Source organism: Atractosteus spatula, chromosome 28 (assembly GCF_055471065.1).
Source record: "Atractosteus spatula isolate fAtrSpa1 chromosome 28, fAtrSpa1.hap1, whole genome shotgun sequence".
Lineage (NCBI taxonomy): Eukaryota > Metazoa > Chordata > Actinopteri > Semionotiformes > Lepisosteidae > Atractosteus > Atractosteus spatula.
Window position 1 is genome coordinate 4,398,984 of NC_142733.1, and position 60,948 is coordinate 4,459,931.

A 60,948-nucleotide genomic window follows, 5' to 3' on the forward strand; every position below is an offset into this window, starting at 1 on the left:
ACTGGCTTACTCAGTCCCTCTCGTGAGAGGGCACAGTTAGTGCTGGTACAGTCACACTCCCTGGGAAGCCCTGAGAAAGTGAAGGAGAAAGGTGTCGTTCTCGGGCAGGGGTGTGTAGGAGTTACTGACTTCAGGCCTCAGACTTCAGGATGCACACTACCAGCCCTGACCTCGGCCCAGCAGCCTGAGGTGTTGCCAGTAGCTTAGCGCCAGTGTGGTTTAAATAAAGGCTCTGGGGCCTATAAATAACAACCGCTCCCCATGCATTGTGAAAATGTCAGCTTGGCCTGCCCACAGAAAAATGCACTGTGATGTCTCTTCCGAAACAGAAGTCCCACGATCCGATCCCTGTGTGGTTTTTCGCTGTGCTAGACTGGCCATGCCAGGAAAATTCAGCAGTCACTCCTCCTACGTGGGGCACAGCGCCACGCTGTGAAAGAGCCCGTTGTGCCCTCTGCTTTGTCTCTCTGTTGCGCTGTTCGCGCCCGGCTTGATGTTCCCACTCCTGCCCGAGCCTGGTGGTCACATGAAATGAGTAGCCCAGCCACAATCGGTTTTTTCTGAATGAGAGGAACCAAGCTGCAGCCAGCGAAGCCCACTCGAGTGACGTGTTTGGCCATTCAGATATTCTGGAGGTCGATGCTAATCCGGTGTGAAATGTATTACTCCAGTCAGATACAGCAGCAGCAGACATTGTTAGTGTGGGGTATGACTTGGCAGTGCTCTCCCGGTGGTTATTTAAAGTTCGTGTCAGTTTTTTTATGAGTCCCTTTCAGCGGAGATGGAGGATTGTTTGAAGGAGTCGTCCTTGTGCACGAGAGAGACCACATTGTAAGGGAAGGAAAGGGTGTAAAAGCTGCCTTTTGGAAGCCGCTGTAGCAGAACCTCTGTCTCTCGCTCTCTGTTCGGGGAGGAAAATCTTTTGCAGATGGAGCCTGTGAGAACACAATGGCATGGGGCTCTTGCCATCAGCGCCAGGGGGCGCAGAGGGGTGCATGCTTTTAGGGGCGCCCTCCTGAGACAGAGGAGAAGGGGGGGTGAGGAGTGATTGGGGTGAGACAGAGGAGAGAGGGGGTGCAGGGAGGAGAGTGGTGCATGCTTTTAGGGGCGCCCTCCTGAGACAGAGGAGAAGGGGGGGTGAGGAGTGATTGGGGTGAGACAGAGGAGAGAGGGGGTGCAGGGAGGAGAGTGGTGCATGTTTTGAGGGGCGCCCTCCTGAGACAGAGGAGACGGGGGGGTGAGGAGTGACTGGGGTGAGCCAGAGGAGAGAGGGAGTGCAGGGAGGAGAGTGGTGCATGTTTTGAGGGGCGCCCTCCTGAGACAGAGGAGACGGGGGGGTGAGGAGTGACTGGGGTGAGACAGAGGAGAGAGGGGGTGCAGGGAGGAGAGTGGTGCATGTTTTGAGGGGCGCCCTCCTGAGACAGAGGAGAAGGGGGGGTGAGGAGTGACTGGGGTGAGACAGAGGAGAGAGGGGGTGCAGGTAGGAGAGTGGTGCATGTTTTAAGGGGCGCCCTCCTGAGACAGAGGAGAAGGGGGGGTGAGGAGTGATTGGGGTGAGACAGAGGAGAGAGGGGGTGCAGGGAGGAGAGTGGTGCATGTTTTAAGGGGCGCCCTCCTGAGACAGAGGAGACGGGGGGGTGAGGAGTGACTGGGGTGAGCCGGAGGAGAGAGGGGGTGCAGGGAGGAGAGTGGTGCATGTTTTGAGGGGCGCCCTCCTGAGACAGAGGAGAAGGGGGGGGTGAGGAGTGATTGGGGTGAGAGAGAGGAGAGAGGGGGTGCAGGGAGGAGAGTGGTGCATGTTTTGAAGGGCGCCCTCCTGAGACAGAGGAGACGGGGGGGTGAGGAGTGACTGGGGTGAGACAGAGGAGAGAGGGGGTGCAGGGAGGAGAGTGGTGCATGTTTTGAGGGGCGCCCTCCTGAGACAGAGGAGAAGGGGGGGTGAGGAGTGACTGGGGTGAGACAGAGGAGAGAGGGGGTGCAGGGAGGAGAACAGAAACGGGGGTGAAAGAGGCAGAGAGGTGGAAGGAGGGAGGTGTGATCACAGCGAAGGAAATGCATTAAGCCGTCACGGCTCAGAGGTTTGCTTTTAAACCAGAGTTGAGGTAATACAAGGCAGCTCCCTGCTTCTGTTTTTTTGTCTTTGCTCCGTTTTTTGTCTTCTTTCTCTCGGTTGAAATAAAGAGGCCTTCGGAGGGAGGAGAGGGAGGTGTGAAAAGTGAAAGATGACAAATGGATGCTGTTCCCTGCCCACTCATGACACCCGCCCACCTGTCCTGCTGCACATATACCCCCCACCCCACACACACCAGCACCTCAGCTCGGTGCGGATCGCCTTTCTCTGCTGCCCGAGCAGGTGTGCCCAACCCCCCCCCAGCTCTCTTTTCTCTGCCTCATGCCTTCGCGCCTGCCCACCTCTCGCACGAGGGCTGCAGAAAGGCCAGGACTAACAGCGGGGCCCCTGCCCCCCCCCCCCCCAACCCCTCATTTATCACTTCCCACAGCTGTCCCTCCCTCCAGCGCCCGGCCTGCCCTCCTCCAGCTCTGCCCGGCCCCCACGTCAGCCCCCACGTCAGTCCGAACGCGGCAATCTATTCTTTACTTCAGCCATCGGAGACATCGTTCTCCTTTCATCCTCAAGAAAACAGCCAGTCGCAGATCTCCCCCCCCCCACCCCGAATTCCGATTCCGGATCCCAATCCCGAGTTTCCTCCATCCAAACCCCCGTGCTCCCCACCCAGATAGTGAGCAGGACCTGCCTGTGCTGGTTCTGCTGGGGGACGGGTTTGGCAGCTGTGTGTGTCCCCGGCTTGGACCAGCTGGTTCTGGTTGACCTCGGGACCTGACGGGTAGAGATATGATCACTTTATTGGCCCTATACAATTTCTTGCATTAGGAATTTGTCTTTTTGCACACCCCAGCTTGCTCTCCATGAGACACACAGACAGGGTGAGAAGCTGGGGGTCAGAGTGCAGGGTCAGACATTTATACAGCACCCCCGGAGCAGCTGGGGTTAAGGGCCTTGCTCAGGGGCCCAATGGAGTAGGATTCCTCTGCCGGCCGCGGGATTTGAACCGGCAACCCTCCAGCCACAGACGCAGATCCTGAGCCACAGAGCCACGCCTCCGCCCCGATTGCGTCCCGATACTGCAGATACGCCAGTGACCAGTGATCGCCGCCCCATTGGCGCCAGGTCCCGCCCAGGCAAGCAGCGTGTCTCTGAGAGGGTGCATTAAACAGCTCAAATAACCAAAAAAGGGATAAAAACAAGTCATTTTCCTTGTTTTAATTTTTTTTTCTGTCTGCAGTTCAGAGACCCCGGTGCTTATTTATTCTTTGAAAGCCTCCTTCCTTTAACGGCGTTCTGAGAGAGCTGGGCTGCTTTCCGGCCCTGTGGTTTGGTGTGGCCAGGAAGCAGCAGGAGGGACTTCCTGTGCGCTGCTCACTTGCTTCCCCACTCCCTTCTTTTGGTGTCCGGACACTTCACCCCCCCATACGGTCTTTTCTGGACTGCTGTGCAGCTTCAAGCAATATACAGTTCTAAGGCACATGAGGGGTACAGCTGTAGTGGTTCTGGCTGAGACTCGATGAAAGCGCTAGACCATCACACAACAGGCACACACCATAGAGGTTAGGGGAAAAGCTGAACCGGCACAGGGACAGCAAATTTATCTCTAGTCTGAGTCCACAATGTATAGCATTGCAGTGACCTCGTATGGCTTTTAATGTTGGCCGGTGCAGAGGTTGGCGTTGCCGTCTTGCAGTGCTGGGGGCCGTGGGTTCAGTTCTGGGCCTGCGGATGCTATCTGTGTGGAGTCTGCGTGTTCTCCGTTGGAAAATGAATTGGATGGCTTTCCGTTTTGGCCCCGACAAGGGAGGGCACTTCTGCAATCGCCCCTGGATTGTCCTTTCACTGGACTGTGTTTTCTTCGAAAAAGCACACGAATATGTGAGCTGTGCAAATATCTGAAATATATGAGTGGGTTAGTTAAAGACGGACTTCAGAGCAAGGGGGAAAGGAGGGATGGGTGACGGTGATCGTGGAGGGAGCTGAGTGATTTGTTTTTAAAAAGGCAGTTGTTCTCATTCTAGCAAGTCGAATGAGGGAATCCCAGTTCTCCCCCCCCCCCCCCCCTCCCCATTCTCTCCATTCCTGCATTCAATGCCTTGGCAACGTGAGTCAGCACCCCCCCCCGTAACGACACCTTTACCCCTGGGGGCAGAGAGCTGGAGCGTGCTGATGTCACCCTCCTCCCCAAACAGGCAATAGCAGCTCCCTTCCTGCCTCTTTCTGAGAAAGAGCCTCTCTCTGTCGACTGGCACGCTCGAGACGAGAAAAACACACAGATCTGGGGGTGTTTTGCATAACATTTCACCTGTGGCCAGAGAGAGAGAGAGAACAGCATGAGCTCGAATCTGACAGCTGGTTACCAGACCCAGCGCAGGGGGGCCGGAGTTATCTAGGTCAGGGTGGTTTTCTGAATGCAGCCTCCTTTATTTTGGAAAAGGCCTCTTCTTCCTCCTTATTTTTTTGCTAAATCACCCCCCAGACCAGGCCCAGGTCAGCGACGCTGGATTTTCCCTGGGGTCCGTCACCCCCACCCCCACGCACGTGCACGCGGAACAGGAGCTGAAGCTTTTGCAGCTGGTTGAAAGACGGCGTCAGTCTCTGACCTGCCTGCACGGCCTTTGCAGTCAATGGGATGATGCAGCTCAAGAGAGGCCGTGTGACTGTCGGCTTAGCGTGCAAAGCCCAGCTTGTAGGCACGTCTGCACACAAGGGAGAGTGCATGACTCCCCTTTTCTGTTGAACCGTCTTGCTCTCCCCCCGGGCCGAGAGGCACTTCTGTGCACTAATTAGGTGTTTCAGGCTCTCTGCTGTCTGGACGTGCTGGGTGATGGAATCTCGAAATAAGAACAAGTGCAGAAAAACAACACACAGAGCAAAGTGGAAGAACTGCTTGACGAGCAGTTCTGTCACATCAATCAAAGCTCCGGTATCTGCCATTGGAGGGAAGATCTGCAGGGGTTTGTTCCTGTTGCCTTTTTGTATTTAAACAGTGGTTTTAGGGGGTAAAACAAAAACACGGTTCATTTCTTGAGCGTGCTCCACTGTCTGGAAAACACAGCATCCCCCAGACACATGATCACTTTCTCTGCTGGGTAAAAGGAGAAAGAGATTGGTGGTGGGGGAGGGGGAGGGGGAGAGGGTTGGCGCTAATTTAAAACTTGTGAATGCAGTACAGATGTGGGCTCAGAATTAGAGGCAGCGGCCCCAGGAGTTAATGAAATCAAGCAGGCTGTCTGTAGCTTGGTCTGTGCCCCGTCAGAGCCAGACAACAGTGAAGACTGATGGGAGAAATGAAGAGAATTGAGGGCTCAGGGCTGAAAAGAGTGGAGCTTTGGACAGAAGCAAAGACCGGTTGAAAACCAGGAGGAGGCCATTGGGCCTGCCCAGATCCTTAGCTCGTTAGTTGTTAATTGAGCTGAAGTTCTCAACCAGCAGCTTCTTGAGCAAAGCCAGCTTGCCTCCTCAAACGCGATGGCTGGGTAGCTCGTTCCACACTCCCACCACCTTTTGTGTAAAGAGGTGCCCCACCCCCCTCGGTTTTATTTACACTTCCCTGTAGTTCCCACTTTCGTCCTGGTTTCTGCATCCCTGTTGATTGTGAATATTTGAACCAGGTGGCCGTGTTGTCTGCTCAAGACTGAAATGATTTAGTTCTTTCAGCCTGTTAGTCCAGGACAGGTCTTTAAGCCCTGGAATGTCTGGGCTCTCTTCTTTAGATTAAGCAGCACGAATGTTTTTGTACCGGTGTGGCTAAAGCTGCACACAGTGTTCTCACTGGGGTTTCGCCAGTGTGTTGTACAATTTTAGCCTTGGCCGATAGGAACTGGGAGCGACAGGGAGAGGCGAAGGGAAGAGGAGAACGAGCTGCCCGTGGCAGGAGAGGGGTGGGAAAGCAGGATGTAGGGTTTTTTTCCTGGGGTGAATCCATGCAGGAATAACACAAAGCACACACTCTCCCGTGTGTGTGTGCACGCTCGCGCGCTCGCTCGCTCGCTCGCTCGCTTGGGGACACGAACATGGATGTAGCAGGTGACTGGATTGGGCAGCACGCCAAGCCGTTTCCGCGGCAGCCAAGGGGGTGTTATTGTTTAGGATGGGCATGCTGGGAGTTCTTGGCGGACAGCAGTATAATCAAACCCACACCCAAAAACCCACACGGCACAGCCACCCCCACCCTCACACCGGCTCCCCCCACACACACACACCCACCCTCACACCAGCTCCCCCCCCGCACACACACACACACACACACACACACACACGCCGCTGCTGGCCGGCGATCCCGCCGTCCACCCCATTTCGGCACTGGACCCAAAAAAGAAACAATCCGCCCGCGGATTATGTATCCGTGAAAACCGGTCATTAACACCGGGCCGGAGCTGCCAGCCGGCGCTGGAGTCCTGCTGCGGCAGCTGCTGCTCGCCTCTCCCGCCCACGGACCTCCGCGCTGGCCGCCCGCTCACGGGTCCCAGGACCAGAGGAAGACCAGCAGCACCTTCTGCCCTCCGACCGCCCCCCCGACCTTCAGCTTGCACACACTCTAAGCCACAGCTCAGCCAGCTCTTGTGATGTGGGGGGGGGGGGGCAGAGAGAGAGAGCACGAGAGCAAACCGGTGACTAACGGCAAGAAAGGTCTCAGCCGTGAGTCATTCTCACGCTTTGCTCTCTTTGCACTCCTGCAGGAACCCCCAAGAGAGAGAGGAGCCAAAAAAAAAACGGACCACAACTTTCACTGCTCTCTCCCACTCTCGTCTCTCGGTCTGCTCTTTCGCGACTTCTCTTGTGCTTCTTTCCTGCCTTCGCCGAAGTCCGTCCTCCCTGCTTTCTGAAAGAGAGCCCGGCCTTCCTGCTCTCTCCTGGTCCTGGCTGCTGGAAGGACAGGGGTTCAAAGGGGAGTCTGAATTTGCGGTCAGGTCTGACCTTCCTTTCCGGGCCTGCCCTCTTGAACATGGCCGCCCCCCTCCCCCAAAATACCAGGCTTGTCCGCAGTCTGCAGCAGCTCCCCGCCCTGGAACTCCAAGGCACCTGTGCAGGCTTCTGTGTCGCTTCCCACAACCGAGCTGTGTTTCATCAGCCCTGTCAAGATGGCCCGTGCTGGCGTGTCGAAGGCCGGCGGTGTGCTGTTTCACGAGGGCGAGGTCCGAACACCTGCTTCCATTCTCCCTCTGGCACATTACCCCCCTCTCCAGCCACACAAACACACACCTGCCTCCATCTTCCTCCAGACCTCTTCTCCACTCCCCTCTGCCCACCTCTTTCTCCCCTCTGTCCCTCTTTCCCGGCTGGGCCTCCCCCCCCCCCTCCTCCTCCTCTCTCCGGCTCCCCCCTGGGGCCCTGGATGCCTCCCGCATTCCTTCCCAGTGACTCTTGGTGTTTACACTGACATCCTCTTTCAGCAGGGGCAGACAGCCGCCCTCTCGCGAGCGAGAGAGAGAGTTCGTTAACCCCAGGAATGGAGAGAGTGTCTTTCTTTTCACCATGTGTAGCTGTCTGCCTAAGCTATGGGCTTGCACTCCCCAGTAGCTTTTTTTTCCAAGAGCAGCTCCGCGCCCCGATACAGGGCAGTGACAAAAGCTGAGGAGTGAACACAGGAGCAGAGGAATTAACACACAGCTCGTACAGCTGAGAGTAAGATAGAAGACCCAACTGAACCTCTAGTAAACATAGCAGAGTTTTATAACATTTCATCCTAAGGCATGTTCTCTTTTTGGGCTACAAGGTCATCCTCCACTTGAAATACAGCATCACCTCTCTGGCCCAGTATTGAATGTCTCTCATCTCTTTAATGAGCAGGCCCAGCTTCTGAGATCCGAGAGCATAGTGCTTGCAGCTGGTACTGCTTCTGTCGCCTGGCTTGACCAACCTTTCGAAAAAGTGGATTTGCAAAAGGCCCTTGCGTGTCGTAAAGAGACGGCGGGTGTTGAAAGAATCTGACGCATTCTTGGGCAGTTAAGGTGAGGTCAGCTTTCTGAATCATTCTTACTGTGCCAGCTTTCCGGAAACGACCTATTGCTAAATCAGACCTGCCCTGTTGTTGGTGCTATCTTGTGTAATGCTACAGTGCTGGGCGATGAGCTTCTCCTCTGTGCGCCTACAGATCTGAGCTCAGGGGTGTCTGATAAGATGGCAAGACTGCTCAGTCGGGACCCAGGGCTCTCGTCTCTGACCCCAGACATTGAAAACCTGCTGAACTCTGAATCCTGAGGTCGGGATGTCGTGTCTGCTGGACTCCAGTCATTCTGCAAGCCCTAGCTGTGGCCTACCCTCTTCTGCACTCATGATCGCAGAGAGAAATCAGAAACAACAACGGGTCACTGAGATTGAGAGTGAAAGAAAAGAAAAGCCAAATAAACGCCTGAGCAGCTCTTTCACTTTTCGTTGACAGAGATGAACTCAGGAGGCCGGGGCCGGCAGGCTGGTCGTTGCATCACACGATATGAAGACCGACGGAGAAAAGACAAAGAGAGAGGGATAGATAAAGACAGGCTCTATTAACTACACCCCTATCAAGAAGGTCATCTTTTTCCTCTGCGTGTCACCTGTACGTTACCTACAAGGAGACAGTCAGCACATTCAAATGTCATCCGCTGCCTTCCTCCTTTGTCTACCTCTTGCATAATTTTCTTGCTGTGGAAATCAGTTGTACAGAATACAGTGTTCAGAACCTCGTGTTTCCTAGTACAAGCTCTTGTGCAATTCCACCCCCTCCGCCCCTATAAGAAACCGTCCTGCTTATGATACAGCTACCGTGACATATGGCTGTTCCTCAGTAGTTTGCATTTTTAAAACTCCTTCCAAATTAATCAGCCCCGCGTCGTTTCGCCGAACAGGAGATTTTGTAAGCTGGGTGTAGTGTTTTCCAACAAGCTCTCTACCTCCTCCTTGTGAATTTGGCAGTGCTGAAGGCAGCAGTGTGGGGTACTGACTGGGAGAATGAGAGTTCGAATCCCGAGTGCAGCAGTGCTGTTGTACTCTTAATCAAGGTATACTGCATTGCCTGCTCCAATGCAGATACAACTGTTGATCTGACTTATGATATACATGGAAGGGGATAAAGTTTCTTATAATTCTGGAAGTGTAATAAGAGTAATTAGTGCAATTATAAGAATATATGTTTCTGGGGCTTGAGGTTTTTAATGGTTATTTCTAATCACGTGACTTCCTGTTAAACGTACTTTTGAGCTGATTCAGGCTGCTAGTTAAGAAGACAAGAATTGGGTAATTACGAAACAAGGTTGTTTCCTTTGAAGTTCTTGGCTGCACTCTGCACAGGTTGTCTCCTGTGTTGGTCGGTGGCAGGCTTGAGCCAATGGATACTGTATCCTCAGCTTGTTCTTTTCATTCCTCTAGGAACCACATTTGCTCTCCAGACTGTCTTTGCCTTTTGGGTTGCTCGAAACACTAATATTACTAATGTTATAGTGGAAAAATCCATCTGCTTACACACTGCCTGGAACCCCAAACTGCAGCCTTTTGAAATTTTAATGGTTTGTAAAACCCAGCTGCTTTTTCTTAATTCGAGGACATTGATCTCTTAGAAGCAGAAATTACAGTTTAGAGGGTGCCTGAAAACAAACACCAGAAACGTAGAAACATATGTGTAGAACATCCTATTATCGTGTGGAGTTTAAACTTAGTACATTGTAGCAAAGCAGGGTAAAACACTGGTGAATTTTTCCAGGTGGGGGGTGATCTTTAGGAGAAGCACATTCTTCGGATTCTCATGGGGAAATCGCTGAATTGACGGCACCTGGAGACTCCAGCTCCCTGTGAGAGCAGTCCCTGGGGCAGGGATAAGAGGTTGTCTTTTCACGGACCCTCATGGTTTAGTAAGCCTGAGTATTTATAAGACAACTGGGAGATAAAGGTTTTTGTTAGGCACAAGAAATCCGAGAAGGCTTGTAGTGGGATAATGTTGGTCGTTTTCCGGGTCGGGACGCCAGTCAGTAAGAAGACCGTTATTGAGTGCACCTGGCCAACCGGGAAAGAGCAAACTCCATTCCTCGCTCTCGTCTCCTCATCCTCTCATGCTCATGCTCTCACGCGTAGCTCTCATTGCCTGAACACGGGGAAGGGACAGCACACGGCCTCCTGCAATATTGCAGACGCAGGAAGGCTCTGCAGCAGGTGACAGTGCTGCTTTATCTCTTTATCTTGCAGCGAAGCGAGCCCAGCGCTGGTGCAGGGACTGCGCACGGCGTTCCTCCATCACGATGCGCCCCCCCCAGCATGCCGCAGGAGCCAGCTGGGGGTTAACTGCCTCTCTCATTCCTGCTTGGGGGGGGGGGGGAGACGGAGACGGAGACCAGCAGAGGCAGCTTTTATCAAGGTATGAGCTCAGGGCGCTGGAATCAGGAGAGCCACTGGTGTTTACACTGCTGTGCCTCTGCACCCACGCCCAAACACCCACACGCCAACGCACCCACGTGACACCTCCCCCCCCCCCCTCCTCCCTGGGGGGGTGTGGGGAGGTCACAGGAAACATTTTGACATCTTTAGTCTTTGCCTGAGAGGGCAACATCCATGAGCCAGCCTTAGGATTGACCTCCATTGCTCTTGTCCCATTTCCTATACGTCCTGGTTAATCATCTGGGGTTCTATTCGGATTAGAGAAGGCCGAGTCCTCCACTGGGGGCCTGTGGTGGGAATCAATTCACCTGAGAGTTTCCGTCTTTCTGCGGCCACCTCTGCCCAAATTAAACACACACACAGCCGGCAAGTGCATCAGCTGAGAGAAAATCCTTATCCAGGGTAAGGAGCTGGGAATTCTGACAGGAGACGGAACAGTGGGTCACTTGCACTCTGCATACTGGCATACATTTCGGCATCTTCAGTTAGACCACAATAGCAGAGCACCGGAGAGCGTGATGCTGGACACAGGGCGCAAAAGGCCAGCGACAGGCCCGGGTCTCTGCTGACGTCTTTCCTACTCTTTTCACTTTACTCTTTACGATTCGAAGCCTTTTGCTCGATCAGCACTCTCCTATGCAAATGGAGCAACGCTTGTGCTCGAAACACGAAGCTTGGGGAAATGAGAAAGAAGAGCGCTTGTCGACGGCATAGCCTTTAGGTTAGCCTGCCGTTATGAGTCACAGCTAGGGAGAGAGAAAAAAAAAAAAGAGATGTGTTTAGGCCACTCTGGGTTTTCTGTTCTGAGTACAGCGATTAAAAGTCAGTTCAGCTTTCCCCTTCTTTCTCATCTTTTGATTATGAGTAAAGGTGTCCCGTAACAAGTTAGGAGAATATGTATAGGCCAAATGTAGGCCAAAGGAAAAAAACAGCTGTCCCTGATTGATGTTGAGGGCCCTGTTCACAGAAGGAGCCGTGTTGCGTGTTGAAATCCGGGGCTCCACTGAAGTCGGCCTGCCTGATGTCATTCACTTGAACGGCCTAGCCACTGTACCGTTTTTTTTTTTTTGCCCTCGATCTCGCGCGTGTCGGTGGCTTTAGCAACTGTTTCTTCGGAATTCCTGAGATGTGTAAGCTGCTTCCGCGTGAATTAAGGTCACGGCCACATCACAGCTGTTTGCCTTGGTGGCAAGGAGAGGGGTTAAAGACGTGAGGTCGGCTCTGTCATTGGCTGTTGCGCCTGTCAGTCAATGTCTTGGGGGGGGGGGGCGGTGTGCCTTGCTTGCATTTATTTGATCAACTTGAACAATTCCGCTGCAGACCCGGTGAGCAAACAGAGCCATCTGCCTCCTTCGATTGATTTTCCCACAGAAGGCAAATAGAAGCGCCTCTGTGCCTGCACACCGCTACGAAAACACTGCCGAAGTCATTTAAACCCTTTTTAAGCTGGCCAGGAAAACCGTTCTGCTTACGTGGGATGTTATGGTTAAATCCAAAAGCTCAGATATTCATTGACGAGGCAAGTGGGCAAGAGCAGAATCTGGACCTGAAGAAGGCTCCACGGCCGAAACGTTGTGTTCTCTTTCTTCTTTTTTTCAGCAGGGAATAAACCTATTACTTGTTCCTTTGCAGCCTACGCATGCTGACGCAGCTCCCCCCCTGAACTAGAACAAAATCTTCCCTTTTGGTAGAGGTGCAGTTAATATGCCAGCGCACCAAGAACCTTTATTCTTGCGCCTAGCACTTAACATTTATTTATATGTAAATATAGATTTTGGAATGACTCCTGCTGGGCTTTTCTGTGCTTCTGATGTTCAAAATTCAATAAACAAAACGCAAAGGAGGAAGACTGCTGCCCAGCTCGGTTCTGTTCAGTGGGTGAAGTACCTGCCCCACTGCGGGGCAGAAGCTGTTGTTAAATGCCTTTGGGGTGAATTACTGTTGCCCCTACTGCTGTTTCTCACACGCACAGGCAGCTCCTCACCCCACAGCTGACAGAGGCGGAGGTCTGGGTTAGGCAGCTGTTATGACTCACAAGTAGCCCAGTTTGAGTACTTGGCTCTGCGATCTCGCCTTCGATTTTTATTTTGTGTGTTTAAATGATGAGATGAGTAAAGGTAATCCGTAATAAGGTGGAGAGTGAAGAAATGTAGGTCAGGAAAAGGTCAAAGGAGACGTGCCAAAGGCTTTGTAACTATTATTATGACTCCCAGCTGCGGGGCTAAGTCGTTCGGCCCAGTTTAGCTGAGACTGTCTTTCTTGGAATGGGAGAGGACTGGGCCGATGGGTGTGGTAAAAGGTTACAGAAAACCTGCCTGTATTTCACTGCACCAGCAGCGGGATAGGCGATTGATTCCTTTCTACCCCTTAGGGTGCAATCGCTCCCCGCTCCGGGGGCAGGGGTGGTGTGAGGAGGGAGAGGTACGCCTACAGGGACCCTCGGCCCCGGGCTCCTGCTCGTCCTCACGCCTGCATGCGCTCGTATTCCTGTCTCCATTGACGCGCTCCGCGTCCGTCCACCGTTCCGAGCTCGAAAGAAGCCATCACAAGGGGGGTGGCACGTGGACCCCAAACAAGGATATCTGGCATCTGTAGTTTGGAAAGAAGGTGGCATTGTGGTTTAAACGAGAGGGTCTTTCCCTCGTCCCGTGGGCGTTGCTGTCACCCTGCAGGCCAGATTTTCATTCCCACCTCAGTAGAAATACATGCACAGGCACACACTGCCAGTATTAATTCTGCTGAGAGAACAAAACGTTCACACCACCTCCGGCATGAAGGTGCTCCCCCTCCAGCATCGCAGCTGCTGTGGCAGGGAGCCCTGCTCGTTAGCTTCAACAGCCTGATCCCATCGACACCTGGCCAGCCTGGGCTCTGCATTCTGACGACTTGCACTGTGCCTTCACCACAATTTCACACTCTTCTTCGCATTTCGCTTTGCTCTTCCGTTAGCGAAAGTATTAATAAACAATTAAAAATTCCTCACACTTATATAGCGCTTTTCTGGACGCTCCACTCAAAGCGCTTTACAGGTCAGGGGGATCCCCTCCACCACCACCAGTGTGCAGCCCCACCTGGATGATGCGCCAGTCCGCTCCCCACACACCAGCTCTCAGTGGGGAGGAGAGCAGAGTGATGAAGCTAGTTCAGAGATGGGGATTATTAGGAGGTAAATCATCCAGAGGACAGTGCCCATCACTATACTGGGGCATCAGGACCCACACAGACCGCAGGGTGAGCGCCCCCTACTGGCCCCACTAACTCCTCTTCCAGCAGCAGCCTCAGCTTTCCCAGGAGTCTCTCCTCCAGGTACTGGCCAGGCTCACACCTGCTGGGCTCCAGTGGGGCTGCCAGCGGTGAGCTGCAGGGTGATACAGCTGCTGGCTCAAAAGTATTGCAAGTATCTTTTGTCCCTTCTCATTTTCTAGGGCAAAAAAAACGTTTCCTTGCTTCACTTGTAAATTTACTTCTCATCTGGTTATTTTTAGCCTGGCAGCCTCGTCTGAGTGTGCGAAAAAAAACCAAACTGCTGGAGTTACAGCTGAGGGCCTGCTGTGTCACATTTAGATACCCTGAGACTACAGCATCAGCATCCCAGCAGGTGCAAACCACTGTGACAGTGCAAATGTAGGGGGTGCTCTTCCCTTTGGGGACCAGAATGTCGAGACTCATGCCCCACTGTAGTGCTCAGTATGTTGTAGACGGGGCTGTCCCCCAAATAAGATGTTAAAGTGAGGTCCTGACTACTGGTCATTAAAGATCCCTTATTTGTTAATCCCAGTGTCCTGCATAGATCCCACTCTGGGCTGTAAAGTCTGGTCTCCCTAAAATTTGCCCTCAATTCCATGGGAGAAGCACGTCATTCTTCATCTGATTTGGTTGATTGATGGCTGATTTGGCGCTGACTCACTGATTTGATCTATTCCTTGAATCAGTGAAGAATCCTTTGGGGTGAAACGTGCTGTTCAAAGGGAAGCAGTTCTTATTTTTTCCAGCTGTGACGGGAAGGGTGCCGTTGTTGACGTGAGATGCAGATGCAGACGTATCGCTGCTGTCATGTTCCAGACTCGTAAGACATTTCCTTTTTTTTGGTGGTGGGGGGGGGGGGCATGAACTGGGGAGCCTTGATTCCCATTAATAAAACATCAGACTGTTCCAAAACCTCGAGCTGACAAGCACACACCGCACGAGCCTCATGTGAGTGTCGGATTTGGGTTGTGACATACCCCAGGAAGACCTCGTCAGCTTCCCCTGGGGTTTTTATAAATTTGCGTTGGCAGTTTTGGGAAAGAAAAACCCTGAGCATGCAACCGAGGTGACACAAACACAGCAGCAGTCGGTCGGTCAGTCGCCTGGCCGGCTTCCTGCCGCCGTTGCCTGCAGGGGCCGAACCAAGCGTGCACTTGAGGTCTGCGATGGGCACTCACACCGGTCACTCCTTGTCCACTCCTGTGAAGACCTGTGCCCGTGTGAGTGTGTGAGTGTGTGAGTGGATATCATCTCCCGGGGGGCTGACAGAAATGTCCAGAACCTCTGTGGACTTTCCGGCAGAATCGGGACATCTTTTGCAGGCTCGTCCTCCTCCGTCAGTGCACACGCGTGCGCGCGCGCTCCTGGCACACAGGCCCGGAGACTGCGGTGACACGCCGTGAAAGTGCCAAACCGACTGATTCATTGGACAGAAAAGGGCATTAAGCGTGCGAGCCAGTGGCGCTGGCTCCTGAGTTGATCCGAGTTCAGAACAATTTTGTGATTCTCCTCCCGCTCCCTCTCCATCTCTCTGCCTTTGTCCCCTTATCTCCCCCTTTCTGCATTCCTTAGTGTGTGGGCGGGTGGGTGGCTAGGAGCTCTGCAGCTCAAAGGGGTGGGGGTCCCGCGTGGATGGGGGGGTTGTCTCTTTCTCTCTCTCTCTCTCTCTGCTGATCAAAAAGCACAACCTCCAGTTCTGAGAGCTGAGGCGTAGGGAGGCAAAGCTCAGGCGTGAGCCCCCCGGTAGGCTGATAGCCCCCCGCTGCGATTACTAGACAGAACTATTCCCAGAGACGACGGGAGCCATCAGCTCCAGCTCTGCTGTGACTTTCCCAGAGGCCTGGAGAGGGAGGGGAGGGCTGTCGCACTATCGGCGAGAGACCCCTGGTGGCCACGATCCGCTACTGCACTCACTTCGGGAGTCGGGGGGGGAGAAACCGATTTCTAACATTGCTTTTGCTTCTTCTGGGGCTGCTGCTTGGAAGCAGAGATGCATTTTAAAATGAGCTTCCAAGGAGCGATTCCAGACCCTGGACTAATGCTCACCTATAAAGCACTACTGAAGTAAACATGATTCGTTACAGTTAATACGGTATAAAAGAAATCCAAGCAGGCATTGAAATAGAATAGGTTTATTCCATGTCTCCTCTTTTCTGCCTGGAATAAACCTGTTACTTGTTCCTTTGCAGCCTACGCATGCTGACGCAGCTCCCCACCTGAACTATTGAAATAGAACTTTTTTTTTCTGATACCAAAAGCAGACTTTTATTAGACACCTGCTTATTTTAACTCTGGTAACAGCGCTTCCATTTCGCCTTTATCTACTGTTATTCCCAGACTGCATTTCACCAGGTTACTGGGGAAGATCCGCTTAGTTTCCGAAGTCTGCCATGGAGTGATTTTTCTCCGTTTCAGAGAGTTGCAAGCCTTCACCGCCTGGGTGAGCCTGCAGGTCCAGGCTGAGCCCATTCGACTCCATCGGCATGCAGTTTATCCAAGACATTTCTCAGACTGCCTCCTGTGGCTGTCCCTGTGGGCAGGAGCCAGGCTCTCGCTGTGCTTGTCCTGTTGAATTCTAGCAAGGATACTTTTTATACCGCTGGAATCGCTAGTCTAGGTGGTGCAGTGCTTGGAGCTGTGATCGTGCAGCGCTGGTTGCCTGGGTTTGATGCCAGACCTGGGGTGCTGTCCGCGTGGAGTTTGCATGTTCTCCACGTGTTTGCGTGGGTTTCCTCCGGACGCGCCGGTTTCCTCCCACTGTCCAACGACATGCTGGTGGGTTAGAGGGGCTTCTGGGAAAACTGGCCCTGGTGTCCATGTCTGTGTGTGCCCCGCGATGGACTGGCATCCTGTCCAAGGTGTACCCTGCCCTGCCCATTGCCTGCTGGGATAGGCGCCGCGACCCTGTACTGGATAAAGTGGTAAAACAATGGATGGATGGAATAACAGGTTAGTATGTGGCAAGGACGTCAACGAGGGTCCGGTACAGGAGGCAGGAATCCCCCCCCCCCACCCCCACCCTGCGCCGTGAGAGACCCCAGCAGCTTCTCTCTTCTCTGCGCCACAGCCGGGATTAAATGAATATTATTTCTGCGTTTCCCAGGATGCCTTCCTCCAGCGACCGGGCTCTGCTCCCTCTCCCTTTCTCTCCCAGCCAGCCCTCCCTGCTGAACACGAATCCCGGGAACACCTCAGTCCCCACGGCTTCTGCTTTCTCAAGGCTGGGAGCAGAATCGTCCCGCAGGGCTCCGACGAAGCGGAGTGTTCATTCGAGCGATTTCCCAGCGGAACAGGCCTCAACGCTTCCATACAATTCGGAACCTTCCAGCGCAGACGCCGTGTCTGGTCTGGGCCGAATTCGGTTGGTCTTCCTGGGAGAGACTGATTGTGACTCAAGCCCATCCCCGTGGCGTGGCTCTTCGGACGCTGGATCTAACAGTAGCAACAAAGGTTTCACTTTTCATGGCGTCTCATTATGGGTGTAGGAGACCTCCTTCGGGAAAAAACCTTGGTGCCCGCCACTCCAGGAGGAACCCGGATACGCCCAGCGCACAGGAGAGGACGGAGAGAGGCGGGTTCTCACAGGTGAGCCTCCAGGAAGGAGGTCACCTCAGTGCCAGAAGGGTGCCCGCTGCAGACAGGTCCTGGTTACAGTTCCAGATACCCTGACCCCCCAGTGCCCGCTATTACTGCACCCCCCCCCAGCTCTGGGACAGCAGCACTGCCCTTATGCTGGTGTAGCAGAGACATATTTACAGCAATAATTGCGCCCCATGGCTGGGAACGGGCTATATCAATGAGTCGCAGCACCCTGCTCCACGCCCCCCGAATCCATTGGCAGAGAAGCTGTTACTCTGCGAGGACCTACAGGTGTTTTGGCTGGAGGAAGTGTACAGGCCTCAACCCTGGATAACCCTTGGGTGGCAACGGGAGGCCTTGTCCTTGCCTGCTCTCGGGCATCACTGCAGGCCTGAGACTGCACATACTGGGCCTCCTGCTTGCTGCTCGCTCATCCGTAGTCAAGGCCTCTTGTGAAAGGTTCTAATCATATAGTAATAAACTTGAGTTTATATAGCGCCTTTAAAGGTGGCTTCTCAAAGCGCTTCACAGAATAACAAATCAATAATAAAAAAAATAACAAGATATGCACAATGAGAGGAGACAGTAGATGGGGGGACTGGATACAGCAGGAGCAGAGGGGTAAAGAGCAGAACTAGTTGAGTAAAGGCTCTTCTAAAGAAGCAGGTTTTGAGTCTGGATTTGAAGGAGTTTAGAGAAGGTGACTCTCTGATATCCTTGGGGAGAGAGTTCCCAAGCTTGGGGGGATAACAGGAGAAGGCCCTGTCACCCACAGAGTGTAGACGGGCTTGGGGGACAGACAGGAGACCAGCATTGGAAGAGCGAAGGTTGCGAGGTGGGGAGTAGGGTGATAATAGCTCAGACAGGCACTGAGGTGCCAAGCCATGCAGAGCCACGACCTGGCATGACTTCGGATTTTCGAGAGAGGTGGATTCAGCTCTTCAGATGCAGCGGCTGCCTCATTAGTAACGCTGTACTTGTTTTGTCTTATAACGGGTTTCTTTTATCTGTTTGACATGAGCCTCTTTGATCCCCTCTTTCTCTTTCTGCACGTCTAGCTCTCTCTCTCTCTCGCCTTCTCTTTCAGTCTGTCTCTCTAACTGGTCGTAGCAGCAGAGCTGGTCTGTGGGCTGCGTGGGGAGGAGAAACAGGAAGTGGTGGGCGGCCAGCTGACTGCGCTTCCTCTTCCTGCTGCTCCAACTCCAGCTTTATTAAGACGGCGCAGGCTGGCCCACCAGACGCCCACGCACACACACGCACACAGACGGGGCCCTGTCGCGGGCTCGCCTGCGCAGGCCCGCAGAACAGCGCTCGCCGCCACAGACGCTGGACGCGCTCACATGCTGGAGGGGGTCCGTCAGACTCCCGCGCACTTGGAACGCAGAGGCACAAGACCTGCACATGGGTAATCAGGCGAGCTCATCACAAGCCGCGTGCCCACGGACAGTACCGGCGCGCACTTGGTGCGAGTGATTCAAAAATAATAAGGCCGCACACCCATAGCACAGGGATTTGCAGAAAGGAGCCCGGTTTTATCAGAATGTGGGCTGCACTGGAAGGCAAAGACATTGCCTTTCTCCTTGTGCATTGTGAACAGGGGCAGGATCGCTCGGACCAGGGTCCGACCAGTCTTGCCTGCGGGCACACGGCATGCCCAGCACCTCTCCCTTCGACAGCGACGATCTCCGTGCGCAGGAAGGGCCACAGGAGAATTCTTTACTTCCTTTATTCCCAGGTGGGGAATGTGCTTCGCAGGCAGGTGAGAGGCACCGCCACATGGCACTGGGCCCGCGTGCTGTCACCCAAAATGTCACACGCACACTAATCCTGCCGCATGCTCGCGCACAAGACACCCCCCCCCCTCCCCGTCCACAGCCGCCCTCTCTCCCAGGATTCCTCATCCCGGAGGACACAAGTCACGGATCGGCATGAATCACGGTGAATCACTTCTCTAATTATACCGCGCAGCGCAAGGTGCTGCCGATAACCTCGACAGTTTCGAAAGCGCGGGGCTGTGCGTGAGTGTTTTCATCAGGCCCTGAACTCATCATGGGGAGGGTTGAGGGTTTCAGTCTGAGCTGGAACTCTGCAGTTGTACCTTTGAACACATTCCAATGCCCAGGTTGGAAATGAAACCCTTGGCCAAATGATAAATATACACAGATTTCTACAGTGCACAACATGCAGTACGCAGCAGGAACACACATCATCTCGCCTGTTAATTGTGCTTCAGCCTCAGGACCCAGAAGAATCCTGAGACCTTCGTCTCTTCCAAGTTCCATCCCCCAGCATGAGATTAGATCACTTTATTGGCCCTATACAATTTCTTGCATTAGGAATTTGTCTTTTTGCACACCCCAGCTTGCTCTCCATGAGACACACAGACAGGGAGAGAAGCTGGGGGTCAGAGCACAAGGTCAGCCATTTATACGGCACCCCTGGAGCAGCTGGGGTTAAGGGCCTTGCTCAGGGGCCCAACGGAGTAGGATTCCTCTGCCGGCTGCAGGATTTGAACCGGCAACCTTCCAGCCACAGGCGCAGATCCTGAGCCACAGAGCCACCGCTCCCCAGCAATTGAATTTTGAGCATTCTGCTGGGCAGGACAGGTCGGGAGTCAGTTTGCTGTTGTAAAAAGCAGCAGCAGAATGTGTATTTTTTTGTAAAGGGTGGGGAAATGCAGCTGCAGGCCAAGTCAGGCTGGACAGAACCACGCTGCGGTCTCTGCAGTGTAGAGCAGCCTGGTGGCTTATAGAACAGGAAGGTGGTGGGTCCAAATCACAGATGGGTCCGGCTGTTCCACCTCCAAGCAAAGTATTTCACTCAGATTGCTCTAGTAACACACCCAGCTGCTTATAGAGGTGTAGAAGTATCAGCCATCTTGACAGAAATCATCACTGAATTAATTCCTAATAAATGCAAAGAGAGGTTCTGATTCAGATCATACTGTGGCAAGCCCTGGTCTTGCAGTGCCACAATCCAGCAGGTGTGATGTTCACACACTTGGATTGTTTTCTGACAACTTCACAAAGCAGTTTTAGGGATTATTTCAGATGAAAATGAAAACCCCTGAGCTCTCAAGGATCTACAACTACCCTTTCTTGCCTTGACTTGATCAAAGCTCACGAATGTTCCAGGTCTAACAGATGAATGATATAATGAAAAGCTCTGCAAGGGAGTGTCTCTAGGAACAGGAATGGACTAAAAGCAACATTTTGTTTCTGTACTAAAAAAAAACAAACTACTTTTTCAGCAGCACACGAGTCAGTTTCATCTCTTAAAAGGAACTTTCCACAGTTGAGATTTATTGTTCCATTCCAGAAAAGCAGACCGAACATTTTTGAATTCCTGGAATTTCAGGCTGCTCCAAAGAACTGCCCTACAGTGACTGTGGGAACGGAGATACATTACTTCGACCAGGCCTGCTGCGTCTAATGCTAATATATCATTTCTGCACTCTCGTAGACTTCCAGTGTTTAAGTGTCCGCTTAAAAGAAGGCAAAATTCTTGGCCCGGCTTGAACTTCATCTGGGAGCTCGGAGGAATGTTAATGAAATTATGAATTAGGAGGCGGACGGAGAGAGGGAATGGCAGCACAGGGCCGAGGGTGGGCGGTGTGTCTCCGAGAGTGTTTATTTCTGCAGTGACTGGCAGAGGAATGCGAGGTCAGGGGCTGACTCAGCGAGGGCGGCTCTCTGATCCCGACGCCGTTATTAAGCATCGGTCCTGCGGGTCGGCACCGCACACCCGCCTCGAGAACTGGCACTCGGGAAACCCGTACAGCAGCAGAGGACGAATTCCCGTTCCAAAAAAAAAAAACACTCTCTACAAAAAAAGAAGATATCGGTTCAGCAGGCTGAACCACTCTCCAGCTGGTGTTTCCAACAGTAAATAGACGATCTTGTTTAAAAACAGATAGTAGTTTGGGGGCCGGCAAGGCAAGGCAGTGGTTCGCAGTGTTAGAGGCCCTGGGTTCGATTCCAGACCTGGCGTGCTGTCCGTGTGGAGCTTGCATGTTCTCCTTGAGTTTGTGTAGGTTTCCTCCTGCAGTCCACTGACGTACCATAAGGATAATTGATTCGTTGACTTCTGGAATAAGTGGCCCTGGTGTAGCGTGTCTGGCAGTAATGGACTGGCATCCTGTTGGGGATGTGTCCCTCCTTGTGCCTGTTGCTTGCTGGAATAGGCTCTAGCTCTCCCGTGACCCTGTATTGAATAAAGCAGGTTAAAAAAAATAAAGATGGATCAATTAGATTTTAAAAATATTAAACAATCCAGTACTCTGCCTTAAAAATGCTGCAGAAGGTAGATACCACTGCACAGTATAAACACCGCTGAGCATGTTTCAGAACAGTTGTTAAAGTCTGTGTATATAAATAGATATTGGGAGCTTTAAAACCTAGCCTAAAAATTACTTTTGTAAAAAGCCTTTGATTATTTTCTCTTCTGCATCTTCTGTGATTTCTGCTTTCTCGTGTATTTATAGTTTGAAGTGTGCCTTGCATGTCTAGTGAAATGCTCCGGAGGTGATCGTGTTTTAAGCGGCCACATGAAACACGGCTCGATAGATTGAAGCTTCGGGCTGCTTTGGTGAGGTTGCAGGGGTCACAGCGGCGGCCCTGCGAGCGCTGTGCTCTCGGGGTTGTGACACACAGCAGCGCCCCGGGGCTCACAGTCCTTCCGTACGCGCTGTACTGAACCGCCTGGAAGAAAAGCAAGCGGAGCACAAAAAACAAAATACACCGCGCCGTGCCAGCTCGTGGATTTCCAGGAAAGCAGTGACGCAAACAATGCAAATCGGGAATGGGATGGGGGGGGATTGGAGGAAGCGGAATGACGTTTCCTGTCTCCTGCATGACGCACCGCCAGGATGCAAGGAGGGGAGGGGAGGACGCAGGGAAAACACCCAGTAGGATTCGCAGAAGGTGAACTTCCTCCCTGTCCACGCGCCTGCACGTCGCTCGGGAAACGGCGACCAGACTTGGTCGCTGCTCGCGTCACCTGAAGCGGGCTGTGCCAACACAAACACCGGGATAAATCAGCATCCGTATCGCTGCACAACAAGACAAAGGCAGAACAGAAGATAACAATGGGCGTAAAGATCAAATTAATTTGTAACGTTTAGCAAAAATAAGTGAGAGGGACGTGATTGTTAAAAAGGAACAATAGGTTTATTCCATGCTGGAAAAAAAGAAGAAAGAAAACAACGTTTCGGTCGTGGAGCCTTCTTCAAGAAGACTCCACGACCGAAACGTTGTGTTTTCTTTCTTCTCTTTTCAGCAGGGACTAAACCTTTATTTGTTCCTTTGCAGCTGACGCAGCTACCCACCTGTGATTGTTAAAAGTCTGTAACTCCCTCCTAAAAGGGATTTGTCATTCCTTATATCAGCGTTTTATATTATAATGCAAGAGTATTGTGTAGCATAAATTGCCAATCACATTTATTTCTTGAAGGCTTTATGCCTTGCATATGAAAAAAAACACACACACACGAGGAGTAAAGCATTAGTTGTTACAGACGTCCGCAATAAGCTTTTTGGAATCAGAATCAAGAAAGCCAAGAGCGGATGTCAATTTGCAATTAAACTCACTATCAGGGAAAAGATCGGGCTTTTTAACGAAACACTGGTTTCTCCACCTCAGCCTCGCCGTGTCTGACTCAGTGGCAGCGCTGTGATGCGGACTCACTCACCCGCCCGTGCAGGCGGGTGTAATTTATGAGAATTACCACAAAAAAAGTGCACTCGTCATGCAAATGAGGACAAAAAAAAACGATGCTCCTCGTGATTATGTGCTGATGGCTTCGAGCTGGTTATTAATATCTCTTCTCGCCACGTCGGGTTCTTTTGAAGTATTATTTTTAACACCGATGCGGTGCTCAATCCAGAACAAAGTGGTGAAAATGAGTAGATAGATAAATAAATGCGCAGTACTGGAGTTTGTTTCATTGCACTACGGCCTGGGGTCGGCCGAGCCGTCGGTCTGCTGTCCGACTCATTGACCACGCTCGTGGCAGTGCGGCTGGCGAGTAGGAACACGTGCAAGCCTCGCGGCCGAGCCCCAGCGCACTGAGGCCTGCGCTGTGCAACGCTTAATGCCGTCCCCGCACACAGCGCCACCGTCTCATGGGTTCCGCTTTGACGGTGTCTCGCCTGGGTCTTCTGTTAACAGCGCAGTTATAAAAAACCCACGCAGAAGATCAGTCGAACACAGAGAGAGAGACGCAGATGAACAGGAACGAGGCGACTGAATGAGGCGGGTGAGAAACACAGGTAAGTGACGTCAGCGCCACTAGATGTGCAGTAACTAGGTGAAAGGTGATTTGTGGCCTCATGCCTCGCTTTGACATGCCTGCTGGTTACCTTAGCAACCTCCTGGGCAGGTAAACAGCAGCTCGCCTGGAGCACTGCACCCTTGGGTCATAGCTGGGGGGGGGGGGGTGAGGCGACGTGTCAGTGCGTCACCGTTTCTGCAGCCCGGCCAACACATCCCTGAACCCCGAGCTGTTTGTGTCTCCAGTGCCAGGAAACAGGGAGACTCACTGGCTCTGTAATGCGTGTAGCCGAGGAAGGAAAGTGCTGAAAACAAAAACATAATTTTGTCACATTTAACCCGGCCAGTTTGGACCCACGAGGAGACCCAGTGTCTCTGCACTCACAGTATCAGACTGTGCAGTCTGATAGTAGCCCAGTTTACTTCTGCAATCTGTTCTCTGCTGTATATAAATACACTTCAGCCCCAATTTCAGAGTAGTTTTCCACAGATTTTCAAATTCTGTACAGCTAGGGTGTGTTCCCAGAATCGAAATGGAGTTTCTAATGAAAGTTCGGGATAGTTCAATCAGAATCAGCTGGCAGAAATTTGCAGTCACAGCTGATGTCATTTCCTCTCCTGAAACACTATAAACAATGTATGTGATCCCCTTCTCTCTCTCCCATATCCCCTCTCCACCCCATCTCCCCCTCTGCAGCTGCCCCTTGGTCACCCCTCACTCTGCAGGGGGGGGGTCTCAGCCTCCTCGTCCTCTGGCCAGGAGGTCGGCCCTCATCCCAGTGGGTTCAGCCAAATTTTCACTTAACACTCCATAGTCCTTTCAGCGCACTTAATTCTTGGGTGTTGTTATTCCCAGTGAAATCACTTGTAGTTCCCTAAACTCTTCTGTTCTCAGAATAATGCTCGTCGGACAGTAGCGGAGCAGATCCTTTCATTCTGAGTCACTTCCAGAGGTCCAGTGGCGCATGAGGTCTCGGCAAATTAATTCTGTGGAGTCACTGGCTTTAGGGTCTCAGTGTTACATCTCGTCTGAGGGACACAGCGCAAGGGGACTCTGCGGCAGAGCTGGGGTTTGAACCAGGAGCCCCCGTGTGTCAGCCCCTGGACCTATGCACCTGTCCCTTTCCAGGGGGGAACCGGAAAAACACCAGCTGGTTCTCATGCAGATCAGCCAGAATTGTTTTCCAGGATTGCGCAAATTCCAGGTTCCAGACCCTGTCTCCCAGTGGCTACGGGAATGTCAGCCTCTCCCCGGAGCCTCAAAGACAGGTCCTGCAGAGAAGGCAAGAGTAATGCCGTAACGATGGAGAGATTTGGCGTGATGTCTATCTGCAGGTGTGTGTGCTGTCTATGAAGCACGTCTGGATTGGTTGTGTGTTCTAGCTGCATGCAATACATTCCTCTCCCCTCTTTCTCTCTGCCCTCTATCCTCTATTGCTGGATGTGTGTGTGAGCACGCACTGGGGAGGTTTTCACTGGTGTTTCCATGGTAACGGCGCTTTCATGTGTGTTTTCTGAATGGCGCTGGTTCAGGAGAGGGTCTCCCGGTGTTATTAAACTGAGAGACAGGCTGGTGGGCCGCAGTGGGCAGGCGGGGGCGGCAGAAGCAGTCTGGATTGTCTGGAACAGAATGTTCTCTCTGCAGAAATCCACCCGCCAGCCCCCCCACCCCCAGTCCAGCTCGTTGGTACACATACAGACACACTCCAGTCTACTAGTGCAAGTGTCCTTCTGAACATGCACATGTACACAGACAGACAGACCGTGCATTCTCTACCTGTCAGAAACATAAGGAGGGTTGCAAGCAAGGGCAGACCTAACTAGACCTTCACTGGTCTCCAGTGTGTGTGGTGTCACTGCTCTCCAGTCTCCAGTGTGTGTAGTGTCACTGCTCTCCAGTCTCCAGTGTGTGTAGTGTCACTGCTCTCCAGTGTGTGTAGTGTTGCTGGTCTCCAGTGTGTGTAGTGTCACTGCTCTCCAGTCTCCAGTGTGTGTAGTGTCACTACTCTCCAGTGTGTGTTGTGTTGCTGGTTTCCAGTGTGTGTGGTCTCACTGCTCTCCAGTGTGTGTAGTGTTGCTGGTCTCTAGTGTGTGTAGTGTCACTGCTCTCCAATCTCCAGTGTGTGTTGTGTCACTGCTCTCCAGTCTCCAGTTTGTGTAGTGTCACTGCTCTCCAGTGTGTGTTGTGTTGCGGGTCTCCAGTGTGTAGTGTTGCTGCTCTCCAGTCTCCAGTGTGTGTAGTGTCACTGGTCTGCAGTCTCCAGTGTGTGTAGTGTCACTGCTCTCCAGTGTGTGTAGTGTCACTGGTCTGCAGTCTCCAGTGTGTGTAGTGTCACTGCTCTCCAGTGTGTGTAGAGTCACTGGTCTGCAGTCTCCAGTGTGTGTAGTGTCACTGCTCTGCAGTGAAGTTGCAGTTTTGATCTGGAGATTCTCCCTCCCTTGTTTTCCACTTTCTGAGGGAGGCTGGTCTAGGGATTCACATCACCTTGAATGCCAGCCCTGCTCACAGCTTTACCATACCTCTCTCTGCTTTACCAGGATTTCACTCTGCTTTCCTGCACTTTACTCTAAAAAGGCCCCACAGCAGATCTTTGCAAGCGGAGAACGAAATTGCAGTCCACTCCTCCCTTTCCCAGTTCCCAGAGTTCCCTCGCTTCAGCCTCTTCTGTGTTTTGGTCAGGTGTCTGCTGGGGCAGACCAGGGCTCCTGACTGAGCCGGGCTGTCAGTGTCACTGCTGGCCCCTTCCCAGCCTGGCTGTCTGTCGTCTTTATCCCACTGACGCAACACAGGGTCTGGGTTCAGAGGGAGGCGGTGCAGCCCACACAGAGTGCCACACATGCGCGCGGAAGTACCGTCCTCCTTCTAGCAATGTGCTCAGAAAATTAACTTGCGGAGTGTGTTTGCCTTTTAACTACCCATTTTCTTCTCTCAGAGGAAAGAGGGATTCTGGAATGCTGTTTTTCCCAGCCGGCCCCGGAGCTTTCCAGCAGACTGGCTGCCAGATTAGGGAGGAAGCGGTTCTGGGAGGCCACAGTGCCTGCTGGTTTAATGGGCGAGGGAAGACACGCTGTTAAAAGGTCACGCAATCCCCAGGGTAGAGATGGCAGCCCTGACGTGACTAGTCTAAGAGGTCTGCTTTTATATCCACCACACCTCTCAGCAGCATTAAAATCCCGAAAAGGCCATGGAAACAAGCAAGAACAAAAGGTCAAAAAGAGACAGACACGTTCCTATTCTAGATCAGGGCTGCCCAGTCCCAGTCTTCCAGCATGGTAGGCTTTGTGGTTTTCTTTTCACTAGAGCTCTTAACAGTCTGAATTAATCATTGACTTAACTGGACCAGGTTAACACCTTGTCCCTGCTCTTCTGGAGCTGGAAGTTGGAAGAGACCTGTCGGCTCTCCGGGACTGGAGTGCGGGCACCCCTGGTCTGGTTACCCATCTTTGAAGGGGTACCCCTGGTCTGCTTGCAAGTCCTAATGGGGTGCACCTGGTCTTGGTTGCCAATCTTTGATGGGGCACCCCTAGTCTGGCTAGCAGTTTCTGATGGGGTACCCCTGGTCTGCTTGCAAGTCTTTAATGGGGTGCTCCTGGTCTTGGTTGTCAATCTTTGATGGGGCACCCCTAGTCTGGCTAGCAGCTTCTGATGGGGTACCCCTGGTCTGCTTGCAAGTCTTTAATGGGGTGCCCCTGGTCTTGGTTGTCAATCTTTGATGGGCCACCCCTAGTCTGGCTAGCAGTTTCTGATGGGGTACCCCTGGTCTGCTTGCAAGTCTTTAATGGGGTGCCCCTGGTCTTGGTTGTCAATCTTTGATGGGGCACCCCTAGTCTGGCTAGCAGTTTCTGATGGGGTACCCCTGGTCTGCTTGCAAGTCTTTAATGGGGTGCCCCTGGTCTTGGTTGTCAATCTTTGATGGGGCACCCCTAGTCTGGCTAGCAGTTTCTGATGGGGTACCCCTGGTCTGCTTGCAAGTCTTTAATGGGGCGCCCCTGGTCTGCTTGCAAGTCTTTCAAAAATCAAACAGGAGAACTAGACGCTGAAGAAGATGAGGAAGATGAGGAGGGACCCAGGTGTTTTCCTGCACCAGCCCGAGGTGACCAAGGCTGAGCTAAGTGAGGGGATCACACCCCTGAGCAGGCTTTCCAGAGCCCTGAGAACTGAGTGCTGCAGAGAGCCAGGGATTTCTCCAAGACTGGGATGAGACCTTTGGATCAGCTAGCTGCTAGCAGCCGAGGGGTCCAGGTGCTCTGAGTGGCCTCCTCTTGTTTGTCACCGTTGTTCCTGTGTTTGTGGAAACACGAGGGGATCCCCCTCACCTGCGGCTGTGGAGCGGGGTGAAAGGGAGTATCAGAGGCCCGCGCGCGAGGGAGAGAGTGTGTGTGCGTGCACGTTCAGCCTCGCAGCTCTCTGAAGTGAGGCCCCTGGAGGTTTTGATGTTCGGTGCTGGCAATGACTCACCTTGGCTCCCGGGCACATTGCCAGTCCTCACCACACCCCTCCTCCCGACAGCACTGTTCTCCTTCTCCTCAGCTACACTGGCCTCCCCTGGGCTAGAGCCCTTTCATTAAAACCAGCACCTTCATGGGAGAAGGGTGGGGCTACTTACAATACTCTAAATGTATAGCTGCAGCTGCATCCATCTCTAAAGATGTATTACAGCAGAAATGCAGTATCAGACTAATCCTTCCTGGCACTTTTCTTTCAAAGGTATCTCATTTCTCTTTACATGTAGGAGGGGACCCATTTCCACCACTTCTGACACACAGTGATCATTCTGCACCAGCTGGGAGGCACACAGCAGCCATTCTGCACCAACAGCCCCATTGAACAGAAGATCGGGTGGACAAGAGCTTCACCAGCTGAACTTTAGGGAGGCCGGTTTGTTCAAGTCCAAAATGGACTATAATTTGGTCTTACAAAGAGCACCATGGGATAGCAAAGACCGTGGTTTAATGTTCCATCCACTGGTCTGGAAATGCTGGTCAGGGGAAAGAGTGCCACCTACTGGTCCATCAACACCACTGGCAGTAGCAACCTGGTTTTCCTCAGAGGTCTCCCATCGTATTCCTGACCTGGTCCAGCCCTGCCGAGCTGAAATCTGAAGGGATCTGACTACAACCCTGCAGTCCCACATAAGGGGTTGCATTGCCCTTAACCTTGACCTCTGCATGACCCCAAACCCCTGCACTATGAAGCTGCAGATCATTTAACACTTTAGCTGTAACATGTTGTCCTTCTGAACATTTCTGCCTCAACGACTGTCGGTAGTTTAAGCAGCATTCCTTCACTGACATTTAACGGCTATAAATACACCCCCATTGATGGAACATGTAATAACTGTGTCAGAACTATTTTATGTATTTTCTCCCAGAGCCACCCAGACAGTCAGACTGGCAGAGTTCATCCAGGGCGAGCAGTGTCTCTCTCTTTCTCCGTCATCCAGCGTGTGTGTGCGTGGATTGTGTGTGGCGAGGCTGAGACCGCCCAAGTCGAGGCGGAGGAAGCTAAGCTGCGTCTCTCTCGCGCGCGGTGGATCGTTATTAGAAGAGATAATTACAGGCTGCCTGGCTGCGCTGGCAGCGCAAGCTGATTCAGACTCCGTGCAACAGTTGATACCTTTTAGAAAAGACAAGAACCAACCCCCCCCCCCCCCCCCCCCAAACAATCACTAAAAAAAATTACAATGTCTGCGCGTCTCTCCTGTCTGCAGCAGAACACCTTGGAGCAATGCAGTTTCTTGGCAACGTCTCTGTGGGGTCATGACCTCTGCTCTCGTGTTTGCCAGTAGGCTGCTGTCTATATAACTTTACTCAGTCTCGTTGATCCAAGTCTATCCTGGATTTGTGGTTTACATTTGCAGAAATGTGATACTGAGCTAGTCTGGACAGGTTCCCTTTACTGCTCCTTCACTACTCCATCAGTGCTCTACTACTGCTCCGTCACTGGTCTATCACTACTTCAGTGGTGCTCCAGCACTGCTCCTTCAGTACTCCATCACTGCTACAGTACTGCTCCTTCACTACTCTATCACTGCTCCGGCACTGCTCCAGCACTGCTCCTAACACTGCCCCCTAGTGGCACTTTCCTGTGCGCGCCTGGCTGGCGATGACTGCAGCATCTCCTCCGTCCAGATCGCTGTGGAGGAGACAGCGAACCGCCCGCGAGCCTTGTGCGTGCTGGGCTTGTAGCGGGTTAGAGCAGCTTGTCCTTCGGGCAGCAGAAACAAAGAGAAACGACAACAAGAACCCGGCCGACGCGCGCAGACGTTCCCTGCTCCCAGAGCCGCACATCATGGTTCACAGGGCACACGGGCCTCTTGGGAGACCGGGCTGGACCTGAGTGAACCTTTCCCACGTGAGGGTTGTGATTTTACTTTTGCTCTGGTCTCCTCTGGGTTTAATAGTCACTGCGCGTGACTCTACTGAGCCGTGGGCTCTGTACTAAACTCAGCTGAAGGCGTGTTGCAATCTTAGGGGGCCAACGCTGGCAGTGGTGTACAAGCCCAGTCTGCGACGCTGGTTTCGCCTCAGGAAGGCCCTGGCTGAGGTTATCTCATGCACGGGGGACATCTCTCACACTCTCCTATCCAGAGTGAGTCAGCTAAGCCACTCAAGGAACGCGCAAGTCATCGCCTACAGTGAGCGAGTGGATAGGAAATGCGGGGTTGGTGTATGAATACCTGCTCACAGCAGATGTCAGAAATGGCCCCCCTGCTGTCCCAGGCACACCTGGTATAGATACAACATGGGTAGCAACTCCGTTTTCATGATTTTGGAACAGGAGGCCGACTCACTGAACAGGCAGTAAGGTGCACAGCCCAAGTCACTAGTGCTTCTGGGCTCAGGTTCTACAGGTGTGACAGCACAGCTGATATCGCAGATCCTGTGAAAGTTCACTACTGTCATTTTCTGCTGTATTGGTGCATGCCTCCCTGTGAGCAGTTACTCTCCTGTGCTGTGGTTTTCCCTGATTCGAAGCATGTTGTGCCGCAGCTCTCTAGGGAATTAGCACGCTTGTACCAGGATCTCGCTAACGGGCTCCAGTCTTTCCCTGGTGCGATCGCCGTACGCTCGGAAAAAGGAGGAATCGGGTTTTGAGAGACAAAGGCAGTGCGCAGAGCACGCAGCTTGGTTTGAGTGCCTCTCACTGCTAGCGTGCGGCTTTGAAGTGGGGCTCGAGCAGGCCTCGTCTGGGCAACATGCAGAAAAGAGTCCTCTGTTTTCCATCTCTTTCCCTCTCCCCCCCCTCTCCCCTCCTCTCCTGTTCAGACGGAGCATTCTGCTTGTCCGCTGGGACACATGCTAAGAGACTCCTACACATCGGCACCTACGCCAGCCGACCCCTCCTCTCTCCATCCCTCCACCCCCACAGTCACTATGTCAACAAGCCCAGAATAACAATGTGCTCTTCTTTTAGTTCTTAAAGACACAGGCGCCCTCCACGCCGGGGATGTATTCATGTGGCTTTTAAAGGCTGCGATGCTGGAAACCCGGTGACCGAGTCGAGAGCAGAGGGAATTCTGGGACGTGGGAGTGTGTGATAATGATGTAAAACTCAGGTGGGGGAGGGGATGGTGGTACATTAGCAAGGAGGAAGTATGGATGTATTTCTTTTTACTGCATGGGTGGTAAATGTATCAGACATCAGCAGCCTGAAAGTTCCCAACTGGCCTTATTTGTTGACTCGTCAACTTCAACTAAACGGAGACTGACGTTTCCACTGTGGGTAGGTTCTGGGCAAACTGCCCATCAGATTCACCTACTGTGGACTTTTTTTTTCTCTCTTTCTTTTTCAGGGGCAGCTCCTCTGAGATCAGTGCCAGGCACGGCTGAGATTTCTCACTCCATCCAGCCAGGCTCAGCAGTCCTTCCCGTTTTCCTTGGCTCTTCTGCCCTCATGGAACTTTTCCACTTTTTCTCTGAACCGCAGGTGGGTTACTTCCCTGGGATCAGGGCTGGGGGAGCTCCATACACCTGCTGCCCCACAATATACCGAGACCCATGTGCCAGAGGCACTGGGCAGCAGCTGCTGAACAGCTGCCCGTGCAGGGCTTCTGCAGGTGCCGCCCAACTGTACCCATTTCATGTCCTCGTTGACCCCCCGATGCCAACACTTGTGACACTGGAGTTCTGTTCATGGTGCTGAAGCTTTTCATCTAAGAGTGTTTAAGGTGAGTGGATTGAATCCTGGGCTCTGTTCCCCAGGCTCCCTTGCAGGAGAGCCTTTTGAAAATGCTGGAAGAAGTCATAACACGACAGGGTTTGCATGCTAAGCGTTCGTCAGTCTCTGATCCCTAACGCAGACGTTAAATTCTCAAGCTGCGTGTCACGTTTTTTTCCTTTGATATCCCCGTTGTCTGACCCTGCCTTTGCTGTTTTGCTTAAAACAATAAACCGATTATAGGACTCCGCTGGGCTGGGGCGGTTGCGTGGCTCTGTCGGCTCACAGGGGGATAATTACTTGAGCTACAGAGGGTGATTCAGGATTTTAAGGCGTATTCAGAGCTGACACAGCCTCTGCTATGGAGCCGATGAATCGCAGACAACATCTTGCAACAGTAAGCATGCTTCCAGTAAACGCTGTAATTCAGTGCTGTCAGGAACGCACTGTAGGAGTTTAAAATGCAAGCAATACGGTGTATTTTAAGAAGCGCCGCTATGAGGGGTAACCTCAGTGCAGCGGGGAGGTGGAGAGTGTGGCTGCACTGCCCTCTGCTGTTTCTCTTCAGACGCACTCTTGCAAGTCCTGAACACTGCACACACTCACATACTCCAGATTGATGTAATGCAGAATCAGATTTTCCCAGCTCTGGGCTACTACTCCAGCCTTCTCCCCAGTGTCTACCATGGAGGCTCAGGTAAGAGGCCGACATATCCAAAGGAGCAGGGAGACCAATTCTGGAATTTGGGACTTTGCGCAATCCTGGAAAACAGACCGATTCTGGCTGATCTGCATGAGAACCAGCTGGTGTTTTTTTCCGGTTTCCCCCTGGAAAGGGACAGGTGCATAGGTCCAGGGGCTGACACACGGGGGCTCCTGGTTCAAACCCCAGCTCTGCCGCAGAGTCCCCTTGCGCTGTGTCCCTCAGACGAGATGTAACACTGAGACCCTAAAGCCAGTGACTCCACAGAATTAATTTGCCGAGACCTCATGCGCCACTGGACCTCTGGAAGTGACTCAGAATGAAAGGATCTGCTCCGCTACTGTCCGACGAGCATTATTCTGAGAACAGAAGAGTTTAGGGAACTACAAGTGAATTAGATTCTGGTAACAATTTCCTTAACTGCACATTCTTCTCTCTTGACAGAGCTGCACTGGAGACCGTCAATCTTTTATAAAATACAGCCCAAGCACCCAAGCCAGCTGTTCTTATGCAGTCTTACCTATAACAGTGCGTTCTCAAGCAAAGGCATCGAGGACACTGGGGGGTCTGCTGAGCCAAAAATAAACGCAGACTTGCAGGGGGCAAAAACTCCATTCATGTATGCAACTCTTTGTATTAATGGAGAGACTGAAAGGCTGGCTTACATCGCCGGTTAACTGCATTACTGCTGCATGACATTTGTGCAAGGGAAGATCAGCCTCCTGCGGGGAAATGTGTTGAAAGTGAGATTAATGAACCTGGACAGACTCTCTCTCTCTCTGCCTCTGGGAGCCCTGGGCTGGCTCTGCACGCGCGCTCTCTGTACGGCCCCCCGAAATAGACGCCTGGTTTCACAGCCGCGCATCGGCTTGGAGAGACGCGGCCGGGCTATAAATAACCGGCTCGGCCTTTCAGCGCTCCGTCCTCCTTTTCCACGCCTACGCAGGCTCTCTGTGGCTTCCTGCTCGCTGGCGCGATTTTCCAGTCCGCCGCCGCCGCCGCGCGCTGGCTGCCCCGCGTGGCTCCGCAGGTGGTGGGGCAGGGGTCAGAGGTCACCGTCCTGCTGGTTTCCTGGAATATCCCTTCCCCGGTGTTTTTTTTTTCCCATCCTGACTTGGAGAGTTTGGAACTGTTCTACTGAGTCAGAGCGAGGGCAGAGGGTAAACCGGTTGGGGGGGGGGGGGGGTTGGATGATTCCTGCTCAGAATAAACCCTTTCTGGAAGCTCCAGGCATAGGACACATGTTCCGCTTAGTAACAGTCGAGCAGTTGAGCAGCCTCCAGGATGGTGAAGCCAGCTCCTGCATCACCCTGCAGCTCCCAGCCGGCAGCCCCACTGGAGCCCAGCAGGTGTGAGCCTGGCCAGTACCTGGATGGGAGACTCCTGGGAAAGCTGAGGCTGCTGCTGGAAGAGGAGTTAGTGGGGCCTGCAGGGAGTACTCACCCTGTGGTCCATGTGGGTCCTGATGCCCCAGTATAGTGACGGGGACACTGTACTGTAAACAAAAAAAAGTTGCCATCCTTTGGATGAGATGTAAAACTGAGGTCCTGACTTTTTTTGGTCATTTGGCATCCTCGCCAAATGTCCCCCTGGCTTTCACCCGTCATGGCCTCCTAATAACCCCCATCTCTGAACTGGCTTCATCACTCTGCTCTCCTCCCCACTGAGAGCTGGTGTGTGGGGAGCGGACTGGCGCATCACCCAGGTGGGGCTGCACACTGGTGGGGGTGGAGGGGATGGACAGATATTTTAAAACAATGACACAACACAAATTGTTACAAATGGGGGGGGTTACGAAACTGGGGAAAATCAGTATTTGACCGAGCGGTTTAGTCAATTAGTGAAATAATTGTTCATAACCCCCGACTACTAAGTGATTTCTAACCCTATACCTGCGCAGCTGGTGTAACCAGAGGCACATGAATTCTTTATTCTCTGGCACAGCTTTGTTGAGAGGAGGAATAATCCAGGCAGACTTCGTTAAAACATATATATAAAACAAATATATAAAGTGAGGTCGTTTGGGATTAAAGTGGCTATACTGTATACATTCCAGGAATTATTAAAACTATTGCCCTCTATTCATCCATTTTTCAACACTATTAGAGTAACTGGACAGGACAGTGTTCTCTCTCCTTATCAGTTCAGTTTACACAGGTTTTCTGCTCTGGGGAATATGTACACACGCCACGCAAGAGGCAGACAGGAGGCAGTTTCAGTAAACATGTGCCTCACGGAGATTATGGACGTGGAATGCTTTAAATTTCCGTCAGGGGGCAGTATAGTTCCACTGTTGGCGCTGGAGGTGGCGAGAGAAAGACGATTAGTGTTGGAAGGGAATATAGCCCCCCTTCCCGCCCGTTGCTTGCTGGGATAGGCTCCGCCTCTAGAAAATGGACGGATAGGAACGTATCCTGAAGATCAATGATCACGGGTTTCAGTACAAAAAAAACAAAACAAAGAGATTTTCAACTATAAGCTTCAGAGCAGGCCCCTCTTTTCCAAAACAAAACCCCCTTGCGTTGTCATCAAACCTCTATGTGGTCAAACCAGTTGTTACCTTGTAGGCTAATTTAGCACCTAGAAATTCCTGTAAGTAAATGCAGTATTCAAAATTGGTGGCCCCCAAGCAGGCGTGAAAAATGCCTGTAATAAAGATGGTTATATCGGCGTTAACATGTCTTTTATGCGTCTGTTAAGCACTAAGCCCTCCTGAACACCCACAGAGGCGAGGAGAGGGAGACAGACGCTCGTCTGAATGTCTCAGGGGTGATTCCAAACGTGTGCAAAGGGGAATTTCTCCGGGAATCACAGCGCCGGGGCGGGAGGGTGAGGGGCCGATGCTCTTCACCTTTACTTTAATTCAAATTCACACTCTCCCCCCGGCGGGTGGGCCTTTGTCTTCCCTCCAGGAGAGCGGAGGCTGCAGACCGCCTGGGAGGGCAGAGGGGGGGCAGGGGGTGGGGGGCCCCTTTGTCCCCGGTGATCAGCAATCAAGCCGGGGGCGATCAAAGCCGCCCCCCCCCCCCCGGTGTCATCAGGAAGGACCCGGGAGCTCGGCGGCGGCCTGCAGGGCATGCGCACTTGATCACAAAGCCAGGCGAAAGGCCGGGCGCCCAGGCCTGAGAACGGCTTCTGCCCTGGGGCCGTGCGCATCACGAACAGCCAGGGAACGAGTCCAGGCTTAATCCAAGCTGAGAAGGAAAGGGAAGCTGACACCCGCAGAAGGCTCCCCAGCGCAGCTGTTGGTTCCCTTTTCTTTTCAGCCTGGAATAAACCTTTACTTGTGCCCCTGCAGCCTGCGCACGCTGGTGCAGCTCCCTGCTTGAACTTCATAAGCGGCTCATTGGGCAATGCCTCAGAAACGCGCTTTTGACTTTCCACCACGTGCTGATTGCTCTGTTTGTTTAGTATCTGTACTGTAGGGCAGAGCTGTGGCACTGCGGCTAAGGATCTGTGGCTGGAGGGTTGCCGGTTCAAATCCCGCAGCCGGCAGAGGAATCCTACTCCGTTGGGGCCCCTGAGCAAGGCCCTTCACCCCAGCTGCTCCAGGGGTGCTGTATAAATGGCTGACCCTGCGCTCTGACCCCCAGCTTCTCTCCCTGTCTGTGTGTCTCATGGAGAGCAAGCTGGGGTCTGCGAAAAGACAAGTTCCTAATGCAAGAAACTGTATAGGGCCAATAAAGTACTAAAGTGATCTTACGTGGTGCCGCTGTTCATTATCGGCTGGTGTGCAGTGTGCTGTCCTGCACTGTGCGGTGATGCCTGCGGGCCTGTGCACTTCCCGAGAGAACAGCGTGAGTAAGAAGCGCATTGTTTCTCTGTCCGAGCCTGCGCTAGGCCAGCTCGTGCGATCAGCTCGCAGACACTGAAGAGATTCAACTGAACTCTGGTCACGCCAGGGATCAGCCTTCTGTTTCTGGCTTGTGGCGCGATTCCCAGCGGGCTCTTTCGGAGGCATCATCCACCCTGCCATTTTCCAACACAGGGTTGAGTTGGGGGAGAGCTGGAGCCTGTCCTAGCAAGCAACGGGCACAAGGCAGGGCACACCCTGGACAGGACGCCAGTCCGTCACGGGACGCCAACACAGACACACAGCCCCTCACGCCAGGGCCAGTTTACCCAGAAGCCAATTTAGTCACCAGCCTGTCTTTGGACTGTGGGAGGAAACCCACATGAAAATGGGGGGAACATGCAAACTCCACGCAGACAGCACCCCTATCTAGAATTAAACCCAGGGCCCCCAGTGCTGCAATGCTAACCACCGCGCCACCCTTGCGTTGCACACTTTTAATGTCATTTCCCTTCGCCCCGGATCACAGCACACTTCCCAGATTCTCCAGAGGCCCGGCTCCAGGAGTCAAGCAGATTATCTAGGACCCTGGACAAGCCGTCGGGTTGTTTCACTGATTAATAACCTTAGTAACAGCCAGCACTGGAGACCGACCAAAGGATCTCATCTGATTTCTGATCGTATGTGCTGGCCAGGCAATACAAATGTAAAATATGAAAATAAAAATAGCTGGATTGGTTGGACATTGATGTGGAACCACAAACGGACAATGGGCACGTTATTTCACGAGAGTTTACAGGACAACACATCGGTTAATACTATGGCAAACTCCTGGTCGTCATCCTTCGCCATAACAAACTTCAATATCGTGTCACGTCGCGGTTTCAAAAACAAACAATCTCGGTGTTCTTTAAGTTCGGACGTATTTTGGAAAAAAAAAAGACCTACATTTGAATGTATTCGGAGTCGGAAATTTCGAAACGACACAAAGCATGAATTGCAGATTTCGAAAATACACCGATACTTAACTTTAAATATTTGACGCATAAAGTTGGGGCAGTTGCCCACGTTGCGGTGATTCCCAGATGTGTGCAAAAATCTGAGATTAAATAAAGCGGCTTTTCTACATTCACGGGGTTTCGAAAACAAAACTGCGGGCACTCTGTTGTGTGAAGTATCCGAGAGCAAAGGCTTTGCCAGGAATTAAAGGGTTTGGAGTCAAGGATTTATTGTGTTTCGTCAAAACGCTTTTATTTTCTTGAAGAAATTTTGTACTGTATTTGCAATCAGGTTAAGCAGGTTTTGAAAAGAAGAAAAGGCTGTCGGACCACGTTGCGTGTGTAGGCCCGAGCAGAGAGGGGGATGGGATCTTCAGTTTCAGGAAAGTCGAACAGTTGGCAGGCAGAGCGCATGTTTAGGAGCCGCGATAAAAGAGTGTCACTCAATCTCAAACGATGAATATTCACACCGTTACTGGGGTGACGGCACAAGACACCGCCCCTTCCTCATTATTCATAAGCGAAATCCCCACCCACCGGTCGCTCTTTGACCAGGAATTGCGAATAGCCGGGCAGTTGCCACGGCAACACGCGGTAGACACACCCTTCTGATTAATTATTGATAGGTAGGCGTGTCGCCCTCCTGTCATATAAAGGAGCCATTTGGCGCCTCTGGAGTCAAACTAGCGCGAAGAAGCTTCTGGTCCTGTCCTTTTGGTGCCGCGTAGACCAACAAAAGGTAATTACACTTAGAGTTTGTAGACGTTGGTTTCCCCCCGTGTGGAGGAAAATCTTATAAGGTGTGGGGAGGGGGCTGTAGTCGTAAACATTTTGGGGATTTATAGTGAATATCTGTTTTAATGGCTTTGGGTTTTAATCGGTGCTTAGGCCCAGTTTAGATTTTAGGTTAAAAAAAACAGTTAGCGTTACTTCTTTAACTGTTAAAAGGCGCAGTCATTCCCAGTTGGTGGCGAGGGGGTGGGGGGGAGAAAGACTACGTGTCTCCGATTAAAATGGCCGCCAGCGGGTGGGAATGAGCGAGGGTTTTTGTTCGACGTTTGATCTCCCGGCGGTTCAAACCGGTTGTGATCCGTCTTCTTAAACGACGGAAAAGGCCTCGTCGTCGTCGTCGTCCCTAGCCGTTTATGATGCGCACTTCCCGGGAGGCCTTTGTTCTGATTGTGGGTCTGTGCGTGAATTTTAAAACGCTCCCGTTGCCGTCTCGGTCTCCGTGGTGTGTGTGTGTATATATATATATTTTTAAAATGTTCTGCGAGTGTCCTAACCGGGTGCGCGAGCGGGTGTTGGCGTTTTAAAGATGGCGGCGGAGCGCGCGGTGGGGAAAATGGCGCCCTAAGATGGCGCTGCCGCCGGGGACACGTTGACGCGTAGCACCGCTTGGCTCTCCTCTAGTCGTGTTATATCCCCCCCTGGCCTGGGTTTGAGCACACTTAGACTAGTTTTTTTTAATCTAGTGAAGGTTTTAGTACTTTTTTTAAAAAAAGTTAGCTCCGGGCTTGGGAGCGAGTGTCTACAGCGCTGCAAGGCTCGGTGACGCAGTTAACCTATCTCTCTGTCCTCCACCCTCAGAATATTCAAAATGTCTGATGAGGGCAAGCTTTTCGTCGGAGGTCTGAGCTTTGACACCAACGAGCAGTCGTTGGAAGATGTCTTCTCCAAGTACGGGACCGTGTCAGAAGGTGAGTTCTCCCTTTCATACTAAAGCGTACGGTGGGGGGGGGGGAAGTCTTTCCACTGCTTCTATGTGGCTCCTTGATTTTGCGGTGATGCTCTAGGCATGGATTGCGACCTCAAATTCTCAGCCTGGCGTGCGGAGTCCACCCTGCAGCCTCTGTCTTGAGAGCTGTGTTGCTGACTCGTGCTTCCTTCTCTACAGTGGTGGTGATCAAAGACCGGGAAACACAGAGGTCCAGAGGCTTTGGCTTCGTGACGTTTGAGAACCCAGATGACGCCAAAGACGCAATGATGGCCATGAATGGCAAGGTGAGAGGCACTAGCAATCTTGAAATAGCCTTTTTTTTTTCCTTAGGCCTACTTAGCATGTATGCAAGTTTAGCTTTTGTGGCAAAGCTAATTGAAACTTCTGCCTTGCAGTCTGTGGATGGGAGGATGATCCGTGTGGATGAAGCTGGCAAGTCCTCGGGGAGGTCCGGCGGCTACAGGGGCGGCTCCTCCGGGGGAAGGGGATTCTTCCGTGGGGGCAGAGGAAGAGGTGGGTGTGGTTACTCGCAAGGTAAGGGCTGGCCGCATGGCAAGAGCGAGTTTGCCTCCTCTTGGTCTGATGTCACGCCCTCCTTCAGTTAGTCGCCCGTGGGTCTCCGTGCTGAACTTGTCCCCCTGCGCAGGGAGCTATGGTGGCGACAGGAGCTACGGGGGTGACCGCAGCTACGGGAGTGGAGACAGGAGTTACAGTGGCGGATACAACAGGAGTAGTGGTGGTGGCAGTGGGGGCTACTCCTCTGGAGGATACTACAACCGGGACAGCAGGTCAGTCTGCACTCTGGAGTCGCAGTTTATAGTCCTCGTTTTTTCTTAATGAATGTGTAAGCGGGTTCACTGAACCTTGTACCACTGCTTGGTGTGATACTAATTTGATTATTTCTTCCAGGGGGCAGGGAGGCTATGGTGAGCGCTCTGGAGGCTCCTACAGGGATGGCTACGACAGCTATGGTATGTATGGATTGTAAAGGGAGGGAAGGGGGGGTCACCTTTTAATACAAGCTCATTAAAATCGACATCAGTTGACCTCAGTCCATTTTTAGCTTTTTTTTTTGCTCTCTTCAGTCAGACTGATTTCTGAGCTGTGCAAATGCACGATTCTGATCATTCTAACTAGTAATGGGTGCATATTGAGAAAAGGATTTCCCTGAGCTATGGTAGTTCTGTGCTGTTCACTTTGACTTTTCCAAGTAAAACCCAAACTTAGCTGCAGTTCCTAAAGTGCTTTCCCAACTTTAGGGGTTTAAAAATGGGTAGTTGTATGAGAAATGTTCTGTGCCTCGGATGCTTCAGTGCCTTTACATCTGTGCCTACTTCTTGTCCTCAGCTACACACGAGTAAAAAACCGCCCTGATTCAAGATCATCACTTCGCTGGCTGTATTTATAAAGATGCGCTCTTCGAAGAACCTTTTTTTATATTTTGTTCTAGTACTTTCTGTAATCTGATTTTGACCTTGTTCTGTCACTCTGACAACATCATTACAAGCTTAAGTAGTTACTGATGTTGTTGGACGATGTGCTGTTCTGAAATGTGAGGAAGTTTGTATGATTTTTTTTTTAATTAAGCGCTTTTGATTTCTATAAAACTGTCAAAGCTGTGATTTAAGGCCATTAGGTTCAGTAATGCATTCACTTCAGGTGACGCTAAAGGAATGCATTGAGACCTGTTCAAATTCAATATTTTAACTACTGTATACATTTCATGGCTGTTGTACGTAACAGTTGTGATTTAATTTATCCTGATCAACAGCCTGGTAGCTTCTTAAGTTGATCCTTTATGAATATTAAGAGTATGGAATGCTATACAGGTTGACTTTTAATATTTAGCTTGCCATGCTGTGGTAAAGACCCGAGGCTTTATGTGCCTTGGTTGCACGAAAGTAGATAATGTATTAAAGTTGGACTATTCCCAAGTTGACCACCTTGGTATGGCTAAGGAGCTGGATGCAGTATCCAGAGTAAATTGCTCTGGGTCCTGATCATCATATTAGATACTTAACCTAAAGAGCTAATTATTCCTTTTGAGAGTTTATTTTACTCTAGGTTTTTGTATTTGAATCTGGTGTTTTGGACTTGGTACTCATGATACAATACTCAAATGTTGCAACCAGTATTGTCTCTCCCACTGAGAAATTGTGCTTTGTTCTCTGTACAAAAGAAACTGAAGACGCTTATTTTGTAAACTTTTGGCTTCATGAAGCCTATTAAACGAAATGGTGGAAAATGCTCTGAATTTCTTGTGCCTCCAAAGATCACCACACCTGTATAAAATCATCTGAAGATGTCTGGAATCTGTTCAGAGAGGATAGTAGTGGGTGGGGGGAGGGTGACTATATTTAGGCCAGGGCTCATGGGACATAGCCGAAGGAAGTACAAATGGCTTGGAACTACACTAAAAGGATAACAAGGGGTGGTTCATTCATTAAATAAAACTTCAGGGTTTAGTAAAAACTCTGCTTGTGAAGGTAACTGCAGATGGTGATATCTCTTAAATGTTACATTAAGGAGCCTTTAAATGGTTCTGGTAGTTGTAGCTAGAATTGGTTGTTGTAATGCTTCAATACGTCTCAAGAGCTCACCGCTAATGTTCAGAAAACCCAAGTCCTTGGAGAATGTGCCTACCATCATGTGAATCTTCTGAGATGAAAGCTGCTCTTGACTAGTTCACATGTGGAGATAGGCCTGTAATTTGAGGTAACTCCTTTTGCTCTCCTGTTCGCATCCTTTCAACAGTTTTGTTTTTAAAACCAGACTTGTTCTGCTTCTCAAGATTAAATTCTGCATGATCAGTCCCATGCCCAGTTATGCTCTGATTTGGACTGGTGACATTTTGAAGATTACCTCCATATGTTGGCTTCCTCATCCTCAAGGATCCCAAAGCCTGAGCTGGGATTGTCATGTTATAGTTAAAACACTATGTGGATCTTAATTGATTAAACCAAAATGCTTATGATGATATTCAGAAGCTTTTCTAAGCACTGGAAAATGGACAGTTAATTTGTACCTTGTAGTCTAGCTCTGTATTCAGTCATGAGACCCAGGTTTAGACAACATGCATTGTTGTTAGATGGATTCATACAAGCCTCAAGTTAAACAGGTCGTCATGATTGGAGCTGAGGCTTGCTGTTATCCAAACACCTGGGACTGCACCAAACTGGTTTTAGAGACTGGTGCCATATGTTGTCTCTTGTGAAGGAAATAAGAATTTGACCCAATTAGCAATGCATGATTACAGGACACTTGGTACAATTTGAAAAATTGTCCATTGATATTCTTTTCTTTCTCTCGTGATCTAGGTTGAGCACTCGGCAATTGGATGGGAATTGATATGAAGGCTGTTTGCTACAAGGTGGCATGCTGTAAAAGAAACATCCGTATCTCTCATGTAAGTGTCACATGAGTCAAGGAATGTGGATTGTACAGTTTGGGTAATTGGAGTAAAATAGCAACTTAAATGGAAGAAACTTAGTCCCAAGTTTTAAGGTGAATATTTAGTTGGGGTTTCTTGCTTGGTGAGGTATCCGCAGCACCATATTCTGTGATAACAGGGCAACAAAACATCCAGTGACATGTTGCGGCCTTAATACATTGTGAGCAACCAAGCTTGTGAATTCATCTGTTAATCCGATATAAATAATTGCTCTGGACTTGGAGGCGGTTCTGCCAAAAATTACTAATTGCAAACTACATGCGGATCATGTTGGACAATTTCTGCAGTTAAATATCTGCTGCACAACCTGTACTCGTTTGCTAGTACATATTTATTACAGTGACGGGTGAGCACGAAGGGCAGCTTCGATTCTCGTTCTCACCTGTGGCCAGAGCAGGTGTTTGCGACAACATGGTAACTTGTAGTACTTTCACAAAGTTCATGATTTTGTTTAAATCAGGAATAAAATTTTGCTACACTATCAATACATGTTTCTTAATGAGATTTAATAACCAGTCTGAGAAATTGGGACTGCAGTTTCCCTTTAAGTGTGCCAGGAAAGATGCCACCTTTGTGAATTTTATTAATGTTTTTAAATGTATTTTGATAGGCAGCTGATCCCCAATGAGATAATGTTGGTAATGTTGAGGTTCCATGTTTGCAGGATGCTGTGTTCCCGAGAGCTGAACGCATCAACAGAAGACGTGATGGGCAAGATGAGCGAGTATCGGCTCCCCACAGCGGTCTGAGACAGGCTGAAGTGTGTTAACAGGGAGATGGTCACTGTGGTGTTAGAGGGCTCCTTATTGACATCCCAAAACCTGTTCTGTATGAGTACACAGTGTGGAAAAGCAATAAAAGGTTTGAAATGATTTCTCTTGATGTTCTTTTAATTTCATTCCATTTGAAGGAGTTTACTTGATCACACGGATAAGAAGAAAAGTTATGAAGATGGTGGTTCGAAGATTTAAAAGCAGATGAATTATTTTTACCTACCCAACGCTTCTGGGGGGTACACAGAACACAAATCCCCTTGTTATAATGCACTTGATAATGCAAGAGTACTTTTTGTGAAAGATTAAGCAATATGCATCAGGCTGAATAAAGAACTGCCAAATGTGAGAAGGCAGCTCTGTGCTTCTGCAAATGTTTTGAAAAGCAGGCATCCTGGCTTGATTTAGTTTGGTTGCTTCCTAAGCAAGGAGGCAGAATGCATTAGATTTTAGATTGTTCGGAGTGAATCTCCTTTGTAATTTAGGTAAGTTTACATTTGGGTGAAGGAATATGCAGCTACTAGGAATAAACCAAAGGAGGGAAAAAGCGCTACACGGGGTGATTGTTTAATTACAAAAGCCCCAGCATTTACACAAGCATTTCAGATAGAGCATACAATTCCACATTTTGATTAGTTTCCCGGGTTCAAGACTTGCATTGACAAGTACTGAAATAAGATTCATCTTCAAACCGAGATAAAACGAAGGTTCTTGTGCTCTTGGTCGAGTGAGCGGTCTCCTGGTGATGGTGACATCACAGGCTCTTGTCAGCCTAATTAATTATTCATTAGCGTGGGCGTGTCCAACTTTATAAAAGCGCCGGTTTTGCCGCAGTCCTGGTCATAGCTGACTAGAATTTGCGGTACGTGAGATTTCGATAACTGTCAGGTTGACAAAAAGGTAAGAAAAAACCATTAATGTAAGATTTATGCTCTTTCAAATCTTTTTATTTAATACATTTTCGGGGGGAACGGTGCGTATGTAGTTGGCCGCATATTTATATAGCGTAACTTACATATCAGTTATTTTTCTGAAGTCTTTGTTTTACTGCCTGTTCGGGTTAAGGGATTAAAATTGTATTCACATCCAAAACGTGAGGATTTTTCTAGTTTTCTGCATAAAAATGGGCGTGGTTCAATGTGTGTGTGTGTGCTGACCGATCTTGTGCAGTACACACTCGAACCAGGGGGAAACGAAAAGAAATTCGGTTTAGGAATTCCTCGTTTGAATCCAAACGGACGTTTTTCGGCTGTCGCGACAAGTTACGAGAGCGTTTTTCAAAACGAACTCGCGCCGCGATGGAAGAGTCCGTTTTTTTTTTTGGACGGGAAACGTATATAAATGTAAAACTCCCCCGAGGGTGTGCGCCGTATTGTAGAGGGTGACAGGAGCCGTGTTTTTCCTATAGCTCAGCTTTGTCCCTGGTATAGCTGCACCGCAAAACGACGAAAATGTCACTTAAATGCAGAAAACAGAACCGAAACTGAGGGAATAGAGTTTGAGAGAGAGAGAAAATCGACCCAAAAAATGCTCGTCTTCTGTGTAGCTGCAGCTGGGTCTTTGTTCAAAATGGCTCCTCCGCACCGGGGGTGGGGGGAGTGATGGAGAGAGTCCTTGCGCAGTCTCGATCGCCCGTCGAAGAGCGAGGTTTCTTGTGATTTCAAGAGGCCGACGAGAACATCGCCACCTCGCCCAAGGAGAGAAAAAAAAAATCCCAGATCCCTTACGGAAAATGTCCCAGATGAAGTTTTCCGATGGAAAGCGAGGCGGTGGGGAAAATGCCTTCGATTCGGTCGGGTGCGCTTTGTTCAAAATGGCGTCTTCCGCAGTGCGCGCGAGCCGGGGGCGGGCTGGGCGGGGCTGACCCACTTCGGCGCGGTTGGTCGCCGCGCGGGTTGCGTCAGAGGGAGTCGATGACGCAGCAGCCCTTCTGTGGGGCGATGGCCTCCGGATTTAGGATGGCTCTTCAGTCCTTCAAAATGGCGTCCGGGCGTGCTTAACGGAGGGGAGGGGGGAGATGGGTGGGTGCGCTGCTGCACGTATATGCAACGCTGGAGTGCTTTAAATACGAGAATAAAAAGGCGGGGCTTTGCTTGGCCGACCGGCCTTGTATACAAATAAATTATCTGCGCATTTATCACGGTATGGCGTGGACTTGATCTATTTATGGGGGATCGATTTATTTTTTTCTTTCAGAAAATCTCCCAAATATGTCTGACGAAGGCAAGCTTTTTGTTGGTGGACTGAGCTTCGACACCAATGAGCAGTCCCTGGAAGAGGTGTTTTCGAAGTACGGAAATGTTTCAGAAGGTAAGCTCGACTTTCTACGTGTGATTGAAATGTTGCACTAATTGTAACGCGTTTCCTGTGGTGTAACACAGCTGCCAGGGGCTCAAGACTTTTTTCCTCTTTTGCCTCCAGTCGTGGTGGTCAAGGACAGAGAAACACAGAGGTCCCGGGGGTTCGGCTTCATCACGTTTGAAAACCCAGAGGATGCCAAGGACGCCATGATAGCCATGAACAGCAAGGTGGGCAGTGCAAGCTGGTCTTGCTGTGCTCTTCACACTTCTAAGGCTCCTGTGTTAACCTGCGAGTCTTTCTCCCTCCAGTCCATCGATGGCCGGGTGATCCGCGTCGACCAGGCGGGCAAGTCCTCGGGAGGGAGGTCCGGCGGCTACAGGGGCGGCTCCTCCGGGGGGAGGGGAGGATTCTTCCGTGGGGGCAGAGGAAGAGGTGGGCGTGGTTACTCGCAAGGTAAGGGCTGGCCGCATGGCAAGAGCGAGTTTGCCTCCTCTTGGTCTGATGTCACGCCCTCCTTCGGTTAGTCGCCCGTGGGTCTCCGGGGTCTGGCTCTAAGCAGTCGTGCTGAACTTGTCCCCCTGCGCAGGGAGCTATGGTGGCGACAGGAGCTACGGGGGTGACCGCAGCTACGGGGGCGGAGACAGGAGTTACGGTGGCGGATACAACAGGAGTGGCGGCGGCGGTGGCGGCTACTCCTCGGGTGGATACTACAACCGGGACAGCAGGTCAGTCTTTCTTCTTGATGGCCGCGGAAACTTGTTTCACCACTTCACGGGGTTTGTTAAGATTCACGTGATGCTGATTGAATTGTGCTTCTTCCAGGGGGCAGGGGGGCTATGGTGAGCGCTCTGGAGGCTCATACAGGGACAGCTACGACAGCTATGGTATGTATGGATTGTAAAGGGGCGGGGGGTAGTTTTAGTTTAATTGTAAAGTTTCTAAACATTTTTGAGCAGAACATTCAATCTGTTTCAACACTGCTGCTAAAGTAGAGGACTTTCCCCAAGTTCTTGCCATCCAATATATAGTTGTTTAAGCCTGTACATCCATAGTCTAAAATAGGCTTTGAGCCACAAATATCTTGTTTGAAGTATCACTTCATATGGAGTAGAGTGCACAGTCCTCTGCCTTCTGGATCAAAGAGAAATCATGTCTTTTACTTCCTAAGTCATTTACAAGAAAATGTCAACATAACGTTAGACCTTGTTCAAACAACATCTGCCCTGCTTTGATGATTTTGCAGTAGTATCAAGACGGAACTAGATGCACCGCAATGTAGGAGAGAATTATCCCTCCCGACAAGTTCTAAACTATGTCCGCATTTGGCACAAGAATAAGCTGTGCAAAAAAGTTTCAGCTTTAAAAAGTTAAGGGGTTATGGGGAAAATTTAAGTACTTGTCCATGTGCTTCAGTGCCTTTACATCTGTGCCTACTTCTTGTCCTCAGCTACACACGAGTAAAAAACCATCCTGATTCAAGATCGTCCCTTCAGTGGCTGTATTTATAAAGATACGCTCTTCGAAGAATCTGTTTTTGTTGTTTTTTTCTCCTCGTGTTGTATAACCTGGATGTAGTCTCTTATTCTGTTCAACACAGCCTGACAGCTTCTAAAACTGAGCTAAAATCCCCTTACCTAGTAGTTTGTGTTCTACACCTACTTTAACATGAGAGAAAATGAATGGACTTTTTTCCCTCGAATTCAACTTTTCAAGTGATGGGGAAACTTTTGTACTTGCCCCGAAACTCATTTCAGACATTTGAGCAACCTCAATAGAAGCTTGACAAGCTGTGATAATGTTTAAGGCTTTATGCGCCTTCTTTTCTGTAATGCATTCCTTTAGTGTAGCAAGGTAGGAATGCAAGCTTTTCTAGCAGACCTCCTTGATATAGCTAAAGATATGAAAATATTAATTGCACAAAGAGTGAATTACTTTGACTGCTGCACCGATAGCAGTAAATATTGAATTGGCCGGATGCTAATTTAAAATACCCCAGCACCAGTGGCAGTCTGCTGCACATTTAATGGTATTTCGCTCTTTGCAATATATGGGTTCTTTAAATGCTCTAATGTGTGATGGACTGAAACGTTCATGATGAGATTTTTTTCGAAATGTAATACCAACACTGTTGCTTTTTTTTCCAAACGAAAGAAATTGTGCTTTAAGTTCTCTGTATCAAAACCTTGGAAGAAACTTTTGTAAATTCTGGCTTCATGAAGCCCATTAAACAACTGGTTCAAATTGCTCTTCTTTCTTGTGCCTCAAAAGAAACAAATGATTGATGTTTCAACTGTGGAAAATCAACTGAATGCATTAAGTGCAGCACCAGTGGCTGAAGTATCTTAGGCATAGAGGGAGGTTAAAGTAGTTTTCAGTTCACTAGGCCTTGGCAAACAAGCTATAGGAAAACTGGGTGGGTGATGTGGAGTTACTGCTATATTTGCCTTTGTAACTCATAGTCTTAGAATTTGAAATGTGTAGTTATGAAAAAAAACCTTGGAATTGTTCATAGGTTTAAACTAGTAGGCGTGGTGCTGCATGCAACGTTTGCCAAGTTTAAAATATTCTTCTGTATTTAGCTCTTTTGGTTGTCATGATACTGTAAGGTAACTTAAGACAGTGAGGAAAGGACAACTGGTAATGTCACCTGGAGATGGGTGTGTTGTAATGTTCACCGCGTCCAAGAGCTCTCTGCTAGAATATGGGAAATCTGCAGAGCCCTTGGAGAACGAAGCATTGTGCCTACCAACACGTGAATCCTCTGAGATGAAAGCTGCTCTCTTGGCTAGTTCATGTTTGGAGATAGGCCTGCGAGGTAACACCTTTTGCTCTCCTGTTCGCATCCTTCAAACTGAGTTCTCATTTAAAAAAAACCTTCCAAGTTCCCTGAATTGATGTCCTATAAAGATAGAAAAACAGATCCTTCACTTCCTAATTATATTTACCCCCCAGAGTTAACTGATGCATGATTTTGAATTTTAACTATAAAGTGCTGCTCTGAACTAGCACCATGGTTTGTTCCTTAGAGTTCTCATGTGGTTTAAACCTTGGGAATTGAGAAGCCTCTAGAGTTGGAAATACCTGGCTCCAATTTCATTGCCCTGCAGGCTTCCAAAAAGGATTGCTTTCTGAGCACTTGAGTCCTGTTTCCTGTAACATCATGGCTACTTTTCCCTAACAATATACCAACATCTGTTTGTCTTCAAAGTTTCTCCTCTGGCAATCATGTCATCAAAAAGGCTGTTTCTTGAATGGTGTGTTGTATCCTACCGATTTAAGAGAACAAAGCCTCCATGGTTCAAAAGACACGATCCCCTTAGTGTCAGTGTCACTGTTATGTTAGATGTTAAGGGCATTTGTGTAGTTTTTGATTAAGATATAACAAATGTAATTGTTTATCTAAATTATAGGAACCTATCCTTAAAGCTAGATTTCATTAGATGAACCTTTTGAGAAGATCAAGCTCTCTGGCTTTTTTAATGTGCTTAGGTATTATTGATGTGGAGAACTTTAGGAATTTCCAGGCTAAAATACCAGAATTAACCTAGTAGTTTAATACCAATGCATGCTTGTAATGTTGGAACATGAGCTGTATGTTTTAAACCTGCTGTGTATGGTGTTGTAATACAGCGCATTCTTGTTTGACTAGGTTGAGGATTTTGCCAGAGGATGTCTTTGAATCTATAGAGGAATCGGCAGTGCTGAAGAACTTGAAAAATGCAAGTGAGCTCCTTCAAGGTTAGTCATGACACTCTGACAAGTGCCTAGAAGCTTTGGTTAATATGCGAAGACTTAATTACTTCATTGTATGAAGTACAAGGCATTTGTTACTTCTCAAACAGCAACTTTAATGCAATTAAATATGCAATTGGATGGCTTTTGTCCTCTCCAGATGTGAATGTGAAACTTTTACATTTTCTCTAGTTGGTAAAAAAGTCCCACTGCTGTGTATAAAATCTGCTTCCATTGTGATTTCAGGGTGGTGATCGCCAGATGAAAGGTGTACCCAAGAAGGAGTCATTACCACGAGCAATCAGCACATTGCAGTCTCTCCCAGCTCCCCCGAGTGGGAACGGAGAACTGTATATACACTACATGATCATGAATGGCATCCGTTGCATCATTTGTGAAATAAAAGTTTTTTCCCCATGTTTTAATAAAAGCACGTTTTTTACTCAATGTGATTGGGTATTGTCTTATATTCGTTGATTTATAAAGTGCGGTGGAGCACTACAATTCTCTGCCCTGCAGACGCTGTGCGGGTGACTGCAGCAGGGAGTGGTGTATTGCAAAGCATGCAGATTATTCTAAGGAACGGGAGGTGGTATTTTCATGAATCTACCGTCTGTTTAATCCAAAGAGCAATGTGGGATTAAGGGATTGAGACCATTGCAAGTAGTAAAGGGAAGTGATCATTTGTAGCGGTTTTGATCACTCGAGGCAGAATTTAAGATCAAATGTTGTCAGTTTGCAGCGAGGTGGATGTGAATTGCATGTATAGTACAGTACTCTTCTAAAATATAAATTGCAAATTGAGTTTCTGTGGGTGAAACGTCTGAAGGCGATGGGGCAGAGGCACTCGTGAAATGGGCTAATTAAGTGGAGGGGGAAAACGTTTTGCGAAAGCTTTGTTAATGCAAATCGAAATCTATAAATTGATGGGGTTTAAAATAAGATCGTAAGGAGGCTAGCCGCGCGTCTATGGACCAGACCAGTACGAACCGATTCGGAGGCCTGTTAAGGCTTTCTACCGAGGGTACGAAAGCTTAGGTTTAAATCATGTGCATCTTGAAAATATCAGAAATATCTCAATAACGTCTAATATGTATGAGAAGGCGTTGGTTTTCTGTTTTAACGCAGCACAAGGGAACTTGTGCTATGTTAACGTTGGCGTGCGCAAGATCTATGATAAGAATTAATCATGCTTTGGGTGCATTTGTGTTTAAAGATGGGGTTTTTTTTTTCAGTAGCAGGATTTATTCAGGATCTAGCTCGCTCCGCTTCTCAACCAAGCGTGGGGTAAAGTCGTCGCGAAATGGATGGACGGGTCATCCGCGAATGAGAGACGCCGTCGCAAAAATTCAAAATAAAAGGGCTGGCGACCAGCGATGCATATTCATGAGGGGGCGGGGCCGTACGCTGCCGTATAAAAGCCCGCCTGTGCGTTTGGTCCGTCCCCATTATCGCTGCCGGTTGCTTGAGGGAGCTGTGGTCTCTATACTCGTACAAGGTAAACATTTCGTTTTTATACTATTGACGCTCGCAGGCAGCTGAGCTCCGCAATGACGTGGTTGATCGAGTCCGATGTATTTTTGTGTGTTTTTTTTTCTAAACCGCCCGATTGCGCCGAGATACAAATTATTTTACAGCCCTTCCTAAGATGCCCCCCCTTTTGGGGGAAAATCTGAGGGGGTCCGCCAGCGCGGGGGTTATTCTCCGGCGGGCTTTGTTTTCGCCCGCTTCGCCTTCTTCAGGCGGCCTTGCTTCTGTGCCGTTCCTGAGTGACGCAGTGCTTTTAAGAAAGGATTTAAAGATAAAAAAATGGCGCCGCTGCTGCTTTCGTCGGGGGGAGGGGCGGTAACAAAGCGAACAGCTCCACGAGTGCGTGCCCGGAGGGAGGCTGCGATGAGGATGCACTCGCTGAAATACACAACCCCCCCCCCCCCCCCCCGGGGCGCAGCACGGTGTCCCGCCGGCGGTAGGAGCGCAGGCACGGCCCGGGTGGCGGATGGAGTGACGGCCGGAGAGCAGACGTCCTCCGCACCGGCAGGAAAATGGCGTCTTCAGCGCTTCCACTAGCGAGGGGAGGGGGGGTGGAGGGTGGTCTTTGTCCGTTAGCAGCTCGGCTCCAAAATGGCTTTTACATGATGCTTCGTAGCTCGTTTTTATTTTTATTTTTTTTAATCGAATCCCACATGGGGGGAGCAATGCGGTGCCGGCGGCGAATAAACGTGACTGCGTGGGCGGATGGGGTGGAGTGGTGTCCCTGTTCTGCTCCGAAAGGAGAGAGAAAGGAGGGAAGGAAGGAACGAGGGGAGGTAAAATGGTGGCCGGCGTGCGTTGATCCACGGCCACGTGACCCCCCCCCTTCCTCCTCCTCCTCCTCCTCCCCCCCCCCCCACAAAAAAAAGTTCGTGCGGGGGTCGGGTTTGTCGCGAGAGGCTGGCGGGGCCGCATCGGGGCTCCGCGCCAGCAGGACCCGGAGCGGATCAACCCGGCGCCCCCCCCCCCCCGAGAGCATCGATTCCTTTTTTTTTAAAGGAACTATTGGGTTTTTTTAATATTTCGCAAAAGGGGGTGGTGGTGGGGGGGCTCGACACGTGCGTTTTGTACTCGATGACGAGCCGCGACCGCGGTTGCTGTGTGCGTCTCCGCAGTCCCGCAGTACCGACAGAATGTCTGAGGAAGGAAAGCTGTTTGTCGGAGGCCTGAGCTTCGACACCAACGAGCAGGCCCTGGAAGATGTCTTCAGCAAGTACGGGCAGATCTCTGAAGGTGAGGGGCAGGGGCCGCGCGGCATTGTGGGGTGTCTGCGTTTCGGTGGGGGAAGGGGTGGGGGGGGGCGTCGGAGAGAAGCAGCTCAGGCAGCAGTGCTCCTGTCGGTAATGGGACAAGTAAAGGTTTATTCCATGCTGAAAGAAGAAAACGAACAACGTTTTGGCCACTAATTTTTTTTCCTTCTCTTTTCAGCATGGAATAGACCTTTACTTGTTGCTTTGCAGCCTGTGGGTGCTGAAGCAGCTCCCTACTCGAGCTGCTTCTGTCTGTAATGTCCAGATATTGTCCAGTAGGCTAGAGTATCTCTTGTTTAGTTGTTTTCTCGAGTTTAGCTCAGCAGCCTTCAGGCTTTGGCATTCATCCATTTTTCTGAGCACTGTATCCAGGTCAGGGTTGCGGGTGGGGGGCAGAGCCTATCCCAGCAAGTAATGGGCAAGAGGCAGGGGGGGTTAGACTGTGGGAGGAGAGCATGCAAGCTCCATACAGACAGCACCCCGGATCAGGGATTGGACTTTGAGCCCCAGCTCTGTGAGGCAGTAGTGCTTAACCACTGTGCTGCCCTGGTTGGGGGTTATTTTGTGTGTAATTCACCCAGTTCCTCCAGTTCTAGACTCCTTTCTGTGGCTGATTGTAGCACCAGATTTCTCATCTCATTTTTTTTCCCCAAGTCGTCGTGATTAAGGATCGGGAGACCCAGAGGTCCCGAGGCTTCGGGTTCGTCACCTTCGAGAACCCCGATGACGCCAAAGATGCGATGTCGGCCATGAACGGCACGGTGAGCCCACCTTCGTGGGGTCGGTCGGTGGGTTTGGGGGTGACTCCTGACACGCCATGGGCTCTTGTTACGAGCTGGAGCGGCACTGTATCTAGTGTAGAGAGATCTCATGAAGCTGCTTTTGAATGTGCCCCCAACATAAAGGGGAACCACATTCCAAATTCCTCGGCGTAGTTATCAAATCTCTGTAACAAATTAAATTAATTGATTTCGCAAAAATCTTACGAATGCCAAATTAGATACTTTGGAAGTAGTGTAAATCATCAGGTTGTTGCAAAGCCTCGCTCTTGCTCCAGGTGAGAGTGTGAGATCCCACAAATTGACACGAAGCTGCCCTTCCTGCTCACTAGTCCCCGTCATGACAATGATGGAAGTTCTGTGCGGCTACCATGCTGTGGAGAGTTTGTGAGAATTGTGAAGCAGTCCTTCCTGCTCACTAGTCCCTGTCATGACGTAATTGGACGTAACTGGATTAAAAGGGATGCATTCATAATCTTACATCGTTCAGGTGCATAGCATGGAACTGCGCACACCTTTAGAATCGTCTAATTTGTGACGCGTTACTGCATACATTTTGCTTTTGCTGTGATTTCGGAATGCGCTCATCCCTGCCGGTTTTCTAACCCGGAGTTCCTCCCTCCCTGTCCCTCTTCCTCCCCGCAGTCAGTGGACGGCAGGCAGATCCGCGTCGACCAGGCGGGGAAGTCCTCCGGGAGCCGGCCAGGCGGCGGATTCAGGGGCGCAGGCTCTGGGGGCCGCGGAGGCGGGTTCTTCAGGGGGGGGCGAGGGGGTTTCAGCAGAGGTGGGCGTGGTTTTTCACAAGGCAAGTTTGTTGTCCCCTCCCCCCCCTCCCAACAGTGCCAGCCTGCGTTTTTGAGTGGAGAATGACCCCCGACCTCCTGTTTGCTGGGAAAATCCCAGGACTGCATGCAGCCAAGCTCCGTGCTCTGTCCCTTTTCTGTCCCACATGGCTGTTGTGGGCGGGTGGAGTTTTGTCCCTTGTCCCGTGCCCACCAGGAGTGTCTCTGTATAGCCTCCTGGAAGAGGCACTGCAATGCTTTAGCATCCATATTATAGCACCTCTTACAGCTGACACCTCTGGCACTGAATACAAAGTGACCTGCATACACTGCATGTTTTTTTTGCTGCAGTGAGTGTTCATCAGCAACCATCTGAAAGTGGAAACCAGCCCCCCTAACTTTGCCACTTCTTTTGAGGAAATGGCGTCACCTTAGTTAAGGCTTTCAGTACAGAGTGCAGTGCAGTGCTTGGCGTTGGGCATGGGGGGGGGGATCCTAGGCTCATGGGCAGCGGTCTCACGATGTTGTTCCGTAGGTGGCGGAGACCGTGGCTTCGGTGGTGGTCGCTACGATAACAGGAGTGGAGGCTACTCGGCCGACAGAGGTTATTACAACAGAGACAGGTGAGCTGCAGAGCTGGGGCCCGATGGTTGGGGGGGCAGAATTGGGGAGGAGAATACACTGTTATGAGGGGGATATTTTGCTGACTTCAGTTGTGAACCAGAATCAATAAATCAATATCCGAAATCCGTCCCTTTCTGGGAAGGGGCGCTGCAACTCCAGAGCCTCGAGACGAGACGGGATCACGCATGCATTAATGGGGGATGCCAGTCCATCCCGGGAACATGTAACACTAGTCTTGGGGCAGGAGAGATTAATGTGGGGTGGGGGAGCTGCTCTTCAAGTCTGTGAATGTAGTCGTCCACGCTGGCCACCTGACCATCCGCTACCTTTTTCTGCAGGGCGCAGGGAGGCGGATCGTACCGGGAAAACTACGACAGCTATGGTAAGAGCTCCTGTCCCGGTCCCCGGCTCCAGGCTTCTTGTCCTACTGCAGTGGGGCTTAGTTTTCAGTTGGGCTGAACGCAAATTTTTATTTGTTCCATATTTCCACCAGGTACAGATGAGTTACTCAGCTAAGCAGTTGCAAAATGTCCTTTTAAATTATTAAAATGGTGTAGATGGCATTCACTGCGAATAGTAGGGCCCATTAATATTTGGGTGGAAAGGCTGTGCCTAGCCAGGCACTGATGGCTGCTTTTGAGTAGTATCCCAGTCCACAGAGCTCCAGTGGTATCTTAAGGTGCAGATCAGAGTCACAGACCCCGTATCTTCACTGCCTCAGACAGAGCAGTGGGCTTGAGTTGCAGATCACAGCCAGGATGTACGTTTTCCCCTGTTCTCCAGGCACGCTCCGATCTTACCGGCTCAGTTGATCATCTAATGGGAAGGGGGGGGGTGGTGTAAACTGCCTAAAGTAACTGCAAGCTGAACTTGAACCCCTCAGGAAAGCGAGTTCTGCAGCAGCCATTGATATCCCAGCAGATTGCTTTTTGTGGATCGAGAACAGCTCAGTCCTACTTGCAGTTAATTCACCCTTGAAAATGCAGGTTTTTTTTCCCCCTCAATAGTCTGGACGGTTGGAAAATCTTTTGATGTTTACCTTCTGCTTGCTTCTTGTCCTCAGCTACATACAACGAGTAAAATACCCATCCAGCACCCAAGATGGACCTTCCAAAAAGGCTGTAATTTAAAGATTTGTTTTTGGGGAACTTCGCAGACAAAGTACTTGTAGTACCAACGCATTTTATACTTTTGGACTGTTTTGTGTTTGTTTTTTTTTTTAAGATGTCCTAAAAGCTCCTGATGTGAGACTGCAATATTTTTTTTTTTAGTTTCATCTTTTCAGTCAAATGTCAATACATGAAGGGTTTGTTTTAAAGCTCCAGACCGTCTTCAGTGCATGCTGGCTTTCATTTTGACAGCACTTTATTTTAGTTTATTTTTGTTTTAGTTTTGGAGCTGTTCACTGTTCATTTTCACTGGAGAAGGAATAAGAAGAGAGGGTGTTTTTTTTAAACTTTAATTTAACTTTAAAAAATTAACCCAAAAGCTCTAATGGGACTTCGGCATGCTGTTCTACACATTCTAGTATATATTGAAAAATATCCCCAAGTTTGTTTTTAATTTTAGAAATGTTCTTGCACATTCGGAATGGAAGGTAGCCTTTTCAGCTTCCCACTTGCACATGGCTATAAAACAAGTTTCAAGGTTGAGCGACAGTTGTCTGTTCCTACCATGTGCACATCCTGTCTAAAATCTAGGGTTTTGTACAAGTGCACATCTATACAGAGTTTCTGCCTTTTTCTAAGAACAAGACAATATTGGAAATGTATCTTTTTACTGTCCTTTTTATTGGAAGAAGCTAAGTTGTATTTGAAATGGTTTAGGAAACGTTTGTATTAAAAGACTTGGCTTCACGAAGCCCATTAAAACCACCTGAATTTACTGTGATTTGTGGCTGTAACATGTCTCTTTTGCTTCCCTTTTGCACCACACAAACAGAGCTAGAAAAGTGCATTTACCTTAAAACTTGGTACATGGAAGTAGTTGCAGGTCGTACATGGAAATAATGCAAAAGGAGAGGAGCTATATCCCTAATGGATGAATGATGGGTTATTGTTGCACATGGTTATGAGATTCTAGTAGGGAACCAAACTGATACTTCTGGAGATGCAGTCCCTGTGTTTACACAGAGACCGCCTCATGCAAATTAAAAGGCTAAATTATGTGCAAGTAGCTCTGCTCCCTTTAGCAGGTAGCATCATACTGTAGTTCCTGATACGGTTTCAAAATGCCTGGGTATTAAGAGCCACTGGTGCTCCTGGATGAAGGCCCAGTTGCAAAGCAGGGAGTGGGGATTTGTGACCGGCTTCCCAACTAATCTCTGATCTTCGAGTCCTCAGCCGACTGTCCAGATGGGCTGGCTGTGCCCTGCTAGATGGGCAGCAGGGTTGTAAAATGTCTGAACAGAATGGGAGGGTGAGCTATGCACAGGAACAGGCTGGGGTCTTTGTGATTCCAGATGGTACTCGGGTTGCTGGTGCATGTTTTGTGCTAATTCACAGTCTTGGGCTAGTTAAACCATCTTAGTGCACTAAACTATGATGCACAGTTTTGTCCAATTAGCATCGGTCTGCTCTGTCTATAAAGGTACAAGTCGAAAGCAGAAGAGCATTTTGGCTACTAAATCCGCAGGTGGAGAATCTGCAGACGGCTCAAGAGCTGAAACATTTCTTCTTTCTGCCTTTCGCCATGGGATTGACCTTTCGTTGTTGGGCTGTGGGGTTTGGACAAAGATGAGTGTGCGATCACACCTGCTGAGCCTGCAGTCCTGCGCGCGGTGGGGGGGAACTGGCCTGTTCGTGGGTAATAGGCTGCACAGGAGGGAGGCAAACCCTGTCGCAATTGGTGCGTTTCCTTTCAAGATGAAAGGTGAATCGATGGCGCACAGTAAGGCATTGTGCGGATAGCCTCGTGGTCCAGCAGCAGCGTTGCCTTAAAACGGAGAAACGACCCCGCCCCACCAGAGCCTGCCCGGCTTCTTGTTTTGATGCACATCTGTTGAATGGACTTCAGAGTAGACCCTGTGCCGGCACATTCAGATGTTCCGTGTCTGAGTTTAAATACCTGGACGGGGGTTGCTGGTAATTTGCGAGTGCTGTAGAGGTGTCCTGTAGCTTTAAAAGTACTGGGAATTCAGGTCTGAATTGATGGGAAGCCGGGATGGTTACAGTTGGCACATGGGGGTTGCTAGTTTTTTCCCCCCCATACCTTAATGTTTTGTTATATACTCTTGCGGCTCGGAACAGCCCGTTGAGTTGAGGCTCTGCTGGTAGACGTCGGAAGATCGTGCCTGTTTCTTCCCAGGCTGGGACAAGGGTACTGTCCCTGGCAGGAGGAGTTTGCTTGCACAAAGCTTGTGTAGCAGGTGCACAGTTACTCCAGTGTGATGGTTTTTGTGCAGAGTAAGGAAGCTATAAGCACTTGGCAAACCACAAGGTGTTGAAAGGCATGTAAGGAGAGAAGGTGGCTCGGTGAAGGGCTGCCTGCCTGGTTTCTTTCCTGCTGATTAAAAGTCTTCCCGTGACGCGATCGGGCTACAGTACGAAGGTGGTGTCTTAGTTTTGTCTCTGAATCTGCGTTTTTCCTCTGCAGGTAATGAGGCCAGCTGGTGAAGCAGGCAGAGGCGGTGCCTCTCTGGGCTGTGTGAGGGCCAGAGAGCCTCCTGTACCCCGCTGGTCCCGTCCAGCTCTCTGCTGCCAGATTGCCAGACCACGTCCTGCAGTGTCACAGCTCTTAACCGCTGCCGCAGCCTGTCCCCCTTCCTCCCCCCCCCCCCTCTTTTTTTTGGAACCTGCGGCCCCGGGTTCGACTCTTCGATAAGACACGCACAGTTGAGCACAGCTGGCGGTGCGGCTACAGCGCGGGGAAACAGAAGCTCTGCTCTGGGCAGTGTTGTGTGTGTGTGCGTGCGTGCGTTGATCAGGTGGGCGGCCCGCTCTGCCCTGCAGGGGGGGGTCCGCCAGTGTGGGGGAAGTGGGTGTTTTTGTCGAAGCCGAATTTGTGATCTCTCCTCTCCTGGGGTTCTGAAGAGCGCGCTAGGGTGCAAATTTGGGGACCCCAGCTTTCTTCTCGCCTGTGCCAGCGTTCCTGGCTGCCCTTCATCTGCGAGGGGAACACTGTGTCTTTGCACCAGGGTGTTTGTGCAGGGAGTGTCCGCAGTGAACTCTTGCATGGTGTCGAGAGCAGGTGTTTCAAGAGCCGCAGCTGAAGCACTTGGGAAAAGGCAGTGCAAGGGCAGGGTCACTACAGGACTGCCTTCAGGTCATTTCACTGTTTTTCTTCTGCACCTCCCTGTATCTGCATGATTGTTCTTAATAAAAAACATCCCGAAACACACAGTGAGCTGTCTTTCCGATTTCTCCCAGTTTGGGTTATTTTTATGTTTTTGTCTCTGGGTTGCGGGGTTGTAATTTTGAGCTTTCTTTGGGTAACACCGGCAACGGAGACTTATTCTGACTTGGAACGTTTGAAGGGGAAACGCAGTCCCGATTTCTTACACCTGTTGCTATACTGATGGGGGGGGGGGGGTAGAAACGCAACACCTCTTCCTCCACACTCTGGTCCTCCCGTCTGCGTGGAACAGGCCGAAGAGTGACTCGTCCGTGAGGAGGACCTGAGTCCATCGCAGCCTCGGGCCCAGGCCAGTCGGGTGTGAGGTCCAGGAGGTGTGAGCAGAGGGCCTCTGACAGGTCGCTTGCTCTAAGGCCAGCAGCATGGAGCCTCACTGTCCTGTCACTGATGCGGGCATTGTGTCTGCCGGCAGTTTCAGCAGTGGTACAGGTGGCAGACCAGAAACGATCTCTCAGATGGACCAGTCTGATTTGTCAGTCCTGCTCTGGTGTGGTCACCCGAGGGCGACCGGATCTTGGACAGTCATCTGTCCTGCTGGTCTGCTGAAACCTCTGCAGTCGGGACACAGTGGAGCAGCTCACTCCATAGTGTCTGGCAACGTTGGCACATGACAGGCCTGTCTGCAGCAGTCTCTCTTGCTTCTGGTGACGTTCGAGGCATTATGGAATGCACAGAAAACTGACTAACGGTGGTCTTTTTCTTGCGGTGACCTAAGCTTTGAATTAAGGCCTTTTTAAAGGTGACCTGATCAGGCATTGTTCCACCTGGACCTCGTTGGGTAAAAGTGCACCTAACGAGCTCTCCTGTGATTGGCAAGTTGCAATGCCTCACTGCACAAGCTGTATTGCTGGTCAGGGGGCTTAAAACAAATTGACAACCTTTTGTGAAAGTAAATGAGCTATATCTATAGTATTCTCATTCCAGAAACTTGCGTTTCTTTTTTCCATCCATATATATTTCGGTAATAAATTGGTGGACCATATCTAAAAAATTTTCGAAATCCGAATAAACAAAACTGTGAACTTTGTGAAAGTACTGTATGGTGGCCACACAGTACTTTCACAGTACTTTCAATAAGCCGGGAATTGCAAAGTGATGCGGCCCTTCCTGCTCACTAGTCCCTGTAATGACTGATGTACTGCGATGTACAAGCGAGTAAGTGCAGGTTGTGCAGCAGACATTTCACCGCAGAAATGTTCCAACGTGATCTGCATGCAGAGTTAACAAGAAAGTAGTATTCCTGAGCGAAACCGTCTCGAAGTCCAGAGCAATATTTCTATTGGATTAAAAGAGGGGAACTCACAAACCTTTTTTTTTTATTTAGGGAACTCACAAGCCTGCTTGTTTACAATGTAATAGGGTCACATCACGTCACCGGAAGTTTTGCTGCCTCGTTCTAAATCGCAAGAGTGTGGCGCTGCACAGACCTGGAAATGTGACTTATTTTGTGATGGAAATTGGGTTTTACACGTTACTGTGTACATTGTACTGCCATTGTAGTTTAAAATGCGCCCATCGGGTCTCCGGCGGATGCCTGTATGGCTTAATCTCTTCTGAGCGGCCACTGCACGTTGGAAATACGGCCGCCGTGAAGAGTTTTGGGGGTCCACTGCGCGTTTCACACCTCGTCATTAGCGGGATCATCTCTGTAGTGAAGCACACGTCCTGCCTACAGCGCGGGGTTTTGAAAAGCTGCGGTGAGGTGGCGCTCATTAACAGTAAGGCATTGCTCAATTTTAAATCTGTAATTCTTGCGCTAGGGTTTATATGCAGGGTGCACTTGGCATTTTCACTGGAGGGCTCCAGATCATCAGGAAATATTTACAGTCATGCGGCGTGTGCCTGTAGGGCAGGTGTGCTATAGTCTTGCTGCCAGTTGGCGGTGGTTCTAGAAGTACTCAAGAAAGGGTGAAGTGTTTGTGGGGGACACTGTAGTGGTGCTGATAGCCCACTAGAGGGAGCCAAAGGCTTGCAAATGCGCTATTATTCGGCTTGGGAGCGCAGGATCGGAAACGCGTGCTCGACGTAAACCTGAGTCAAAGCACTTGCTGCTCTGCGTGAACAGCAGCAGATCAATTTTAAATAGAAACTTTAAGCGTGGTGGGATGACGTGTTTCTTGGGTTGCGTGTCTGGAGTTCTTGAACAAGCAGGTAGGAAATTACTTTGTCTACTCCGGTTGAAAGGTACTGACAGCCTCACAGAAAACACCACCCAGCCCATCTCAGCATTCTTCTGAATGCATACTGGTTTAATTGCCCATCTGTGATGTCATTTGTTTCCATAGCAACCAGCACTCTCATTTACTTCAGACTTATTTCTCTGCAGTGTAGCTGTAGGCCATTAACAGTGACTTCAAATAGCTTCCAGACTAACTACAACTTACAGTAAAGTAGTTTCTAGCTTCCCAGTAAAAGATAAAACTATTCTGAATTAAGGCAATACAGGTCACGGAGCCTGCTTTGCTATGTTCTCTGTTGAAGTTCAG

The 60,948-nt window shown here is 50.4% G+C and overlaps 3 protein-coding genes across 11 annotated transcripts; all 3 read left to right on the forward strand.

Annotated features, from left to right (window-relative positions):
* The first annotated feature begins 37,825 nt into the window (after window positions 1–37,825).
* LOC148813791 (cold-inducible RNA-binding protein B-like) lies at window positions 37,826–41,132 on the forward strand. 2 transcript variants are annotated; one of them, XM_088907796.1, is made up of 7 exons: window positions 37,826–37,906; window positions 38,758–38,867; window positions 39,065–39,171; window positions 39,283–39,400; window positions 39,534–39,675; window positions 39,797–39,858; window positions 40,235–41,132. In XM_088907796.1, exons 2-7 carry the CDS (start codon window positions 38,768–38,770, stop codon window positions 40,246–40,248), a joined length of 543 nt encoding a protein of 180 aa, XP_088763922.1. In that variant the 5' UTR covers window positions 37,826–37,906; window positions 38,758–38,767; the 3' UTR covers window positions 40,249–41,132. The 2 variants fall into 2 exon arrangements, with proteins under 2 accessions (XP_088763922.1, XP_088763921.1); XM_088907795.1 differs by lacking the exon at window positions 40,235–41,132 and having other exon boundaries at window positions 39,797–39,918.
* Window positions 41,133–43,938: 2,806 nt separating this feature from the next.
* On the forward strand, window positions 43,939–49,591 carry LOC148813792 (cold-inducible RNA-binding protein B-like). 5 transcript variants are annotated; one of them, XR_016086181.1, is made up of 8 exons: window positions 43,939–44,011; window positions 45,308–45,421; window positions 45,533–45,639; window positions 45,721–45,844; window positions 45,999–46,137; window positions 46,235–46,296; window positions 46,860–49,150; window positions 49,391–49,591. XR_016086181.1 is itself a non-coding variant. In XM_088907797.1 (6 exons), the coding sequence occupies exons 2-6, from the start codon at window positions 45,322–45,324 to the stop codon at window positions 46,311–46,313; spliced, it is 549 nt and encodes a 182-aa protein (XP_088763923.1). In that variant the 5' UTR covers window positions 43,939–44,011; window positions 45,308–45,321; the 3' UTR covers window positions 46,314–46,449. The 5 variants fall into 5 exon arrangements, 1 of the variants encoding a protein (XP_088763923.1); XR_016086179.1 differs by having other exon boundaries at window positions 43,941–44,011; window positions 45,721–45,865; XR_016086180.1 differs by having other exon boundaries at window positions 43,944–44,030; window positions 45,721–45,865.
* Window positions 49,592–50,521: 930 nt separating this feature from the next.
* LOC148813793 (cold-inducible RNA-binding protein-like) lies at window positions 50,522–58,447 on the forward strand. Of its 4 annotated transcripts, none has more exons than XM_088907801.1 (7): window positions 50,522–50,642; window positions 51,790–51,907; window positions 52,579–52,685; window positions 53,349–53,487; window positions 54,021–54,108; window positions 54,448–54,491; window positions 57,704–58,447. In XM_088907801.1, exons 2-7 carry the CDS (start codon window positions 51,808–51,810, stop codon window positions 57,721–57,723), a joined length of 498 nt encoding a protein of 165 aa, XP_088763927.1. In that variant the 5' UTR covers window positions 50,522–50,642; window positions 51,790–51,807; the 3' UTR covers window positions 57,724–58,447. The 4 variants fall into 4 exon arrangements, with proteins under 4 accessions (XP_088763927.1, XP_088763925.1, XP_088763926.1 ...); XM_088907799.1 differs by having other exon boundaries at window positions 50,564–50,642; window positions 53,349–53,508; XM_088907800.1 differs by lacking the exon at window positions 57,704–58,447 and adding an exon at window positions 55,173–55,999 and having other exon boundaries at window positions 50,564–50,642; window positions 53,349–53,508.
* The last annotated feature ends 2,501 nt before the right edge of the window (window positions 58,448–60,948 follow it).

Coding starts and splice junctions, on each gene's coding strand:
- LOC148813793 (XM_088907799.1), top strand. CDS start 51,808: ATGTCTGAGGAAGGAAAGCTGTTTGTCGGAGGCCTGAGCTTCGACACC. Junction 53,509..54,020: donor TGGGCGTGGTTTTTCACAAG/GCAAGTTTGTTG, acceptor GTTGTTCCGTAG/GTGGCGGAGACCGTGGCTTC. Junction 54,109..54,447: donor GGTTATTACAACAGAGACAG/GTGAGCTGCAGA, acceptor CTTTTTCTGCAG/GGCGCAGGGAGGCGGATCGT.
- LOC148813792 (XM_088907797.1), top strand. CDS start 45,322: ATGTCTGACGAAGGCAAGCTTTTTGTTGGTGGACTGAGCTTCGACACC. Junction 45,640..45,720: donor TGATAGCCATGAACAGCAAG/GTGGGCAGTGCA, acceptor TTCTCCCTCCAG/TCCATCGATGGCCGGGTGAT. Junction 45,845..45,998: donor CCGTGGGGGCAGAGGAAGAG/GTGGGCGTGGTT, acceptor CCCCCTGCGCAG/GGAGCTATGGTGGCGACAGG.
- LOC148813791 (XM_088907795.1), top strand. CDS start 38,768: ATGTCTGATGAGGGCAAGCTTTTCGTCGGAGGTCTGAGCTTTGACACC. Junction 39,401..39,533: donor CCGTGGGGGCAGAGGAAGAG/GTGGGTGTGGTT, acceptor CCCCCTGCGCAG/GGAGCTATGGTGGCGACAGG. Junction 39,676..39,796: donor TACTACAACCGGGACAGCAG/GTCAGTCTGCAC, acceptor TATTTCTTCCAG/GGGGCAGGGAGGCTATGGTG.